This window comes from Saccopteryx bilineata, chromosome 1 (assembly GCF_036850765.1).
Source record: "Saccopteryx bilineata isolate mSacBil1 chromosome 1, mSacBil1_pri_phased_curated, whole genome shotgun sequence".
Classification (NCBI taxonomy): domain Eukaryota; kingdom Metazoa; phylum Chordata; class Mammalia; order Chiroptera; family Emballonuridae; genus Saccopteryx; species Saccopteryx bilineata.
The window spans coordinates 153,851,571-153,922,095 of record NC_089490.1 but is presented as its reverse complement, the minus strand read 5'-3'; the positions used below and the strand labels follow the sequence as shown (position 1 = coordinate 153,922,095).

The following is a 70,525-nucleotide window of genomic DNA, read 5'->3' as shown; positions in this document are numbered from 1 at the left end:
AAGGAGAGAGACCAGAACACAGATCTGCTCCTGAATGTGCCCTGACCAGGGGCTGAACCAGCAACCTCTGCGCTTCAGGATGATGTTCCAACCAACCAAGCTATCTGGTCAGGGCAGCCAGGCAAGACTTTTTTTTTTTTTTTTTTTTTCTTTTCATTTTTCTGAAGCTGGAAACAGGGAGAGACAGTCAGACAGACTCCCGCATGCGCCCGACCGGGATCCACCCGGCACGCCCACCAGGGGCGGTGCTCTGCCCCCCAGGGGGCGATGCTCTGCCCATCCTGGGCGTCGCCATATTGCGACCAGAGCCACTCTAGCGCCTGGGGCAGAGGCCAAGGAGCCATCCCCAGCGCCCGGGCCATCTTTGCTCCAATGGAGCCTCGGCTGCGGGAGGGGAAGAGAGAGACAGAGAGGAAAGCGCGGCGGAGGGGTGGAGAAGCAAATGGGCGCTTCTCCTATGTGCCCTGGCCGGGAATCGAACCCGGGTCCTCCGCACGCTAGGCCGACGCTCTACCGCTGAGCCAACCGGCCAGGGCCAGGCAAGACTTTTTAACTGACAGTGACCAGTCAGGTTACAGAATATGGTCCTCAGGGCAGAGAAGGGAGACTTGACAGACAGCAGGGGAGGCAATAATTGGAAAAGAATTCATCTTTGTTTTAGCCCACCTGGCTCAGACTTGGTGATAAACCAATGGTCAAGAGAAGGGAAGCATGAAAGACTTGCAGAATCTCTGACCTCTACAGAAAGTAGCTTCTCTTTCCATTATTGGAACACTGGAAAGCACTGAATTCTGGATGATAGATTAGATGATAGGGTTTATCAGTGTTACATTTCCCAATTTTGATCATTGAACTGTGGGTCTGTGAGAGAATGTCCTTGTTTTAGGAAATGCCCACTGAAGTATTTAATAGTAAAGGTTGTCAGACTCCAAATTACTTCCTCAAATTATTTAGAAAACACTATACATATATTTTGGTTTTTGTCATATGAATTTATTATATATTTTATATTATACATATATGACATCATAATTATTATATTCTTATAAATTATATTATAGATATAGATTATTATATGATGTAAACATTATGTATCATTATATACTTATGTATCATACTTATATACATATATAATATATAATAAGTATATATTATATAGACTAGGGGTAACTGCTCATGGGGATGGGGTTTCCTTTTGAGATGATAAAAAAATACAGGGGTTGGAAAAAGTAAGTTTACAGTTGTTTGTATGGAAAATAATATAATAACTAATAAATAATAATCCAAGGATACATTTTTCATGTATCACAACTGTATTTTGAAATCAGATGGAGATGAGGGTTATAAAACAGTGTGAATATACTAAATGAGCTGAGTAGTACATGTTAACATAGATGATTTTATTTCAATTTTTTAAATTACAGACTCAAAGAAACATTTCTTGCTTATTGTAATAGGGAACCATGCACTCATGCTACTCAATAACATTTATGCTAGAGGTGACCACAGATCACCTCGTAAGGTCCTCAACGAGAAAGAAAATACTTATCAGTGAACACCACCAGTGTCAGTCATCTCTGCTTGAGAAGCAGTGACTATAATGCCTCCACATAGATCTCCCATGGCAGACTCCTCTCTCTTTCCCCAAACTTCAAGTGTGCCTGGGTATCTTCACAAGTCCGACTTCTGCTATAAATAAAGGACATTTCATTACAGACCACTAAGAAGTAGTGTGGACAATGTCTGTTTATTACTCAGCTATGTCTTATCTTGAAGGAAAAGTCAAAAGGATTTTGTTAAAATGTCCTTTTGATAAATGTGTTTAGCTCTGAATGTCTCATTCAGTATGTTATAAAAAGAACCAAATGCATAATTGATTTAGGGACTTTTTAAGAGAAGGAAAAATCCCCCCATCACTGGCTAAGAATTCCCCTAAAATGCTGTATTGTAGGCATGGAGTGAGTGATTTAATGAGGTCCTGAATGTGCGGTGCCTATGCCTACACTATGTTCTATCCCCTGGGTCTTTGCTCCTGTTTGTGATTTTAAAACATATCTCCAAACTTATTACATCTCCCCCACATCTAATTCCCTTCCCTTGATAGAGCGGCATCTGATTCTCACCCCTTGAAGAAGCTCCCTAGGGAATTTCTTCCAGAAAATGGCCTGGGGTGGAAGTGACCCTGAGTGACTTTCAAGGTGGTATGACAACTCCTAAAAACTGTCTGCAAGTACAGTTGCATTATGGGTTAGGGCTTCAACATATGAACTTTGGAAAGACAATTCAGTCCCTGGCAGTCACTAAGCCTGGAGTACTTTGTTAAGCCCAAATAGATAACCAGAATAATATGGAACACTGCTTCTTTTAACAACTCTACCAGAAAATTCCTTGTCTATCAATGAAACACCTCCCGACTTCTTCCTTCCCTCCCCAGCTCGGTACACTCTATTTGTCCTCTGGGATTCTACATCCTTGACCACACACCCTGACTTAAGCTACTTCCCTTGATCAGACTCTGGGTTCTTGAGAACAGTGTCTGCCTGCTCACTTATACATACCCAGCTTGTAGCACATGACCCAAAACATAGTAGGTGCTTAGAATATCAATAAATATGGCTGAATGAATTAAACAAAGACATATACCAATACCTCAGGCTGAGCTAAACAGCATAGATCTATCTAGTCCTTTGAGAACATATTGAACCCTGGCCAGTACTTAGTTGGTTAGAATGTCCACCAGATATGCTAAGGTTGTGGTTTGATCCCCAGTCAGGGCACATACAAGAATCAACCAATGAATGCATATATAAGTGGAAAACAAATCTCAATCTCTCTCTCTCCATTCAATAATAATAATAATAATAATAACAATCAGTTTAAAAATACATACACATACATATTGAGACTGTTTCTTAGAAACTAGACCATGGCATATTTTCCCAATGAACAGGCAGTTCTGCAGATAGGAAACAGACATAGTAAACAAGAAACTCTTGGGGAACTGTGAGATTTGGTTAGTAATTATAGAAAAGCAAATTTAAGCCACAAGCTACATTTAACGTTTCCAGTTACCACTGCTATATCATGAACTACTCCAAAACATACATGTTTAAAACAATCATTTTCTTTTTCTTTTGTGTGTGTGTGAGAGAGAGAGAGACAGACAGACAGACAGAGAGAGAGAGACAGAGAGAGGGACAGGTAGGGACAGACAGACAGGAAGGGAAAGAGATGAGAAGCATCAAGTCTTCGTTGTGGCTCCTTAGTTGTTTACTGACTGCTTTCTCATATATGCTTTGACCAGGGGGCTCCAGCAGAGTGAGTGTCCTCTTGCTTAAGTCAGCAACCTTGGGCTCCAGCCAACAACCTTGGGCTCAAGCCAGCGACTTTGGGCTCAAGCCAGCGATCCTTGGACTCAAGCCAGAGATGATGGGTCATGTCTATGATCCCACACTCCAGCCAGTGACCCTGCACTCAAGCTGGTGAGCCCACTCTCAAGCTGGATGAGCCCATGCTCAAGCCAAATGAGCCTGCGCTCAAGCTGGTGACCTCAGGGTTTTGAACCTGGGTTTTCTGTATTCCAGTCTGATGCTCTATCCACTGCACCATGGCCTGGTCAGGCAGCATGGTCAGTCTTGATTTAATTTTTATTTATTGATTTTAGAGAAAAAGAGGACAGGAGACAGAAACATCAATTTGCTTCTCTCCTTATTTATGCACTTATTGGTCGATTTTTTTTCTTGTTGTATTTTTCTGAAGTTAGAAGCAGGGAGGCAGTCAGACAGACTCCCGCATGCACCTAGCTGGGATCCACCCCGCATGCCCACCAGGGGGGCGATGCTCTGCCCATCTGGGGCATTGCTCCATTGCAACCGGAGCCATTCTAGTGACTGAGGCGGAGGCCATAGAGCCATCCTCAGCACCCGGGCCAACTTTGCTCCAATGGAGCCTTGGCTGCGAGAGGGGAAGAGAGAGACAGAGAGGAAGGAGAGGGGGAGGGGTGGAGAAGCAGATGGGCGCCTCTCCTGTGTGCCCTGGTCAGGAATCGAACCCGAGATTTCCACATGCCAGGCTGACAATCTACCACTGAGCCAACCAGTCAGGGCCTGGTTGATTATATATGCCCAAGCCAGGGTGGAAGTCAAAATTTTGGTGTATAAGGAGGACACTCTAACCAACTGAGCTAGGGTTGGTCTTGACTTCTTTCACAGTGGCTGGCTTCCCCAGACTGGGCATCTCAAGAGAGCAGTAGATTACATATAGAATTGATAATGAGTACTTCTGATTAGTACCAAAATTGTGAAAAAGACTTTCTTATTATCTAATTGAATAAAAAAATTATTTCATGCCCTGTCCTGATAGCTGTTAGTTACAGAGTCTTCCTTAAACAGAGGTTGCCAGTTCCATCCATCCCAGTAAGGGTCCATGCAGGAACATCCTATCTTTCTTGCTCTTTTTCCCTTCCTCTCTCTCTAAAATCAATAAAATAAACATTAAAAAGCCCCCCTGGCCCTGGCCAGTTGGCTCAGTGGTAGAGGAGTCCCTGGTTCGATTCCCAGCCAGGGCACACAGGAGAAGCGCCCATCTGCTTCTCCACCCCTCCCCCTCTCCTTCCTCTCTGTCTCTCTCTTCCCCTCCCGCAGCCAAGGCTCCACTGGAGCAAAGTTTGCCTGGGCGCTGAGGATGGCTCTATGGCCTCTGCCTCAGGCACTAGAATGGCTCTGGTTGCAACAGAGCAACTCCCCAAGATGGGCAGAGCATCGCCCCCTGGTGGGCATGCCGGGTGGATCCCGGTCGGGCGCATGCGGGAGTCTGTCTGACTGCCTCCCCGTTTCCAGCTTCGGAAAAATACAAAAAAAAAAAATCCCCCAAAAGTCCTTCAGAATCTTCAAGAGAGAGAGATAAAGAGAGAGAGAGAAGTGTAAGCTGGTGACATTTTATGCTCTAAACGCAGAAATCCCAGCCCCACTTCTGCCTTTACTCATAGGTTAAAGCAGCCCCCACGTTCACCGTACTCAAGGAGCGAGGAACATTGTCCTTACCTCACATGAGAGGAGTGTCAAGGACCAATCAAACTGAGGATTTGGAGCCCTCATTTGCACAGAAATGGACCAGTCAGAGACATGGGCGGGCACTCGTCTCTACGAGCCAGCTTAACCTCTGGCTCATCGAAATGCCCTCTCAGTTTCCCTGCAAGACTGAGTTTCCTCAGCAGAGCTGTAATACCAAAACTGAAGCAGCAAGAGATCCTCACAATAGTTGTTTGAACTGAGCCATCTCACACCTAAGCTGTCCCAGACGTTCCAAACCCAAACTACTAATAGATCACAATTGAGCTCTTTTCATTGATTAGTCTACTTCCTCCTTTACCGCACCCAAGGATTTCTGACGGCATTGACTTTGTAGCAACCACCTTTAGTTGACAGTATTAATGGGTGGGTGAGTAAATGAAAGAATAAATGAATGAGGAGTGCAGGAGATTGACCCCTAGGGCCACCTGTACTTTCTGTACCCCTAACATCCATGCCCTGACGGTTTTCCTGCCTCTCTCGCGCGCCCCCTGTCGGTCAGCAGCCCGAATCAGATCGCTTGGTCGACTTAGCCAGCCTTCACGCTCGATAACTGGTGCTAAGTCGCTCCCTATGCCTTTTGGGGAATGCAGTCTTTGGCCCTTGCTTGTGTTTCCTATTGGCATCTACATTGAGAAGGCCACAAAACTTCCCATAAGTTATCGCGATGGCATTGCATCTCGCGAATCGTAGTCTTGCGTTGACATTTTCTGCTGCAATCGGCGGCAAGTGGGACAACAACTCCCACCATGCACCGTACTACAAGTTCACAGGGGCTAGCCCGCGGACTTCTGGGAGATATAGTCCTCAATCTCCGCACTTCCTTCTCGATCCTACAGAGAAGGCTGGCTCAGAAGACTACACTTTTCTACGCGCTCTCATTAGCCAACCGCAATATGCAGCGGCAACCATCTTGTTCCGCCCAAGGAGCCCCTAAGATGGCGGCGGGGGAGACAGTGAAGGTTGTAGCCAGCCGCCACGGACTCTAGCCCGTCGTCTACCCGTCCCGCAACGGTCGGCCCATGGCCTGCCGGAGGCGTGGACCATGGACCTTCGCACCGTCGTGTACAACGCTGCCCGCGATGGCAAACTTCAGCTGCTTCAAAAGCTGCTCAGCGGCCGGAGCCGGGAGGAGTTGGATGAGCTGACAGGCGAGGTGGCTGGCGAGGGGACGCCGCTGCTCATTGCTGCCCGCTACGGCCACCTGGACGTGGTCGAATACCTGGTGGACCGGTGCGGCGCAAGCGTGGAGGCGGGCGGCTCGGTGCATTTCGATGGCGAAACCATCGAGGGCGCGCCGCCGCTGTGGGCCGCCTCGGCCGCCGGCCACCTGGACGTGGTGCAGAGCCTGCTACGCCGCGGGGCCTCAGTGAACCGAACCACGCATACCAACTCCACGCCCCTGCGCGCCGCCTGCTTCGATGGGCACCTAGAGGTGGTGCGCTACCTGGTGGGCGAGCACCAGGCGGATCTGGAGGTGGCCAACCGGCACGGGCACACATGCCTCATGATTTCCTGTTACAAGGGCCACCGTGAGATCGCTCGCTACCTGCTGGAGCAGGGCGCCCAAGTGAACCGGCGCAGCGCTAAGGGTAACACAGCCCTGCACGACTGCGCCGAGTCCGGCAGCCTGGAGATCCTGCAGCTGCTGCTCGGGTGCAACGCCCGCATGGAACGCGATGGCTACGGTATGACCCCCTTGTTGGCGGCCAGCGTGACCGGCCACACCAACATCGTGGAGTACCTTATCCAGGAACAGCCTGCTGGGAAGGAGGTGCAGCCAGAGCTGACCCAAGAAAGCCCCTCCACCAGTCTGGAATGTGGAAAGCCCCAGGATGCCAGCTGCTGCAGTTCCTCCTCAGAAGAACCTCTTAGCAGTGAATCTTACGAGAGCTGCTGCCCCACCAGCCGGGAAGCTGCGGTGGAAGCCTTGGAATTGCTGGGAGCCACGTATGTGGATAAGAAGCGCGATCTCCTTGGGGCCCTGAAACACTGGAGACGTGCGATGGAGCTGCGTCACGAGGGGGGCGCATATCTGCCCAAACCAGAACCCCCACAGTTGGTCCTGGCCTATGACTATTCCAGAGAGGTGAACACTGCTGAGGAATTGGAAGCACTTATAACTGACCCGGATGAGATGCGAATGCAGGCCCTGTTGATCCGAGAGCGCATCTTGGGTCCCTCTCACCCAGACACTTCCTATTATATCCGTTACAGGGGCGCAGTGTACGCTGACTCAGGCAATTTTGAGCGCTGTATACGCTTGTGGAAATATGCCTTAGACATGCAACAGAACAACCTGGAGCCACTGAGCCCCATGACCGCAAGTAGCTTCCTGTCCTTTGCTGAACTTTTCTCTTACGTGCTTCAGGACCGAGCGGCTAAGGGCAGTTTGGGCACACAAATCAGCTTTACAGACCTCATGGGGGTGCTCTGCAAAGGGGTCCGTGAAGTGGAACGGGCCCTGCAACTGCCCAAGGAGCCTGGGGACTCAGTCCAATTTACCAAGGCCCTGGCCATCATCCTCCACCTGCTCTATCTGTTGGAGAAAGTGGAGTGCACGCCTGACCAGGAGCATCTGAAGCACCAGACCGTCTACCGGCTGCTGAAATGTGCTCCCCGGGGCAAGAACGGCTTCACCCCTTTACACATGGCCGTGGACAAGGACACTACTAATGTGGGCCGATACCCAGTGGGCAGATTCCCCTCCCTCCAGGTGGTCAAGGTACTACTTGACTGTGGGGCAGACCCAGACAGTCGGGACTTTGACAACAACACCCCATTGCACATAGCAGCCCACAACAATTGTCCAGCGATCATGAATGCCCTGATTGAAGCAGGGGCCCACATGGATGCCACCAATGCCTTCAAGAAAACGGCCTACGAGCTGCTGGACGAGAAGCTGCTGGCTAAGAGCACCATTCAGCCTTTCAACTATGTAACTCTGCAGTGCCTTGCAGCCCGTTCTCTGGACAAGAATAAGATTCCCTACAAAGGCTTCATCCCTGAGGAGCTAGAGGCTTTCATTGAGCTGCACTGATAGGGTCCTGCCCCCCCCAGGGGGGGTTCAGAGAGGTGTAGCCCACACCAGTCCTCACCCTCTCTTGGTCAGCACTTCAGGTGGCGTGAAACAGAAGGGCTCTCCCACCTCCACGGCCCCTCACCTCTGAGGTGGGAAAAGGAGTTAGCTGTTGGTGCTAGAACCCTTCAGGATTATGTGCTCAGGGAACTCTCTTTCTCCAGACACACACACCCCCATCCTTCATTGGGAGAGGACACATTGACCTTCCACATATCCCATCTGCCTGGGTTTCAGAAGACTTTGCTTTCTTACTGAGAGGCAGAGGGATTGAAGCCATTGCCTTCCTTCCCTGCGAGAAACAGGAAGAAACTGAGGGTCTGTTCTTTGCTCCTTACATAGCTGGATAAACCCAGCTAGAAAATGCAGTGTTAGGATTGAGGGCTCCTAAGGTGGAAAATCGGAAACTCAGAAAGCAGGACCATCTCTCACTTCTTCCCGCACAGTCAGACCCCGCTCCCTCCTGTATTGCCATAGTTGGCCCGCACAGGCAGAGCTCTCTGTCCAGGGCAGCTGGCCACTTGCATAGCTTTGGGCTGATTTGGTGTTCTGTTTATTTAGTAGGTGAGCAGGCTACAGGCATTGCACAGGAGTTCTGAGGTTTTGTTGCTGAATTTTTTTTTTCTTAAAAATTTTAAATTTTCTTTTAAAACTTGATAAGTTAATTTCACGCATAAAGGGTTTTGTCATGCCTGAGGTGGCCGAGGCCCTCAGGCATGAGCTTGATTTTGTGAAGAATTTGGTTTTGGGGGTAGAAGACCACAGTATCAGCTCCTAAAACTCGGGTAGCTGTATATTTCTTAAAACTTAACTCATTTGTCTTTTACTTGGGCCTTCTGAATTCCCATCCTCATTAGGGAAGTCTTTTTTTCTAAACTGGTTCAGTCCAGATGCCCTTGGAGCTGAGCTTGATGTGTTTCCCACTGAATGAAAACTAGGCTGGTTTGGGACTTGGTTTTCAGATTCTGAGTTAGAACTGCAGGCTGCTTCAGCCCCAGAGATCACTTCTTACAAGTTCATGGTTTTGTTGTGGGCAAAGCCTCCCCAAATGGCTCCAGACATTCTTACCACTGCTCAAGGAACTGGAAATCCTGAGTGCAGCATTAGCTAAGTAAATCAGCTGAATGAGACAGTTAATGCTGAGAGCTGAGGTGTGATACAAAATCTTTGCTTCCTGTCACTCTGGGTATAAAGTGCCCGTGTTAGAGAACGTGCTACAGGGAGATTTTTCTTGAGAGATACTGTATGTGCCCTGACAGGCAGAAGGGGGACTGTTCTTGGCCTGTTTGGACATCAGTGAATAGCAGAAGGGTACAAGCTCAAGATAAAGGTCACATTCTGGAGAGCAGCATCCTCACCCCACACCTCACGCAGCCTTCCTTGTCAAGTGGCAGCTACTCAGAGGCCTCCGGACACCACAACAGGTCCCTGGATATTCCGCTCTCTGAGAAAGCCAGGTCTTGTGTGGATTTGCAGTGTTACGTAGAATGTTATTTATCTACAAGACCATGTTTTACCTTCTGTTGAGGCCGGAAACAGCACAGAATAAAGAAATGAGGCTGTTTAAATTGTAAGTCCTGGCGCTGGTGTTTAAGTCATTGAAAAGACAACATTCGAAGAGAAACACCCTACAGTTTCTTGCTGGGGTAGACAGGGGAGATGGTGGGGAGAGCGTGCCCCTGGAGAGCAAAAGGTCATGGTGCCAGTCCACTTAAAGGAGCAGCCCTGGGGCCGCCAACTCTGACTGGAGGAGTTCTCTATGTGCTGGGCTCTGTATAAGATTTCATTTGGAAATGAGAGTATTACTGCATAAAAAGAAAAAGTGAAAACCACTGACTGAGTACAAATCCTCTCTTTGCAATAGTGTTGCCATGGAAAAGAAGGTGGTTTGACCCTTCTGAAAAGTGAGGAAGGGCTAAGGAAACAGAAAGGCCTCCTAACTCAATGAGACCTATTGATGGAACAGGTAGAGCCCTGTGGGCCGAGAGGTCTGTCCATGAACTTCATGGGTTTCCTGGAGCTGGTTCCAACTTAGGAAAAATTCAGACCTCTCTCTCTCTCTCTCTTTAAGATTTTATTTATTGATTTTAGAGAAAGGAGAGAGAAAGACAGAGGGGCGTAGAGGAGAGCGGGAATCATCAACTTGTAGTTTCTTCTTGTGTGCCTTCACTGGGCAAGCCTAGGGCTTTGAACCGGTGACCTCAGCATTCCAGGTTGATGCCCTATCCTCTGTGCCACCACAAGTTAGTCTTTTTTCCTACTGCTATCTCACTTATGAAGTTCTAGTTTTCTCTGGCACAAACTTACCCAAAGCACTGTCCTGTTAGGTGGTCATTGAGTTTTTCCCGAGCACCCACTGTAAGGCATGTTCCAAGTCCCCTTAAGGGTGGGGTTGAACCATTATTCCTAAGGTTGATCTCTCCCATGTTTTCCCCACCTATGGCAAGCAGGGAGGACCGGGCCCTGGTGACATTTCACTTCCAGTCCTTCATTTGCTCATTGGGCTGAAGGGTTCTCCCTCTTCTGGTTTCACTGGATGCCCAACAACTCAACAGCTAACACCCGTTCAGGTACAGCATGAGTATATCCTTGCCTTAATGGAATGGGTTTCAAAGCAGGTGCTCTTGGAGCCATGTCTTAGGAAACAAAATAGTAGCAAAAGCATTTATTGAGCCCTGACTATGCTGCCACCATTCTACATGCTTATGTGGGCCACTCATTAACTATTCACAACAACCCTGTCAAATAGGTATTATTATTCCTATTTTGAGAGTATTCAGAGCTGTTACAAGGCTCACCAAAGAGGAAAACTGGTCTGTGCCAAATGCTTTCTTTCCAAGCTCAGACTCCCCAGTGAATGCCATCTTAAAACAAGGCTCGGGCAGGTTTGGGTGAGAGTTGTTTCAGCAGCTCAAAACTGTTAGGAATGACCTGGTTCTTCCAGGTGTCCAGATGAGGCAGCTAGCAGGATGGAAGGCAACCTTCTGCCAGCCAAAATCCTAAGGTTCACTGGGATTGTACCAATCAGGAGCGCAGAAATGGGGGGTGTAGGAGGAGCCCACCGCTCCAAAATATGTCCCAAGTGAAATGGTGATGCTGTGAAATGGAACATTCCAATGGGGGGGGGCCGCCATGATGATAAATTTTACCTGTAATTTATCAGTGAAAAAAACAAGCTCAGAGAGGCCAAGAAGCCTGCCCAAGGCCACACAGCCAGGACAATGACCCACTTCACTAATAGTTGAGCAAAAAGGCTCAGAGGGGTAGGGGTTTGCTCAAGCTCACTTAGCCAGGAAGCATGCAGCCCACCTCATTAGTGGGAGCCATTACCCCCACTCAGTGTCTCTTCCCACCTTAACTCCCTGCCTCCACAGAACTGAAGTCAGGGCCTGAAATTCTGCTCCTTTGATCTACCTGCTTGATGTGATTTTCAGACCTTCCAGAGCCCTGTGAGGGTCTGTCATAGTCACTGCCATGTCCTTAGCACCCATGTGTTGAGTAAATGGATGACTGCCTCCCGACTCCTGGAATTTCAGTCCTTGGACTACTTGGGGCAGCACCAGGGAACACGGAGCACAGTTTGGCCGTGATCAGTATCCATCACCCCCGTGGGATTCCAACACTGTCATCTGAGCAGTGTTTACAGGAGGGGAGCAGAGTGTCCTGGCCCAAAGTTAAAGATAGCACAGCTCTGAATCACATCACTGGCTAGAAAGGTGAGATGACCGGCCCCCAGGAATGCAGGCAACGCAGGGCACTACGCTAACTCCATGTGCCTGGAGAAAGGATGGGTGGGGGCGTGGATTTCTGTGGGAGATTCTGTTAGGACTGGACAGAAAGGATGGTTCCACCCAGTAGTTGTCACATGTGTTAGGTAATTCCCAGCCCAATTCGGGCAGCACTACCCCTCTTGCAGGCCTGGGGAAGAAACATTCCCTCTTCTGACCGCAGTACCTGTGGTTCTTGTAGCTCACAGAAGACACATTGAACCTAGGCATTGAATAAGACACTTGAGATCCCTGGGGCAACCCTCTCCCCCCTAGTCCTATACCCTAATGTCTTCTACTAAAAGCCCAGCAAGCAATGATCTTGATAAAAATGTTACCTCCTTCATGAAACCATCCCAGATCATCAAAGACAGCCCCAACCATCCTCCACCCCATCCCCCCATCGTGTACTTCTTTCTCAACTCTCACAACCTTAATTCCTATAATTACCTTTTTCTTGACATGTTTCCTTTGTTTGTGTCCCTCCTCTAGAATGTCAACTACACAAGCTCATTTCCTGCTGTGTTCCTAGTGCCTAAAAGAAGGCCTGACACACAGTAACTCTTTAAATGTTAGTTGAATTAATAAATGAACTCACGTGGGTTGTTCTAAGAAGAGTGAGGAGGCCTGCATGGCCAAATCAGAGTGACTGAGGGAGAGCAGGAGGAGCGGAGGCAGGCGGGTGGTGAGCTGTTTGGTTTTTATCCTTAGGGAGACAGGCAGCTGTGGCAGTTTCAAGCCAAGGAGAGAAGTGACCTGATGGAAGTTTTGAGATCACTGTGGCTGAGGCTGGAAGAACCATTTAGGGTGGATCTAGAGAGCATGGGTGGGGGCAGGGGGAAGCTATGCAGGTGACCCAGTGAGGCCTGGAGAGAAGGGGGCTGGACCAAGCCAGGACCAAGCCAGGTCATGGGAGGAGAGAAGTGGACGGATGTCAGATTTACTTTGGAGTTGGGCTGTCAAGAGCTGTTGATGAACTGGATTGGAGAATGGGGATTGAGAGGAGTCAAAAATGTACTCCTAAATTTGAGCTAGGGCCAGTAGGTGGATGGGCAGAGAGAAATGGAGCAGAGTTGTGGACTTAAGGTGGCTCTCGGGCCTCATATGAGCCCCACATAGCCGCCTGTTCACCACTGCCCGGCACCCAGGAAAATATTTGGTACATAGTGGGCACTCAATAAGTATTTCTTAACTAATAAAAAGCGGTCAGTCCCAGGGAAGGTAGGCCTTTAAGTTCCTGAAGCGGCTTAATGTTGACATCTAAAAGACCTCAAACTCAGATGTCATTTGGGGCTAGCAGGTAACACAGATGGCTGGGCAGCTGTGACCCAAATTCAGTCAAAGAAGAAATCACAGAGAAAACTAGAAAATATTTTGAATTGATCATAAATCACAACACATGGAATGTGTGCAATGCAGCAGCTAAAGCAGTGCTAGAGGGCAGAGTGTTAAGTGTTTAGAAGAGCTGAAAAATGGAGAATGTCAGCCTGACTGGGTGGTGGTGCAGTGGATAAAGTGTCAGACTGGGATGCAGAGGACCCAGGTTCGAGACCCCGAGGTCGCCAGCTTGAGCACAGGCTCATCTGGCTTGAGCAAGGCTCACCAGCTTGGACCCCAGGTTGTTGGCTTGAGCAAGGGGTTACTCGGTCTGCTGAAGGCCCGCAGTCAAGGCACATATGAGAAAGCAATCAATGAACAACTAAGGTGTCGCAATGAAAAACTGATGACTAATGCTTCTCATCTCTCTCCCTTCCTGTCTGTCTGTCCCTATCTGTCCCACTCTCTGCCTCTCTTTGTCTCTGTAAAAAAAAAAAAAAAAAAAAAAAAGGAGAATGATGATTTGCAAACTTTGGCTTGGGGCCAAGTCCCAACCACCTTTTTGTAAATAAGGTTTTATTGAAACCAAAAGCTGTGTTTGTTTGTTTTAGGTTTAAATGGAATGAAATGCATGGAGAGGGCATGGGTCTGGATTCAGCCTTCAGGCTACCAGCTTTCCATTGCTTCTCTGGATTTAGTCCAGTTTTCTCTTTCAGAGAATGGGTGTGCTCACTGGGCAGTGTAGAGTAGTGGTTAGGACACAGGCCACATGACCTTGGGACCATCATTTCACCTCTCTACACCTCAGTCTCCTCATCTGTAAAATGGGGTAATGGTAGCAGCTGCCTCCTGGCATATGCAGGATTAAATAAATTTACCCATGAAAACATCCTGGTGCACAATAAGTGCCCAGTAGAGCTCTCTTAATTATAGGGCACCTACTGTCTTTACACCCATTTGTACATTAATACACAGATGAAGTTTTAACATTTTAAAAAATTTATTGATTGATTTTAGAGAGAGAGGAAGGGAGGGAGACAGACAGAAACATTGATTTGTTCTCATATGTGCCCTGACCAGGGATCGAACGAACAACTTTGCCTATCTGTATGACAATCTAACCAACAGAGCTATCCCACTAGGATTTAACATTTTAAAATATGTATTTATTTGAATGTGTCTTAGAGAACAAAGCATAGCTAGCTCCACCCATCATGTGAGTTCACAGATATTAACAGCACAAATGACCCAAGTTTAAAAATAAAGATGTGTTCATATTTTTTTTTTCCGTATTTTTCTGAAGCTGGAAACAGGGAGAGACAGTCAGATAGACTCCCGCATGCGCCCGACCGGGATCCACCCGGCACGCCCACCAGGGGCGACGCTCTGCCCCTCCAGGGCGTCGCTCTGCCGCGACCAGAGCCACTCTAGCGCCTGGGGCAGAGGCCAAGGAGCCATCCCCAGCGCCCGGGCCATCTTTTGCTCCAATGGAGCCTTGGCTGCGGGAGGGGAAGAGAGAGACAGAGAGGAAGGAGGGGAAGGAGGAGGGTGGAGAAGCAAATGGGCGCTTCTCCTATGTGCCCTGGCTGGGAATCGAACCTGGGTCCCCCCGCACACCAGGCCGACGCTCTACACTGAGCCAACCGGCCAGGGCCGATGTGTTCATATTTTATAAAAAAAATTTTACGCCTGACCAGGCGGTGGCGCAATGAATAGAGCATCAGACTGGAATGTGGAGGACTCAGGTTCGAGACCCCAAGGTTGCCAGCTTGAGCGCATGGGCTCATCTGGTTTGAGCAAAGCTCACCAGCTTGGATCCAAGGTCGCTGGCTCGAGCAAGGGGTTACTCGGTCTGCTGAAGGCCGGTGGTCAAGGCACGTATGAGAAAGCAATCAATGAACAACTAAGGTGTCACAATGAAAAACTGATGCTTGATGCTTCTCATCTCTCCGTTCCTGTCTGTCTGTCCCTATCTATCCCTCTCTCTGACTCTCTATCTCTGTAAAAAAACCAAAAAAAAAAAAATTTACTGGCCTGACCTGTGGTGGCGCAGTGGGATAAGGCGTCGACCTGGAACACTGAGGTTGCCGGTTCGAAACCCTGGGCTTGCCTGGTCAAGGCACATATGGGAGTTGATGCTTCCTGCTCCTCCCCTTTCTCTCCCTCTCTCTCTCTCTTTCTCTCTCCCCTCTCTCTAAAAATCAATAAATAAAATATTTAAAAAAAAATTTACTGAGATAAAATTTACCATTGTAAAATGTACAACTCAATGGCTTTAAAATTATTTTTGTTTGTTTATTGATTTTTAAGAGAGAGAGGAAAGAAGAGAGAGAACATCAATTTGGTTGAGTCTTATAAGTGCCCTAGCTGGGGATCAAACCTACAACCTTGGTGTATCAGGACAGTACACAGCAAGGGCTCAGTGGCTTTTAGTATAGTCACAAGACTGTGTTACATCACCACTGTGTAATTTCAGGGGGGACATTTTAAAGCCTGCTTAAAGAAAATTATCAAAGGACTGAAGGAACAGAAAAAAAAATTAGTAAGAGGGCAGATGGCCAGCAAAGATCATAAAGAGACAGTAGACAGATAAGCAAGTTTGGGAATTAGCAGGAGGATGCCAAAGAGCACCACAGCGACATATGACAAAAGGAGACCCTGAGACCAGCAAGGGGTAGGGGCGGGCATACCACACCACCTGCAGCTTGCCAGCCTCCAGCGCCCAGATGCCGGTGGTGAAGGAGACGGGGTGTACAGGGTGGGGATAGGCACAGAGTCCAGTGAGGGGTCTGAGGGACCCCTGGGAGCCTTGGGGAGGAGAGGAGATTGGGCCACACCTCCCTAAGAAGTCTCAGGCAGCTCCTTTTCTTGGGCAGAAAATGTTTTTAACTTCCCTTGGAAATTGGAAACCCTGGATGCTTCCCAGGGCTATAATAAGGCCCTGTCCACTGAGCAGGTTAAAAATAAAAGGTCCCCACCCCAGGGCACTAGGGGCTGGGAGGAGGTACTGTGTAGGCTGGGTAGGGGGTAGGATCTGCTCTGTGACTTAAGGCATGTATCTGTCCTCTCTGGCCTCTGGTCCCCAACAGCACTAAATTGAACAATTTCCAAAGATCAGTTAATGGGGAGATTTATATGGCTGCTGTAGTAAGGAGGCTGAAAGCTGCAAGAGGGGGCTGTTGGCCTGGCTTGGAACTTGGCATTCTCTGGGGGTCCCTTCCCCTTAGGGTTCTCAAGAGGATTCCCCCACCCCAGCTCTGGGCAGAGGGAGAGGCTGGAAACACTGACCGTCATCGCCACCTGGTGGCACTGGGTGCTCATCACAGCATCTGAGTCCCCACAAAGGCAGCATCCTGTCTCCAAGCCAGAGAGACACAGGTCCTATATGTACTCAGGTCAACCACACTGGCTCCTCTCAGTCCTCCCACCACAGGGCCTTTGCCTGGGCTTTACCTTCTGCCTGGATTAACCTTTCCTCCCTGAACTTCCCCCTCTAGGAACCCTCCCCTGACAACCCCCCCAGCAACCTCTGTGTGTCCCATCACACCCAGAACTACTGAAGTTGTAACCACCTAGTTTTAGGTCTGACCGCCCCCCCACCACACACACAGAGCTGTGAGCCCCAAGAGGGCAGGAACAGAGTCTGCTTTTGTCAACACTGTGTCCCCTGAGTCTGAAACCTTCCCTGGCATACAGTAGGTACCTAGAACATACAGTTTAATGAATGAATGGATGGATTGATGACCGAATGAATGAACTGCCTGCCAGCAGGCAGAAAGGAAACAAAGTCAAGAGGCTGTTTTAAAAATAAAAAACAGGCTTAAGCAGAAATTCAAATTCATTGATTGAGCATCTGCTGTGTGCCAGGCACTGGGATCCAGCAGTGAAGTCAACAGACAAAATTCACATCCTCATGGAGAAGATGGGTGACAATGAGGGCAATGAATAAGTGACTTATTTTATCCAAAAGTGCTAAGTGTTATGGAAAATAGAGCAGAACCAGGGGGATTGTAAATGAATTTTAAGTGGGGTGCTCAGAGAAGCCCCCATTGAGAAAGTGACATTTGAGCAAAGATCTGGAGGAGGTGAGGAGGGAGCTATGGAGATTTCTGGCAGAAGAACATTCCAAGCAGAGGGAACAGTCTGTGCAAAAGCCCTGGGGCAGGACCAGGCTGTGCGTGAGGAGGCATGTGTGGCTGGAGTAAAGTGAGAGAGGGGGAGAGCAGGAGAAGGTAAAGGCAGGGAGGGGATGGGGGCAGGTAGTGCAGGGCCTTGTGGATCGCTGTGAAGGCTTGGGCTTTTAGTCCAAGGGATGGAGGTGGGAGCCCTGAAGGGCTGTGGGCAGATGGGAGACAGGACTTGACCAGTATTCAGGGCTGTTGCAAGGAGGTCATACTGTGGAGGTGCAGGGATTGAATACAAATCAGGGAAGAGATTAGGAAAGAGAGGGCAACTTTACCCAGACTCCTCTTTTGTGCCTTTTGAATTTTGAATTGTGGGAATGTATTCCTTGTTCAACAGAAACAATTTTAAGTACACATCTGTTGATTAGTTGTGTGCAGTGCTATGTTGACTGTGGGGAGGCTGGGGAGTTGGGCGGAGAGGTCTCTCACTTCTCCCATGTCTCCCCAGGCAGTGGGACAATGAGACTGGGCTGGAGACATAAATTTGTGAGATTCAAATGCAGCCCAACTCCCTTCCCTCAATTCAGTCCAAGCCCTGTAGCTGTGCATGTCTTGTGACACTGGGCAAAGCACTGCCCTCCCTGGGCCCAGAGAGTGGGAGAACATTTGTAAACTATCCAACCACCTCAGAAAGACATCATTCCAAGCTAGGACACAGCTATTGACGTCCAAAAACAAATTATCTGTTATTTATTTACATTTCTAAGTTTTTAAAAAGGAAACATTTCAAAAAATTTCCCTATTTTTCTTTATGGCTGTTTGGCCTAGAGGGAACATAGGACTTCCCTAGGAAACACCAAGGCCATGTGGGCATGTGGGGCTGGCTGGCTTTGGAGCTGCTGATGGCCACCCAGGGCGCTGGGGCAGCAGGCATTATACCTGAGTCCCCAATTCTGGGAAACTGTGGCCCCACTGACTGGAGTTGCCCTATCCTATGTAGCCTCCTCTGCTTTTGCCAGGCTCTGCCTACCTCTAGGAGCACTTTTCCCAACCTATGGCTCATTCCTCAGGTCTCAGCTTACTTCCTCCTTCCAGAAGCTTCTCAACTCCCGAGGCTAGCCAGGGGTCCCCTTTGGGTTCCAGCAGCCCCCTACAGTTCCCCATCACAGCCTTAATTACCCCATAACAGTCTCTGTCTCTGGCATTGGGCCATGCACACTGAAAGGAGAGAGAGGGGTTGTCATGGGTCACCTCCAGGGGTGATCACTCCACTGTGCCCACAGGGCCTGCACACAGTAGGACCTCAATAAATGTTGGTTGGATAATTGAATAGATGAATCCACCTTCTCACTCACTGCAAGTAACAGGTCTGTGTCCCCAGAACTCCCCACAGGCTCACACACAGCAGGTGTTCAATAATTGTCAAAGTGACTCAATTACCAAGCACTTACCCCATGCCACACCCTGTCCTAGCTTCCGAAACACCATAGTGACCATGACAGATCTGGCCCCAGCTCTCTTAGACCGGACAAGTTGTGGTAGAGAAACCACGAATTAACAAATACTAAAATTAACAAGAATATTTCAAATAATTTAAAAATGGAGGCAATGAATTAACAGGCTGCTCAGTCTGTCTGGGCTACAATCCAGTTGAAAGATCCCTGGCTGTTTATTCTGACCTTGAAGGCTACTTATAAGCTGTATGACCTTGGATAAGTCACTTCATCTCTCTTGGCCTCAGTTCCCTCATCTGTAAACTGGGGACAATGATAACACTGGGGAACAAAATTTTTGTTGCATCCACAAAAACACTTGTTCTTACCTAATTTGAGTGTGCTGATCTCAAATCTGACATTAGTTTTTCTCTGTAAGCTACAGTTTTTTTTGCAATTCAAGATATTAGGTTTTCATCTTATTATAAAATTTTCAACATTTAGTTTAACATAATGAAGTAGAATGTCTTCTTGGACATCATCTTTGTGAAAATATAATTTATATAATGCAATAAATATACTAATACACTAAAAGATATGATTGCATCAGAATTTGTCTACAATTTTGAGATAGAACATATTAAAACACTTTAATCATAAAATTTGCACAAAACTTATTTAAATTCTATTCAGGCAAAAATTTGCGTTTGTAGCTCTTGCTTTTGTGTACTTGTTGAGGACAATCTTGTTTGATGCTACAGCAGTAGTCTGCCATCATATTTCTGTCCCATCGCCCCTGGTAATGCTCTTCCATCGTCATCAGATCTTGATGAAAGCGCTCTCCCTGCTCATCACTAACAGCTCCAAGATTTTTGGGAAACTTATCAAGGTGACTGTTCAGGAAGTGAATCTTTTGTTTGTTTGTTTGTTTGTTTGTTTGTTTACAGAGACAGAGAGTCAGAGAGAGGGATAGACAGGGACAGACAGACAGGAACGGAGAGATGAGAAGCATCAATCATTAGTTTTTCGTTACACATTGCGACATCTTAGTTGTTCATTGGTTGCTTTCTCATATGTGCCTTGACAGACCAAGTAATCCCTTGCTTGAGCCAGCGACCTTGTGTCCAAGCTGGTGAGCTTTTGCTCAAACCAGGTGAGCCCATGCTCAAGCTGGCGACCTCGGGGTCTTGAACCTGGTCTTTGGCATCCCAGTCCGACAATCTATCCACTGCGCCACCGCCTGGTCAGGCCAGGAAGTAAATCTTAACGCTCATGTTACATCCAATATCACGGAAAGCCAACAGCATCCTTTGAACGAGAAGTTCATAGTTTTCTTTTTTGTTGCCAAGGAAGTTCTTTGTAACTGCCACAAAAGACTGCCATGCTGCTTTCTCCTCCTTATTCATCTTCCTGGCAAATTCTTTGTCACGTATGAGGGTTCAAATTTGAGGTCCATCAAATATACCTGCTCTTATCTTCTTGAAAGACAAGGCAGGAAAAGCAGAAATATGTTGAAAGCATTCACTTTCTCTATTCAAAGCCTGAACAAATTGCTTCATTAAGCCAAGTTTGATGTGAAGTGGGGGAAAAATGATCCTGTCTTGATTAACTACAGGTACATTCACAATATTTTGCATCCCTACTTCCAGAGTTTCACGTTTTGGCCACTCCTTCTGTGTCCAGTGTTTCTCCCAAACTCTGCTGTCCCACAAACACAGAAAGCAAGGATACTTCGTGAAACCTCTCTGTTGTCCTAGCAGGAAATTTGCCATTTTAAGATCCACACAAATGATCCAGTTATGCTCCTCATACTTCAGAAAGTCGAGGACAATTTTTATGTCATTCTTACTAAGTCATTCAATTCGGGTTGGCTGAACTGCTGAGGGGTTAATGACTGCTTGGCATCAGAAGAAGACCCTTCAGATTCTACAACCATTTCCTCATGCATCTTATCAAAATACACTTGATCACCATGTTCACTTTCTTTGTCCTTAGAAGAAATAAAACCACTGAAAACTGGAACTGGGGGTGTGGGATAGGTCGTATTGCTGAAGGAATATTAGGATATGTGATCATATGCCATTTTTTCTTGCCGATGCCCTTTGTATGGATCAGACAGAATTAACAGTCACTACTGTGGTCCTTAGGTTCACGCCAAACAATGGGAATACCAAAAGGCATTCCTTTGCGTTTTCCTTTTGTCCAGTCATGAAGCATTTCCTCACAATTATGACACACAATGTGAGGAGCCCAATTCTTGTCTTGATCGCCAAGGGGAACTTGAAAATAGGCAATATATGCACGTGTCACAAATGATGAAATATTGCTCCTTTGACGTTGAAGTGTGTAACAGCCACATATATCACAGAAGGTGTCAGGACTATTCTTACATTTATGCCTACTCGAAGAAGCCATGATTCGATCTTAAAACAAAATAAGAGGGTGTTTTTATCAGATAATAATTTTTTACATTTAAAAACAACTACAGGCCCTGGCCGGTTGGCTCAGCGGTAGAGCGTCGGCCTAGCGTGCGGAGGACCCGGGTTCGATTCCCGGCCAGGGCACATAGGAGAAGCGCCCATTTGCTTCTCCACCCCTCCGCTGCGCCTTCCTCTCTGTCTCTCTTCCCCTCCCGCAGCCAGGGCTCCATTGGAGCAAAGATGGCCCGGGCGCTGGGGATGGCTCTGTGGCCTCTGCCCCAGGCGCTAGAGTGGCTCTGGTCGCAACATGGCGACACCCAGGAGGGTCGCAACATGGCGACGCCCAGGATGGGCAGAGCATCGCCCCCTGGTGGACAGAGCGTCGCCCCTGGTGGGCGTGCCGGGTGGATCCCGGTCGGGCGCATGCGGGAGTCTGTCTGACTGTCTCTCCCTGTTTCTAGCTTCAGAAAAATGCAAAAACAACAAAAAAACAAAACAAAAAAAAAAAAACAACTACAATTATGTAAAAGTGATGTTTGTAAAACATTAATTGCCTGGTGGTTATGTTCAATCCAAAAGTCGTTGCCCTTTAACTCCAATTTAAAAACCAATGCATGCCATTAACTGCAACAAAAAGAAATTAAAATTGCTAAAAACTAGAGCATGCACCAAAAAACGGATTTCAGATTTGGAATCAGCGATGCAGAAATATAAATATATAGAAAAAGTTCTAAAACCTCATGCAACAGAAAATGAAAAAAAAAATTGTTCCCCAGTGTAATCTCCAGCTTCTGGAGCTGCTGGGAGAATGAAATGCACCCATCTGCCCTAGTCCCATAGCTCCCACCCTGGCCCCCAGTCTGTCCTCCCCACAGCAGCCACTAGCTCTGTGAGCACCTAAATCAGGTCCTGCCCTTCTCAGTTCACAGCTCTCGAGGGCCCCTCCCTCCCTTGGTGGGTGGGGAGGGGGAAACCCAAGTCATTTAAGTGGCCCACAAGGCCCTACATAAACTGCTTCTCCCAGCCATCACCTCTCTCCAGCCACTTAGCTCTTCTTCCAACAGGCCAAACATGGCCTTACCCCAGGACCTGTTTCTTCTTCCAGATCATCCCCACCCCAACCCACCCAGTTCTTTCCATGGCCAGCTCTTTCTCCTTCTCCAGGTCTTGGTTCCAGTTTCAATACCACCTCCTCAGAGAGGCCTTCTCTGGCACTCGGATCAAAGTTCTCCTGGGATACTCCCATCACCTAGCCCTGTTATCTTTCTTCCTTATTTGATGACTCATTCATGGCTCTCCTCCCCTCCAACTGAAAAGAGAGCAAGGGGCAATCACATTGCCCTTACTGCACCCCACTGCCTGGGAAGATCCTGGCAGCCACTCAATAACTGTGGGTCAGATAAGCAAATATTCACTGCCCCTCTCCAGTTATGTGCAGCTCTCTCTTGCCTCTTACACTTTTTATCTCCAAAACCCTGCCTACTCTACCCCACCCCAAAATCTAATCTCAGACTTTCCTCCTACAGGTTTCACTTCATTGCTGCTGGGAGGCCAGGAGCAAACCTTGACAAAGTCTGAGTCAGTCACAAAAGCAAATGGCGAATGACAGCCTGGGTGACTCACACCAGGCCCGCTCTTAAGGGTGGCAGGCACTGGAGGAAAGTAGGTGCAAAGTAAATGTTCAAATCAGACAGCTGGGTGTTGGGAGCTTTTAGCTATTAGGCTCAGCCCACCCAAATTTCTTCCTAAGCCCTTTCATCATTTCCTCCCTTGGAAGTTTGGCTTCCTCGATTGTAATCTCTCCAGTTCCAACCATGACTTTCGAGACCAGAATTCACCTCTCTGGGCCTCAGTTTTCTCCATTTGTACAATGGGCCCAACCATAGCCCTACCTTGGGGGTCATTTTGGGAGATTAGAAGATGTTTAGATATTTAAAGCCTCCAGAATCATTAAGTGGTCAGTGCTCAACAAAACATGAATCCCCTTCCTACTGGGCATGTGCAGTTAATAAGCCCTTACACTGTCCCTGGTGTTTCAGTGTTACAGAATGCTTTACTGATGAACTTAAAACAGTGGAATTGTAAACCCACTTCTGAGAAAGTAGAGGCTCAGAGTGGCGAGGATACTTGCCCAAAATCACAGTCAAATCTGAGGCCAGCCTTGGTGAGCCCAGCGTCAGGCCAGACCACCCCCTCCCCCCCCCACACACACACACAACTCCCAAAAGAGCTGCAGCAGAAACTGCTAAATATCCCCTAGTGTTGCCTGACCAGGCGGTGGTGCAGTGGATAGAGCGTCAGACTGGGATGCGGAAGACCCAGGTTCAAGACCCCGAAGTCTCTAGCTTGAGCAAGGGCTCATCTGGTTCGAGCAAGGGGTTACTCGGTCTGCTCAAGGCACATATGAGAAAGCAATCAATTAACAATTAAGGTGTTGCAATGTGCAACAAAAAACTAATGATTGATGCTTCTCATCTCTCCGTTCCTGTCTATCCCTCTCTCTGATTCTCTCTCTGTTAAAATAAATAAATAAATAAATTCCCATTCCCCAGTGTCTTTTCTCTCCACCTCCTCTAGTATTAGAATAGCTTTTAGCAAAGCACACAACCAATCAGAAGACTGCATTCCCCAGTCTTGTAGCTGGAGAGGAGCCTGTGACTATATGTCTGGCCAACGAAATAAGCAAATACAGGAAATTTCTGGTTCATGCCATTCATGGGGAGAAGCGAGTTTTTCTCTTCAGTTTCCCTTTTTTAGGTATAGTAGGCACATTTTTCTCTTAACAAATTGCCCAGGAGAGGTCTCCCAGAGGACAGCAGTGCTAGAGAAGTATTCAATAAATATTTATTATAATTAAAACACCATAGTAATATCCCCTAGCCCATCCCCCCACCACCATCCAGAGAGTTTGTAAACACCATGTCCAATTCTGGCCTCCCCAAGAGCCAGTCATCAGGGCCCATTTTGCATGATTTCCTGAGAAATAAAGATGTACCCCGCAATGTCCTGAAAATAGCAGATGACCCTATCTTCCACTGCACTGGAAGGGGGTCTGAAGTCAAGGTCATCAGGCTTTGTCACTTGGTCATTCTGCTTCCTGTGTGTTGTCCTCAGGGGTCTGGGTCCCTCTTTGGTTCCACATGTGGTTGTTGAGCCCCAGCTGCACCATCTGTGCATGGTGGATAATGAGAGGCTGAAGCCCCGGGGTGTGAGGGGGCACAGATGAAGCTTGCGGAACAACCGGAGGCTGTGGGAAGGATGGGCTGAAGGTGTCAGCCAGCCGTGGACGCAGGGTTGGTGGCTGATGGCCGGGCCAGGTAGGAAAGGTTGGCTGGGCTCCCAGGGGCCCCTGGCCCCCATAGGGCACTTGAGCTCCAGAGGGCAACTGAGCCCCAAATGTCATGTGGTTCCCAAAAGCTACCTGGAGCCTCTCCATTTGTGCCTGCCAAGACAAGCAGGTCTGGAGGTAGGCTGAGTATGCGGCATCCAACGCCGCTGCCTGCTGCCGCTCACCATCCAGGTGTTGGCGCTGCTCCCGCAGGGCCCGAACATCCTGTTCCTTTTTCCAGTTGGCCTTGAGAGCCTGCAGCCTGTGGGGCTTGAAGGTGTTGGCTACCTTCCTGGCAAAGATTGGGGAGTGCTCGTCCAGCCACACCAGGCTGGTGAGCAGGTTGGATGTGTCCGGGTTGAGCTGGGCCAGGGAGCTCTCCAGGGGCAGGAAAGGGATCACACAGTCTTGCCGCCCTGGCTGTGTGAGGCTGTTCATCAGTGACTGGTTCACCTGGTGCAGGCTCAGGCAGCAGTCAAAGCTGGCAGTGAGCAGCAGGATGGTGAAGGCCGAGTGGTCTATGGCATCCTGCAGGCAGCGCAGCTTGCCGCGCCCGGGCACCTGGAAGTCCTCACAGAAGGTGGCCCCATCGCACACACCCAGGGCCTCAAGTTTCTCCCGGACACGCAGGGCAATGTGCTCATCTGCCTTGGCGTGTAAGACCACAAAATTATAGAATTTCTGCTCTGACGACTCTAACTCAGCAGAAGGAGGACACGGGTTCAAAGAGGGTGGGTGAGTGGAACAAGGAGTTGATGGAGAAGGATAGGGAGGCGATGTCTTTGGGGCCGAGGGAGTTGGTGGGCATGGCTGGGCTGTCGGGGAAGTGGTATCTTCCATGGGAATTTGTGGCATCTGGTCCTTGACAGGGCAGGTGTTTCTGGGGGGCGAGATTTGGTTCTGGGGGAGAGATTTGGGGGCTGGTGACATTTCTGTACACTCCACCGGGTAGTGGGTGCTGGTGTCTGGAGCTTCTGAGGGGTTGGACAGGTCAGTAGGGCTTGCATCTAAGGCCACCTCAGGAAGACTAGGGGCTGGGTTATTTGGTGGCACCAGGGTGTCAGTAGTCTCTCCCGATGCAGGCCAGCTCATCTCCTCAGGCTCCTGGCAGCCTGTGGGGACAGGCTCAGGAACTGGAGGCTCATCGCACAGCTTGCTGTGCCCATGGGGGCTGCGGTGCTGGTTGAGGAGGGGCATGGTGGGTGACTGGCTAATTTCCAAGTTGCTAGCCAGGGAGGCTGGGCTGCCCGTGGATCTCAAGGAGCATCCTCTGCTCCAGCCTGAGGGCTCCTTGATGGGCTGAGGAAAGCTGCGTGTCCCAGAGGGCGATGCTGAGGATGGCAGGAGACAGCCCAGAGCAGAATGGAGGGACTGGAAGCCTCCAGGGTCCCTTACGATGTCCCACCCGCACCGGTCCAGGGCCTCTTCCTGGAGCTCTCTGAGCTGGGGGTCATTCCTGGAGCTGAAAGCCTGGACGGCTGCCCGGTAGGCCACATCCCGCATTGGGGCTGAGCATAGCTTCTCCTTGGCAAGCAGGTAGTACACCTGGGCAACAGCCCAGGATGTGTCTGGGAGCTCCTCCGTAGCCTCGGCAGTGCTGTTCATGCCGGCCCACTGGCGGGCCACAAGCTGGGCCACTGCATCTGCTTTCAGGGCCGCCAGGGAGATCCTGGCCTCAGTCTCCTGGCCCAGTGTCAGGAGCACCATGGCGTGCAGGAGGTCCGCCCCCCGCAAGCCCACATACAGGGTCTTCAGCTTGTGCTTAAGATAGAGGAGCTTGTCCTGGCCTGCCATACCTAGTATTTCAAAGGCATTGGAGAGCGAGGGGCTCTTGCAGGCCATGGGCAAGATGGGTGCAGGCTTTGATGACAGGAGAAGCGCTGACTGATGGAGGCATGTTCCACATACCTGCCTTTCTGTACGCCCGGCCTTCCTTACCCGCTCACCATACCGGACTCAAGGGAATACTGGAGCAGACCTGTGGGAAGCAAGAAACATAGGGTTACCACCAGAAAGGGGGAATCCCTGGGAAGCAGCCTAGACACCCTGCCTGCCTTCAAAGGCCATCATGACCTATCATGTCAGGGAGACCTTGGGCAAGACATGTCACCTCCCTCAACCTGTTTCCTCCTCTGCAAAGAGGAAATTTGCCTAGTGTCACCCAAGAGGAAGATACTACTATTTTCCCTCATCTGCAAATAAAGAAAGTGAATGATAGAGGTGAAGTCACTTGCCTGAAAGTCATACAGCCAAACTGGGATTTAAACACAAGCAGTTGGGTTGGCCCTGGCCGGTTGGCTCAGTGGTAGAGCGTCGGCCTGGTGTGCAGGAGTCCCGGGTTCGATTCCTGACCAGGGCACACAGGAGAAGCGTCCATCTGCTTCTCCACTCCTCCCCCTCTCCTTCCTCTCTGTCTCTCTCTTCCCCTCCCGCAGCCAAGGCTCCATTGGAGCAAAGTTGGCCCGGGAACTGAGGATGGCTCTGTGGCCTCTGCCTCAGGCGCTAGGATGGCTCTGGATGCAACAGAGCGACGCCCCAGAGGGGCAGAGCATCTCCCCCTGGTGGGCGTGCCGGGTGGATCCCGGTAGGGCGCATGCGGGAGTCTGTCTGACTGCCTCCTCGTTTTCAGCTTCGGAAAAATGCAAAAAACAAACAAAAAAAAACAAAACAAAACAACAACAAAAAAAAACACAAGCAGTTGGGCTCCAGAAGTTGTGTGTCTAATCACAAGACTACATACACTGCTTATTATGATAATAATAAGCCCACTTGTGAGATTGCTTCAGAAACTGAGTTGTGTTAATGTATGGAAAGTTCTGGGTCCATTGACTAGAAGTCAACAGGCGCTCAATACACGTTTGAAAAGAAAGTAGTCAGCCTCTTAGGCGGCCCCAGTGAGCCGCCTGCCCAGGTACTCACAGCCTTCGGTCACCCTTCCAGCACTGTGTCAGAACTGATCTTTGTGATTGAGAGAACGTGATAGAGCTGCCAGAGTGTCACTCATAACATTAAGTTATAAAACACACTGGCTTTCTTTTTTTTTTTTTTTAATAAATTTTTATTAATGGTAATGGGATGACATTAATAAATCAGGGTACATATATTCAAAGAAAACATGTCTAGGTTATTTTGTCATTAAATTATGTTGCATACCCCTCGCCCAAAGTCATATTGTCCTCCGCCACCCTCTATCTAGTTCTCTGTGCCCCTCCCCCTCCCCCGGCTTTCTTTCTTTCTTTTTTTAATGGATTTTAGAGAGAGAGGAAGAGGGAGAGAGAGAAACCTCAACCTATTGTTCCACTTATTTATGCATTCACTGGTTGATCTCGGTATGTGCCCTGACTGGAGATTGAACCCACAACCTTGGCTCATAGGGACAACATTCCAACCGAGCTACCTGGTCAGGGTCACTGGCTTTCTTTTTAGTCACGCTCTTCCTCTGTCATGCCATTGGGGGTAAACCATATTGTGAGTTGTCCCGTGGAGAGGCCCACATGGCAAAGAATTGAGGCCCCCTGCCATCAGCCACTTGAGGAGCAAGCTTGTACCATTTTAACAACCGTTAAACCAATTTAACAAGTACCAATTTAACAAGTACCGTTTTAACAACCCATTCGCCAAACTCAACTAAAAATTAGGTATCGGTTCTGCTGAACTGGTATGAACCAGCTGAATCCCACCGAGTGGCATTGTTCGTGTGGTGTGCTAACCATTACAATGTGTTGATTTTATGCTTAACAGCATTGCCACGCCATGTGGTGGCTATGTCCTCTTCTATTTCTCAAAAAATGCCATGTTGATTTCCACTTCAGGCTCTTTACAGGCACTGCTCCCTCTGCCAGGAGCACCTTATCCCCAGACCTTTGCCTGGGTGACCTTACTGTCATCTCTTAGCTCCCAGGTACAATGGAGCCCTCCACAACCACCTTAGCTCCCTGTCCAGTCTGTCTCTCCCACATCACCCAGTTCCTCCCACAACAGAATTTGCCACTGGGTAAACTTTCCTTGTGTATTAAACCTTCTGCATTTACTATCTGCCTTCTGACCAGTGGGCACTAGAGGGTGTGGGCTGAGCCTCTCCTGGGCACTTGTGGGACACTGAACCACAAAACAGGTCCAAACACTTGTTGAATGAACAAATGAGCCTGGTACTCATATCCTTCTAATGATGTGGAGAGGAGACAGGCTCAGAGAGAAGGCTTTTCCAAGGGCATATAGCAAAAACAATATGGAAGGTATCACAAAACCCCATAATTTAAGTCACCAGGTACATAAAGCATGTAATGTTCAGACTTGGGAAAAGTACAGCCTTAGGTCCATTCCAGGTGGCCAAGAACACTGTATCTGCTCCTTAGTTAGGCGGGGCCAAGGTCTACTGCCTGCTCCTCCTTGTACCCACAGTGAGTATCTACAGCCTAGAACAGTGCTTCTATGCTGCTCATCACACCATAGTGCTCAGGAGAGGCCACCACAGAGAGTGAATGGGCCCAAATGTTGCTAAGTGCTGATGTTGAGGGACCTAGGCTAAGAGCTGATCAACTCCCCTTTGCTGACAAATCACAGATCTCATTGTATATATGATTCAGGCTTTTTTAAAAATTCATTTTAAGCAGATGTCATATGGTCCACTGGGACCCCACGGCCAAGGCCGGTGATTCCAGGAAGGTCAGCTGCAGGAAAGAGACAGCATGGGGATGCCAGCATCGGGGAGCAGAGGTGAGAGGGGGCATGACCAAACAGATGACAGGACTGGAGCAGAGAAGGGCAGCACTGGGAGGAAGGATGTACGGGCATCAGTGGTTGCCTGGCCATTTAAGAAATGGAGGTGACATGCTGGCTGGGAGAAGACAATAGCAGAAACCCAAACAATGGAGCTGACTTCCTAGTGTGGGGAACAATCAACAAATACATGAGTGGAATTCTCAGTATATCAGCTGGTGATAAATGCCATGAAGAAACATAATGGGAGAAGAAAGGTCATGAACACCCAGAATCGGGGGTGGGTGTTTGCAGTTTTAAACACCGTGGTTCCGGAAAGCCTCAATGAAAAGAGAGATTTCAATGAGACATAAAAACGGGGAGAGATTTGAACCTGGGGTCTACTGAGGGAAGAGAAACAGGCAGGCAGAGGAAACAGCCCGTGCAAAGGTCCTGGGGCAACATTGAGGAAGTCCATGTGGCTGAACGAGTGAGCAAGGGTGGGAAGAAAGGAGGTTAGGGGAGAGTGGGAATGGGGCAGGTCATAAAGAGCTCTGTGGGTCTCAGGGAGGACTTGGGTAGTTACCCCCAGTGAGAGGGAATCAGAACACCAAAACCACCTTGGACCTGTCTGGATGCAGTAGCCTTGATTTGTGTATATTGCTGTGACAGAAAATGGGCTTAGCAGGACCACATCTGCTAATATTTCAAGAGAAGCTAGATATTCAGATTTTCATGAAGCTGCTAAGTTTTACTAAATTGGCATCCAATTCAAGTACTTTTAAGAGACCTTGTTAGCTTAAAAAAACACACGCTAAAAAAAAATGGGTCAGTGTGCCATCCGTGGAGGAAAAACTTTTTATTTATTTATTTATTCATTCATTCATTATAGAGAGGAGAGAGAGAGAGAGAGAGAGATGGGAGGAGGAGCAGGAAGCATCAATTCCCATATGTGCCTTGACCAGGCAAGCCCAGGGTTTTGAACCAGCAACCGCAGCATTTCCAGGTTGATGTTTTATCCACTGCGCCACCACAGGTCAGGCCTGTGGAGGAAAAACTTTAAACCTATTTGTTGCATGATAAATAAATGTATTGTGTAAGAAGGAAAGGATTCATACATGGTATTCATTCATTTAAGAATTTTTCAGCTTCTGCCATGTAATGGATACCATTGAACATACCAGGACAGAAAGAAGAAAAAAACAGAAATAGATTCTTCCTTCTTGGAGCTGATAGTCCAGTGAGTATATTAATTATATACAATCTATGTCATATATATTATATATTATACAAAATCCAGGCAGAGGAAACAGCATGTGCAAAGGCCCTGGGGGAGGACTGCCTGGTATGTTGGAGGAACAGAAAAGAGGCCTGCGTAGTTAAAGCAAAGTGGGGGTGGGGGAGGAAATGAGGGCAGGAGGTGATGGCAGACCTTGTGGATGGTGGGGAGGACCTGGGCTTTTACCTCATTGAGATGGCAGCCCTGGAGGTCTGTGACAGAGTAGGGGCAGGAGCTGATTCAGGAGCTTACAGTCCAAAGGGGCTACCACAGGGAGGACAGACTGTTGGGGGCAAGGACTGGAGCAAAGGTTCCAGGGACCTAGGTGACAGTAACCACTGGTTCAGGTAAGCAATGATGGGTGCTGGAGGAAAGATGGGAATGGTTAGGTCTGTAAATAATTTGGAGATGGGGAGGGGAACAGAAGGAGGCAAGGAGGCCTTGGCTTCTGGCATGAATGCTTGAGACTCAGGCTATGTGGGAGGAGCTAACCTGGGGTAAGGAGGAAGTAATCGATGTTTTATGCATGATTCACTTGATCAAGTCCTTCCTGTAGGCCCCTGTCACCTCCCTGCCTTCACCTCCTTCCATTCTCCCCCTTGCTCCCTCTGACCCAACCACACTGTTCATTGAATGGACCCTGCCTCAGAGCCTTTGCTCTGGCTTGCTCCTTCAGCCTGGAACACCCCCAGACACACAAACAGCTGGCATCCATGCCTCCTTCAGCTCTCAGCTCACATTTCACCTCCTCATAAAGGTCAGATTTTGGCTACCCTGCTTAACACAGAACCCCATTCTCTCACACTCCTGCTTTTTTTTTTCCCTTTCAACTTCTCACCAGCTGACACTCGCTTTATTTGCTTACTTTGTTGCATATGCATCACTTTCTACCAGAGTAAGCACCACTAAGGCAGGAATGTTTGTCCTGTTCACAGTTGTATCTCTGGTGAATGGCACACAGTACATGCTTAAATAATACTGACTGAATAAACTTACAGAACAGCGCTTGGGACACAACACATGTGCAAAAATGTTTCCTACTTGAATCCTCCCTCCCCAACAAGACAATGAGCCTAATATCTTCCCACCAGAACTGGTGCATAGTAGGGGCACAATTCACTCCTTTTGGCTAATTAAGAAATGCTATAAGAGCTGGAAAGCACAACATAGCCAGACTGCCTCTGAAAGATGTATAGGAAACCAAAAGGGCAGTTTATTCAATGTATGTTTACTGAGCATTTACTATGTGCAGGCTCCTTTACGCACCTGGTTCTGAGGAACCCTCAGGCCAGACCAGAGGGGAAGCTACCTGATATTCATCCCTTTGGCACACATTGCTATTAAAGCAGGACAGTAAGAAGCTAGGAGGATTCCTTGACAAGTGGCATAAGGGAAACTGAGACAAAATAATTAAACAAGGCCAAACAATTTGAGCAATTTATAGCCAGCTAATGAATCACAAGGTTTTATGTTCCCTAACCAAGGACACTTAGGAGCAAATAGATTATACTTTGCAGACCATCCCAGAACAGACCAGCCTAGGTCCTAGTCCCTCTTCAATGAGTTTCTTTAAAAATAAAACTAACCAGCCTGACCAACAGTGGTGCAGTGGATAGTGTGTCAACCTGGGATGCTGAGGTCCCAAGTTCAAAACCCCAAGGTCACCAGCTTGAGCATGAGATCATACACATGATCACATGGTCATAGGCCTGAGCCCAAAGGTCAGTGACTTGAAGCCCAAGGTCACTGGCTTGAGCCCAAGGCTGCTGGCTTGAGCAAGGGGTCACTGGCTCAGCTGGAGCCCCCTGGTTAAGACACATATGAGAAGCAATCAATGAACAACTAAAGTGCCACAACTAGGAGTTGATACTTCTCATCTCTCTCCCCCACCTCAATAAATAAATAAAAAATAAAATAAAAGTAACCAGAAAGTAACCCTGATTCCTCTTTATGCACGTTTTGATGAATCAACATATTAAAGATGCACTTGAAAATCTAATGAATATTCTGCTAAGACTCTCCCCTAGGATTCCAGCCAATTAAAAAAAATAATAAAAAGCCTCAAGACAAATGGCCCCATGGCATGCTCGCTACAGCACACCCATATTCTTTCTTATTCTATTCTCAGGGTCTCCACAGGACTTGCAACCAGCAGAGCAGTGGGCAGCAGCAGTTCATCCTGGGCTTACCCGCTGAACCTGTCTCCAAGGCCTCCATTTTCTCTAACTTTCCAGAGAGCCAAAGCAGCTGCGCCTAAACTCTCCTGTTGCTTCTTCTGTTCTAGGCTTTCCCTTCATTGCACGTCCCCAGCTGTAATATACATACTCTCAAAATCACCTGCACTTCTGTTGTGAAATATTTCCTGCACGAAGAACCCACACACTACCTGCCAGCCAGAGGCAGACTCACTCTAGGCCCCAGTTTTTGCTTATTGTCTTGACTGTGGGCTCCATGAGGGCACTACTTGATACCCACTGTGTGCCCAGCATACTGAACAGTGTCTCCCGGCATACAGCAGGTATGTTTCCAACGATTGTTGGAAATACAGTGAATGACCCTTAATGACAGAAGGAAACAAGAGGCCCAAGCAGTTCTGGAAGCCTGCCCCACTCACCTACCCACTCCCAAACTCTGGAATCCACACCCCAGAAGTCCAGGGCCACACTGTGGTACCCACTCCCCCAAACGCCCGCCTTAGCCACACTGAGGGGAAAAACAGACATGTGCGCATGCGCGCGCCCAGCCGATCGCCTGAGGCCACCTGGGCTCTGACTGGTGCCAGCGCCAGTACTGGGCAGATTACAGAGCACCAATCCTGGACCCCATGGAAAAAGATGGGAGGTGGGGGGCTGGAGATTCCCGATCTCAGCTGATCCAGGATGTACCACGGGACCTACCGTGGAGGGGCACTGGCTCAGCTGGAGCCCCCTGGTTAAGACACATATGAGAAGCAATCAATGAACAACTAAAGTGCCACAACTAGGAGTTGATACTTTGCAGACCATCCCAGAACAGACCAGCCTAGGTCCTAGTCCCTCTTCAATGAGTTTCTTTGAAAATAAAACTAACCCCTGGGAAAGGTGGTGCTTCAAGGCCTCCTAAGAGGCCGAGAGGAGGAACGACGAGGGCATTGGGGGCGGCGCTCCTGGGGCAGAAGAAACAGGGGCTGGGCAAAGAAAGCTCAGATTTAGGAAGAAATCAGGAACATGGGGGAGAAACGGGGGTTTGAGAGAGATCTGAGGCAAAGAGATCTGGGGGATTGGGAAGAAATTCGGGGTGTTGTAAAGGAATCTAGGGTGTGGGAGGAATTGGGATGTTGGGGAGGACCTAAGTCAACAGGGAAGTGAGCTAGGACCTTGAGGGGGGCACCGAACACGCGGCGCGTGGACGCCAGCAGTTCTGTGGTGGGGGGGCAGCCGGCGCCCCGGACACACGCCACGCCCCTCCCCGGTCGGCCCTCGTCCCTTCTCCACTTACCGGGCACCCTGGGACAGTCGGTCGCGCCGCTCGCGTCCTCGGGGCCGGGTTTGTGGCCGGACCGCCTGGCGGAGGACCGAACGCGGAGCGCGCGCAGGCCGGCCAGCTCTCCAGGCCTCTGCCCGCCCCTTCCGCGCCCCGGGTGGGAGGGAGGAAAGGAGGTGAGGTCACGCTTTCCTTGCAGGATCGGGAAAGTCCCCCAGACGCCCCACACCGCCTCCCTCCTGCCGCGCACTGGGAACCACAACAGGGGGCAAGAGGGACAAAGCCCTTCTCTGGAGGGGATGTAGGCAAGGGGAGAGAGGACAGACTAGTGAGAAAATAACCACAATTTAAAATTAGATCATCTCAATAAGTCATATTGTAGTCCATAAGATAGAACAGAGGCTGAAAAAATGGGGGTGGGGAGCCCCCAAATTGGGAGGAACGAATCGTGGCCATCCAGGAGGAGTTCGGGGAAATTCATGTGGTGGAAAGAGGGAAGCGAGATGGCACGTCTTCAGACTGCAAATGTGACGTTTTAGAATTTGCAGGAGTCCTAACCTTTCGCGTTCTCTGGACCCAGAGGCGACATACTCAAGGGGAATAGCTAAAACACAGTACCCAGGACTACCATATTTTGGGGGGCCCACAAAAATATTTACATTTATTTTAAAATCAGAACAAAAAAAATGAATAAAATCCAGTCTGGATTATATCCATCTTTCATAACAGTGCAGTCTTAAAATGTAGGTAGGTGTGTGTTTCTTTGTTTTAATGGAGGAAGGGCCCCACAAAATTATAAATGCCTTGGTCTGGGCCCCTTTGCCTGGAGAATCAAGGAGACTCTTTTCAAAAAATACCACTTGTAGATTCATAAAACAAAATACAGGACATTACAAGAACATTATGTTGAAATACATTTATTAAAATTTTTTTTAAAAAAACAGCCAGGCCGGAAAGCTCCGTTGGGTGGAGCATCATGGGGAAGTGCAGATATTGCCAGTTCGATTCCTGGTCAGGGCACATAGAAGAGCAACTCAGTGCCCCCCCCTTCTCTCCTTAACCTCTCTCTCTAAAATCAATAAAATAAACATTTAAAAATATATTTAAAAACCATGTTACTAATCCATCATCAGATGAATGGATCAACAAAATGTGGTATATCAATTCAATGGGCTATGTATTGTTCTGCCTTAAAAAGGAAGTTCTAGCATGAAGGGTGGTGCCTCAGTGGATAGAGCAGGGGTCAGGAACTTATGGTTCGCGAGCCAGATGTGGCTCTTTTGATGGCTGCATCTGGCTCGCAGACAAATCTTTAATAAAATAATAACGTTAAAAATATAAAACATTCTCATGTATTACAATCCATTCATTTCCTACCACTAATGTTCATGGTTGCGGGGTTGCTGAAGCCAATCACAGCTGTCCTCTGGGACAATACCAGATTTTTACTGGATAATGTGTAATGTACACAGGTGGTTGTATGGCTCTCACAGAATTACATTTTAAAATATGTGGCGTTCATGGCTCTCTCAGACACTAAGGTGTCACAACACGCAACGAAAAACTAAATGATTGATGCTTCTCATCTCTCCGTTCCTGTCTGTCCCTGTCTATCCCTCTCTCTCTCTGTCTCTGTAAAAAAATAAAACTTGTTTAAAAAAAACAAAAAAACTTACTATAGTTAAATCTATCTTTTTATTTATACTTGGGTTGCTCCGCGACCACCCACCATGAAAGCTGGAAGGCCCCCTAGTGGGCGGTAGGGACCAGGTTGACTACCACTGGCTTAGATGGTTTGGAGCAGTGGTCCCCAACCTTTTTTGGGCCATAGACAGTTTAATGTCAGAAAATATTTTCATGGACCAGTCTTTAGGGTAGAATGGATAAATGTATCACGTGACCGAGACAAGCATCAAGAGTGAGTCTTAGACGGATGTAACAGGGAATCTGGTCATTTTTTAAAAATAAAACATCGTTCAGACCTAAATATAAATAAAATGGAAATAATGTAAGTTATTTATTCTTTCTCTGCAGACCGGTACCAAATGGCCCACGGACCATTACCAGTCCGTGGCCCGGGGGTTGGGGATCACTGGTTTAGAGCATCGTCCCAAAGCAGAGGCTGCAGTTTGATCTGTGGTCAGAGCACATACAGAGACAAATCAATATTCCTGTCTCTCTTCCCATTCCTCTCTTGCTAAAATCAATAAATAAAATTTAAAATTTTTTTGAAATAGAGCTATACTGAAACAAACAACACTTAGGGAAATCCCTTTACCACCGTATTAATTAACAAGATCTAATAACTGCAGTGATTTTGTAGTGGTAATGAGTACGTATCAGATTTTTGAGCCATCTGCAGCAATGCAATCTGATATGAAAAATACATGTGGTTTTCAATTGGGAACAAAGTCACAAGTCCTGCTGTTGCCTCCGCTCATAATTAAGGAAATTATATATATATAATTATATATATATATATAATTATATATATATATAGTCAGTTTAAACAAAGATGTGCATTTATTTCCCCAGCAGTTCATGGACTCTGTCCCTGAACTCCATCATCAGGTCCTCCAAGAGGCTCATGGATTGATCTCAGATAAAGTTCACCCAGAGGTGAACGTCTCTTTCTCTCCTTACTTCTCTCGCTAAAATCAATAAAACAAACATTTAAAAATATATTTAAAAACCATATTAGTAATCCATCATCGAAAGAACAGATAAACATTCAATGTGCTATGTATTGTCACTACCAGAGGTGAACTTTGGGGGGTTGTATAAATTGAAGTTATATAGATGCAACCCTCACAGGGGGTCCTTACTTATTACCTGACTCTGGTGCAGTAGAAATCTTATTGAAAACCTACTGTGTGCTAGGCATGAGCAAACTTTGGGGAGACATCTTATTGAACACCTTCTGTGTGCTAGGTATGAGCAGGCTTTGGGGAGACATCAGCTAGAAAGAAGTGGCCCCTGCTTTTGGGGCCACCAAAGCTGGAGGGGGGAAATGCATTAAACCCATCTCTATCCCCTTTCCCATCATCACCAATTTTTGGTACATGTCCCAAGCCAAACACATCTTATCCATGTCTTAATCTTTCCAGGTAGGTCTGAATGTGCCTATTTTATAGGTGAGAAAACAGGCACAGAGCAAATAACAGGGCTGGAGAATGCAACTTCCAGGGGAAACCCTGAACTTCAGATGGGTAAATCTGACCACCTGCAGACAGGTTGCCCACTTCTCTGCTTCAGTGAAAGAAAGACCACATTCCAGTTGAGGTCTATATTCCTATCCAATTTATCTTCCGCCTGCACCAGGGAGGTGGCCCTCTACTTGGGTGCCCATTCCCTCAATTTGCATGCGTATAAATGTATCCATGAAGGTGATATTAAGTAGTCTTCTATCTGGTTTGGCTATTTAATTCAGATCTGCCGGAAGTCAGCAAACTTTTTTTCTTTTTCTTTTTTATTGAGAGATGGAGAGCCATGGAGGCAGGGTGGCAGACAGACTCCTGCATGCACCTTGACCGGGATCCACCTAGCAAGCCCCCTACAGGGCAATGCTCAGCCCATCTAGGGCAGCTTCTCCATTGCTAGGCAACAGAGCTATTTCAGCACCAGAGGCGAGGCCATAGAGCCATCCTCAGCGTCCACCCGGCTAGAACTATGAACTATTAGAGCTATGGCTGTGGGAGGAGAGAGAGAGAGAAAGAAAGAAGGTAGAGGGGGAGGGACGGAGAAGCAGATGGTCGCTTATCCTGTGTTCCCTGACTGAAAATCAAAACCTGGACTTCCACACACTGGGCTGACGCTCTACCACTGAACTGACTGGCCAGGGCTAAACTTTTTTCTATAAAGGACCAGATAGTAGGCCCTGGCCGGTTGGCTCAGTGGTAGAGCGTTGGCCTGGTGTGCAGGAGTCCCGAGTTCGATTCCTGGCCAGGGCACACAGGAGAAGCACCCATGTGCTTCTCCGCCCCTCCCCCTCTCCTTCCTCTCTGTCTCTCTCTTCCCCTCCCGCAGCCAAGGCTCCATTGGAGCAAAGTTTCCTCGGGCACTGAAGATGGCTCCATGGCCTCTGCCTCAGGCGCTAGAATGGCTCTGGTTGCACCAGAGCGGCGCCCCGGGTGGGCAGAGCATCACCCCCTGGTGGGCATGCCGGGTGGATCCCGGTCGGGCATATGCGGGAGTCTGACTGCCTCCCCGTTTCCAACTACAGAAAATACAAAAAATAAATAAATAAATGACCAGATAGTAATTATTGCTGGCATTACTATCCAGATCATCTATGTTACAACTACCTGAAGCTGCAGTTATAATGTGTGAATTAGTGTGGCTGTGTACCAATAAAACTTTATTTAGAAAATCAGGTGGTAGACTAGACAGTGGCTGTAGTTTGCTGACTCTGGGAGTAGATGGCATCAATATTTAGCTTTATTCTGTTGATCTCTCTAACATTTTTCTAATCCAATATATGTAGCCCAACTGTATTCTTTTGTTTGTTTTGGGTTTTCTTGTATTTTTCCAAAGTTAGAAGCGGGGAGGCAGTCAGACTCCCGCATGCGCCTGTGATCCACCCAGCATGCCCACCAGGGGGCGATGCTCTGCCCATCTGGGGCATTGCTCTGTTGCAACTGGAGCCATTCCAGCACCTGAAGTGGAGGCCATGGAGCCATCCTCAGCACCTGGGCCAACTTCGCTCAAGTAGAGCCTTGGCTGCCCATGGGGAAGAGACAGAAAGAAAGGGGGAAGGGTGGAGAAGCAGATGGGCGCTTCTCCTGTGCACCCTGACCGGAAATCGAACCCGGGACTTCCACACACCTGGCCAATGCCCTACTGCTGAGCCAACTGGTCAGGACCCTGTGTTCTTTTTAAGTGCGTTATGGTCTCACACACAATTTAGAGTCTTTTGTCATTGGACTTGCTGGTTGCTTCCACTATTCCCCCACAAGCATAGCTACCTTAAAAGGTGGTGCTGGCCCTGGCCGGTTGGCTCAGCAGTAGAGCGTCAGCCTGGCGTGCGGGGGACCCGGGTTCGATTTCCAGCCAGGGCACATAGGAGAAGCGCCGATTTGCTTCTCCACCCCCCCCCTCCTTCCTCTCTGTCTCTCTCTTCCCCTCTCTGTCTCTCTCTTCCCCTGTCTTTTCTCTTCAATGCAGCCAAGGCACCATTGGAGCAAAGATGGCCCGGGCGCTGGGGATGGCTCCTTGGCCTCTGCCCCAGGCACTAGAGTGGCTCTGGTCACGGCAGAGCGACGCCCCAGAGGGGCAGAGCATCGCCCCCTGGTGGGCAGAGCATCGCCCCTGGTGGACGTGCCGGGTGGATCCCGGTCGGGCGCATGCGGGAGTCTGACTCTCTCCCTGTTTCCAGCTTCAGAAAAATACAAAAAAAATACAAAAAAAAAAAAAAAAAAAAAAAAAAGGTAGTGCTGGAGTGGGGAAAATCTGAGTGCTGGGTGCAAATCCTTACTCTGACACTTATTAGCTGTGAGGTGGGGCAAAGGGCCAGCCCTCGAAATTGTACCTCAGTCTCCCTCCCTTATAACATGGAGTAATAATAGCTCCTGTCAACAGGGTTTCTGTGGGGTAGCTGCCGAGAAGGAGAACTTCTGAGACTTCTCTGATGTGGAGAAGATACATTCTCGCTCTTACTAAATACTGATTGTTCTCCAAATCTGCACTCCGTTTGCACTCCCACTGGAAGTGACGAGAGGGCTCATTTCCTCTACCCACCACCACATGTTGCTTTCACTTTCTTGTTGGAAGTATAATTCACAGGCATTAAAGTATATAAATCTTAAATAGCTCAGTGGACTTTTACATATGTATACACTCCCTGTAGCTAATATCCAGGTCAAGATGTAGGACATTTCAGCTTCAAGAATTCACCATTGGCCTGACCTGTGGTGGTGCAGTGGGTAAAGCATTCAACCTGGAATGCTGAGGTTGCTGGTTTGAAACCCTGGGCTTACCTGGTAGAGACACATATGGAAAGCAACTACTGCAAGTCGATTCTTCCCATTCCTCCCACTTCCCTTTCTCTCTCTCTTCCCTCTATCGAAAAATCAATAAATAAAATCTTTTTTAAAATTCCCCATCAGCCCCTCCTTCCTCATTACCCACCAGACAACCACTGTGTGGATTTTTCTTGAAACTTCATTGAAATGGAACCAGCATATGGATTCTTTATTTTCCAGAGTATGGATTCTTTTGTGTCTGACTTCTTTCAATATCATGCCTGAGAGTTTCACCTACCTGGTTATGAATATTGAATATTGGCAATTTCTTTGTTCCTTGCTCCATAATATTCCATAGAGTGAATCTACCCCAATTTGCTTATCTGTTCTCTTCTAGATGTACACTTGAGTTGTGCTCCAGTTGGGGGCCATTCTACTGTGAACATTTCGGGGCAAGTCTTTGGGTGGACATCTGCACAAAGCTAGGGTACAAACACAGGGATGGGGCTGCTAGAACATAGGGCATTGTCCCAGCCAGGTTGCTACATACATACATACATACATACATACATACATAATTGGTCCTGGCCGGTTGGCTCAGCAGTAGAGCATCGGCCTGGCATGTAGAAGTCCCAGGTTAGATTCCCAGCCAGGGCACACAGGAGAAGACTACCATCTGCTTTTCTACCCCCTCCTCTCTCTCTCTCTCTTCTCCTCCCATAGCCATGGCTCGAATGGTTCAAGCAAGTTGGCCCCGGGTGCTGAGGATGGCTCCATGGCCTGACCTCTGGCACTAAAAATAGCTTGGTTGCTGAGCAACAGAGCAGCGGTCCCAGATGGGCAGAATATCGCCTTATAGGGGCTTGCTGGGTGGATCCCAGTCAGGGCACATGTGGGAGTCTCTCTGCTTTCCACTCTCTCACTTAATAGAAAAAGGAATCTTAAAAAAAATTAATAAGACATTTACAGCCCACCTGGGTAATTGCCAGGATCATTTCTCATCCCAAATCCTTAATTGAATCCCATCTGCAAAGTTCCCTTTGCCATGGCAGGTCCTGGGAATTAGGATGTAGATGTTTTGGGGGTCTACTCTGTTCCCCCACACACCTAGGAAGTTCCACTACAAGAAAACAGGCTTCTTGCTTCTGCCACATACCTATGACAAGACATGACACAGGACCAGATTCTACTTGCCAGGGTGGGAGTGTAAGGGTCCTGCACCCTGCTCCACTCTGCAGCATCCAGGACCAAGTTCATCAACTCAAAGCCAAGCAAGTACATCGAGCACATCACTGACAACCAGCATGGGCCCTGTCTGAGGCACTGGGTGACACACTTCAGGTTCAGTAGCAGGTCCACCCTGTCCCAACCTTGTGAGCCAAGTAAGGATGTGGCCAAGTGGTCACCCAGAGACCTCCGGAATTGCTCAGCTGCTGGGGGAAAAATACACACACCTTATTTAACTGGAGATAAAATTTATTAAGGCAACACTGAAGCTCCGTGCACCGATGGCTAGGCAGGCAGCCCCCAGCCCCCTCTGCTCTAGAATACAAATAGGTACACCACCTCCACCCTGTCACAGGAGGCCCACTTCCCAGACCAGAAGTCCAGGTCTGATAGCTAAAGACTGATGTCTAGGGCCCTTCATGTAGAAAAGGAAATGGGATAAAAGAATTGTATCCTTGGTTTAAAACAATGAAAAAGAAATTTTTTGGAAACTTTTTCTAAAACAATCTCTTCAAAACCTTCTAGAAAATAAATTTCTGGAAACCTCCTATTGATGACTGATGAGGAAAGGCTCAGAACATGTTTCCTCTAGGCTCAGAGAGGGGGAAGGACTGAGACCTCTGAGTCCCCTTCCTGTCTATCCTACTTCTCTTCCTGGGCTTTCTCAGCAACTCCGGGGCTGAATGGTCCTACCACCCACATGATGGGTGTGTTCTGGGACACATACTCAACCATGTGGTCAAGGGCCTCCCGGGCCTTGGCAACTTGCTCACGGCTCTGTGTCAGGACGCTGCTGGACAGGTCCTGGAAGGAATGAATGCCAGAAAAGGTGGCTTGGAGATCCTCCACCTGGCGGCGAGCCTGCTGTACCTGGTCCTTCACGTGGGTAGGCAGCCCCTGGATGCTGGAGCCCAGCGATACGCAGGTGGCCTGCAGCTGCTGGGCAATGTCACGGAACATGGTGAGTGTCTGGGACTCGACCTGCTGAGAAGGGAGGGTGTGGGGGGAGAGAGGGGGTTGGTGATCAGGACCATTGCTTCTGAGAAAACGGTCCAAAGCCAGGGAAAAAGAAAACGGGTTCTACCACTGGCCTTCAGGAAAATTCTTCTACAGGAGAGGCTGCCTAGCACTGTGGTTTGGAATACCAGCTCTCAAAGTTTTGAACTGTGAGATCTACACTGATCAAATTGAAACACAGGCATAGACATTTCTCCAAAGAAGGCACACATGGCAAATAAGCACATGAACTAACTTCATTAGCCACTGGGGAAATGCAGCTCAAACCCACACTGAAACACCAGTTCACACTCACTGGGATGGCTAGAATCAAAAAGACAGATAATAACAGGAGTGGGCAAGAAGGGGCAGCTGGAGCCCTTGGACTAGCCAGTGGTGCATTACTATGAAAAAGAGACTGGCGGTTCCTCAAAATGACAAACCATAGAGCTACTATGTAACTTAGTATACCTCTCCTAGAATCCATTGATATGAAAACATGTCCACAAAAAACCTGTACACAAGTCTTCATAGGGGCACTATTCACAACAGCCAAAAGTGGAAACAACCTAGATGTCAATCAACTAGTGAATGGATCAACACAATGTGGTCCTTCACTGGAATATTACTCAGCCACGAAAAGGAGTGTGGCACTGACACTCACTACAGTGTGGAGAAACCCTGAACACATGATGCTCGATGAGAGAAGCCAGACACAGGCCACACAGTGTGTGACTCCATTTATGTGAAAGGTCCAGAACAGGCACATCTAGAGAGACCTGAAGCAGGTGTCAGGGCTGCGGGAGGGAGATAGGGAATGACTGCTCATGGGTATGGAGTTTCTTTTTGGGGTGATGAGAATGTTCTAAATGGATTATAGTGAGAGTTACACACCTTGTGAATACAGGTGTGTGACTTATGATGGTTTAACTAACAATTTTTCAACTTTGTAATGGTACAAAAACAATACACATACTTCAAATTTTGAATTTGGGTCATGTATTGGGCTAGCAATATGTGGGCTGACACTCTCTCGTGCTACTGGGCAGCGGCAGCAAGAGGCTTCTGCTCAATCAAAAGCTAATGTGGCCTGGCCTGTGGTGGCGCAGTGGATAAACCTTCAGCCTGGAATGCCAAGGTTGCCAGTTTGAAACCCTGGGCTTCCCTGGTCAAGGCACATACAAGCAAGCAATGAACAACTAACATGAAGCAACTATGAGTTGATACTTCCCATTCCATGCTCCCCTTTCTCTCCTGTCTCTGTAAAAACCAATAAATAAAGTATTTTAAAAAAAAAAAAAAGCTAATGTGCGTGTTTTCAGCACGCTCACAGTGGGCTGGGCTAAGCTGTGATGTTTGGTGGGTTAGGTGTGTCAAATGCATTTTGACTTATGATATCTTCAACTTACGATGGGTTTATCAGGATGTAACCCATGGTAAGTTGAGGAGCATCTGTATACTAAAAAAAACCACTGAATAGTACACTTTAAGTGGGTAAATTGTAGAGTATACAAATTATATCTCAATAATTAAAACTTGTTTTAGAAAGTACAAGACATTTTTAGATCTCAAAAAAAAATTTTTTGTGTTCGTGTGACAGAGAGAGAGAGAGACAGAGAGACGGACAGATAGGGACAGACAGACAGGAAGAAAAATGAGAAGCATTGGCCCTGGCCAGTTGGCTCAGCGGTAGAGTGGTCGGCCTGGCGTGCAGGGGACCGGGGTTTGATTCCTGGCCAGGGCACACAGGAGAAGCGCCCATTGGCTTCTCCACCCCCACTCCTTCCTCTCTGTCTCTCTCTTCCCCTCCTGCAGCCGAGGCTCCATTGGAGCGAAGATGGCCCGGGCGCTGGGGATGGCTCCTTGGCTTCTGCCCCAGGCGCTGGAGTGGCTCTGGTTGCAGCAGAGCAACGCCCCGGAGGGGCAGAGCATCGCCCCCTGGTGGGCGTGCCGGGTGGATCCCGGTCGGGGGGCATGCGGGAGTCTGTCTGACTGTCTCTCCCCGTTTCCAGCTTCAGAAAAATACAAAAAAAAAAAAAAAAAAAAGAGAAGCATTAATTCTTCGTTGTGGCACCTTAGTTGTTCATCATTGATTGCTTTCTCGTATGTGCCTTGATGGGGGGGGGGGGCTACAGCAGACTGAGTGACCCCTTGCTTAAGCCAGCGATCTTGGGCTCAAGCTGGTGAGCCTTGGGGTCTCGAACCTGGGTCCTTGCATCCCAGTCTGATGCTCTATCCATTGTGCCACTGCCTGGTCAGGTTCAAAAAAGATTTTTTAAGTTTAAAAAGAAGAGACAGTCTGGAAGAACTTTGTAGGCAGATGTAAGCAGTCTAGATCCTTGACAATTTCCCCAGCCAGGAAGAGATCAGAGCAAGACTGCACTGAGAGCTGTCAGCTGAGGGCCTTGGACTTGAACCTGGCTGACAAGAGTCAAAATCTGTACCTCCTGGCCTGACCAGGCGGTGGCGCAGTGGATAGAGCGTCGGACTGGGATGCGGAAGGACCCAGGTTTGAGACCTCGAGGTCGCACGTGGGCTCATCTGGCTTGAGCAAAGAGCTCGCCAGCTTGGACCCAAGGTCGCTGGCTCCAGCAGGGGGTTACTCAGTCTGCTGAAGGCCCGTGGTCAAGGCACGTGTGAGAAAGCAATCAATGAACAACTAAGAAGTCGCAACACGCAACGAGAAAACTGATGATTGATGCTTCTCATCTCTCTCTGTTCTTGTCTGTCTGTCCCTGTCTATCTCTGCCTCTGTAAAAAAAAAAAAATCTGTACTTCCTGGCTGCTGCATTCAGCAGTGTGGGGAAGGGGAGACATTTTCAGCAGGTTGGGTCTGAGTCCTGAACAGTGGTGCACTTATAGAGATATTCATGGTATCCTTATAGATATCACTTTTGTAGTGGTATGTGCTTTACTTATGAACTCATTTAATCAAATCTAAAAGGAACTCCCTTCCTCAACCCCTGGCAACTATAAATTCTCTGTCACCAAGGATCAGCCTGTTCTGGACATTTCACATAAATGAAATCACACAATATGTGGTCTTTTTTTCTGGTTTCTTTAAGCATCATGTCCTCATGGGTTACTCACGTCATAAAAAGTGTCAGCACCTCACTCCTTTTTATGTCTGAGTAACATTCATTGTATGGATGGGCCACATTTTGTTTATCTATCCATCCATCAACGGACTCTCGGCTGTTTCCACTTTTTGGCCATTGTGAATAATACTGCTGAGAACATTCACATACAAGTTTAGCTAATTTTATCTTAACTCTGCAGAAGACCCTATATCCTGTTTACAGATGGGGAAACTGAGGCCCAGAGAGGTTAAGCTGAGAAGCTCTAGTATTAGTATAGACCTAAGACTGCAGGGTTATCATTCAGAATGAGGTGTGAGAGTTGTATAAGGTGTTGATTCAATGAAAGCCGAGATGAGTGACAGTACAGGTGGCAAAAGTCAGAGCAGGGTACAAGAGGCTAATGCTTGGGAAAGACTGGAGGAATGACAGAAAGCTAGTAGTTACTATGAACCAGGTGGGTAAATGTGAAGAATTTGATGAATCATGCAATAGAGAGGGAAAGTTACAGGAGTGCCAAGACATAGCTTAGAATTCAGTAGGTTGAGACACATCACTATCAAGTGTCCCAGGTGCAGAAGCAACACCCACACTCAAGAGTAAAAAACTAGACAGACTTCCCAGAGGAAGTGCTGGTGAGTCCTGAAGGCAGTTCATGGGAGGTGAGGCCAAGAGAAGCAATCCAGGCAGGCTGGTCCATTGAGCAGATGTACAGAGAGGGGCAGTCAGGGATCCAAGTACCCCATACTCCATCCCACAATGGGTACCTCTGGCTTCACTGGGTCCCCATCTGTGCCCTGGAGCTGCTTCTGGTTCCAGTTGAGCCACATCTGGTGTAGTTTCTCCTGACCCTCCACCAACTTCTGATCAACTCCCTGCTTGACAGTTTCCATCTGGAACAGGAGAGAGAGCAACGAGAGAAAAGAGGCTGCCTTCAGTGACTGACCAAGGTCAGCAGAGTCCCTGCACATCCTGGGAGAGGGGGCCTTCTGAGGGAGTCTGCGGAGTCTTCCTTTTCTGAGTAAGGGGAGGGACAAGCAGAGGGGTGCTTTTTTCACATATGGTTTCCATAGCTACGAAGTGGCCACAAATTTTCTGCAGCTCCTCCTATTTTGTCAGTTTCTCCCTCCCCTTGCAACTGGGCCTGGCCATCTGACTGGCTGTGACCAACAAAACATAAGCAGATGAGCCCCGGCCGATTGGCTCAGTGGTAGAGCGTCGGCTGGCATGCAGGAGTCCTGGGTTCGATTCCCGGCCAGGGCACACAGGAGAAGCGCCCATCTGCTTCTCCACCCCTCCTCCTCTCCTTCCTCTCTGTCTCTTTCTTCCCGTCCCATAGCCAAGGCTCCACTGGAGCAAAGTTCACCCGGGCGCTGAGGATGGCTCCATGGCCTCTGCCTCAGGCACTAGAATGGCTCTGGTTGCAACAGAGCGACGCCCCAGATGGGCAGAGCATCGTGCCCTGGTGAGCATGCCGGGTGGATCCCGGTCGGGCGCATGCGGGAGTCTGTCTGACTGCCTCTCCGTTTCCATCTTCAGAAAAAAATACAAAGGAAACCCCCAAAACAAACAAACAAAAAAAACATGAGCAGATGAAACAGAAGTAGGGTCTTAAAAAGTGCTTGTGATGGAACATTATTCAGCTTTGAAAGGAAATGTAGACAACTGCTACAACAGGGATGGACTTGTAGGACATTATGCTCAGTGACATAAGCCAGACACAAGAGGACAAATATTATCTGATTCCACTTCATAGGAGGTCCCTAGAGGAGTCAGATTCAGAGACAGAAAACAGATGGTGGACACAGGGGCTGAAGGAGGGGGATGGGGAGTATTTAATGGGAACAGAATGGATAGTGGTAATGGCTGCACAACATGAATATCCTTAAGGCCACTGAGCTGTAGTTACAAAAGGTTATGATGGTAAATTTTATGTTATGTGTAGTTTACCACAATTAAAAATATTTTAAAAGAGTCCCTGGGCCTGACCTGTGGTGGCGCAGTGGATAAAGCGTCGACCTGGAAATGCTGAGGTCGCCGGTTCAAAACCCTGGGCTTGCCTGGTCAAGGCACCTATGGGAGTTGATGCTTCCAGCTCCTCCCCCCTTCTCTCTCTCTGTCTCTCTCTCCTCTCTCTCCCTCTCTGTCTCTCTCCTCTCTAAAAATAAATAAATAAAGTAAAAAAAAATATATTTAAAATTAAAAAAAAAAAAAAAAAAGAAAAGAGTCCCTGGCCAGTTGGCTCAGTGGTAGAGCATTGGCCCGGCATGTGGAAGTCACAGGTTCAAGTCCTGGTCAGGGAACACAGGAGAAGCGACCATCTGCTTCTCCAACCCTCCTCTCTTCTCTTTTCCCCTCCTGCAGCCATGACTTGAATGGTTCAAGCAAGTTGGCCCTGAGTGCTGAGGATGGCTCTATGGCCACCTCAGGTGCTAAAATAGCCCAGTTGCCGAGCAATGGAGCAGCAGCCCCAGATAGGCAAAGCATTGTCCCCTAGTGGGCCTGCCAGGTGGGTCCTGGTCAGGGTGCATGTGAGAGCCTGCCTGTCTGCTTTCCTGCCTCTCAGTTAATAAAAAAAACACTTTAAAAGAGTAGATATACTTCAAGTTAACAGAAACTACAATAATAGCAATTTAGCTCTTTAGGAAATAGAAAAATAAAAGCTTGGTGGCAGGATTTGACTGTAAAGAGGCAGGGGGACTTTAAGGGGTGATAAAAATATTCCAAATCTTGATTTTGGTGGCAGTGATATGTCCATTTGTATTTCTAAACCTCCTCAAATAGTACACTTAAAAACGGGAGACTTTTATAGTATGTAAATTATACCTCTATGAAACTAACTTTAAACAAAAAAAAAGAAAACATACTCTGCGCTCTCCCTACACCTGGATCTCTCAGACACTTCCTGGGAAGGAGCTGGCTAGCTGGAGGAAGAGTCCACCATGAGAAGCCCAGCCTCCAGCCAACCTGTCAGGGGCTGCACTACGTCCCATCCAAATTCATATGTTGAAGCCCTAACCCCCAGAACCTCAGAATGTGACTATATTGGCAGATCAGGTTGTTAAAGAGGTGATCAAGATAAAATGAGGTGATAAGGGTAGGTCTTAATCCAGTCTGACTGGAGTCCTTAGAGGAGATTAAGACACGCTCACAGAGGGATGACCATCTACAGCCAAAAAGAAAGACCTCAGGAAAAACAAACCCTGCCAACACCTTGATCTTGGGCATCCATCCATTCAACTGAGACAATAAATGTCTGTTGTTTAAGCCACCCAGACTATGGGACCTTGTTATGGTGACACCTGCAAACTCATCCAGGGCCACAGCCCCATGAACCAGTCCAGGTGGATGTGTAGAATGGTGAGGTTTGGGTTGGGTTCATGAAAGTGAATGCTGCTGTGCGGTACCCCCGTGCTGCGGGCAGGGCCTCACCAGGCTGAGTGCCTGCGTCAGCTGCAGCAGTGCCTCCTGGGCTCTCTGTCTGGTATGCTGCAGTTTGCCCAGTGAGTGTTCATAGGCCCGCTGGCGCAGCCGCTCTGAAAGGGAACCCAGACGCACGAAGTAGCTCTGCTCCTGCCGCTGCTGCTGCACCGAGGCAATATCGAAGCCCTCCAGGGATGTGGCGAGGTGGGCTGCAGGGGGGAAGCAGGAGAAGCATTGTGAAGGCTGGGATTCAGACAGCTCAGACTCCCCCGGTGCACATTACGGAGTATGGCCCTTGGTTTCCCTTGGACTACCCAAGTTTATGCGGGTCTGATGCTTGCAAGCTTTGAGGTTTCAGACTGAAGAATTTCCCTGCCATAGTTTTCCTCATCTACAAAATGTGTATGATGAGAACCAAACTCCCCAGGACTAAGAGGCTTTAGATTAGCTTGAGGATTTGCAAACCACCCTGCGGGACACATGCAAATTGACTCCAGTTCTGTACAACCAGTGAATACAACTATGCATGTTCATTATATATTGTCACTGGCTACTTTCAAACTACAACAGTGGAGTATGTGGCCTCTTGCCCAACAGAGACTAAAATACTTATCATCTGGTCCTTGAGAGAAACAAGTCAGCTGATCCTGTATTAGTGCCTGGAACATAGTAATAGTGGCCAATCTTTCACAATGTTCTACGTGCTTCATGGGCCTTCTTGTTAAATCTTAACTCTGCGAGGAAGACATTGTTTCCTATTTTTACAGTTGAGAAAACTGAGGCTCAGAGGGTTTAACTGACTTGCCCAATGTCATACAGCTTAAAAGTAGCGAATCAGAACTTGAATCCCGATCATCTGATCCCATGTTCTTAACCATGATACTTGACAGGAGAAGTCTGAGCCACATGAGAACAATCTTAATAAGTCAGTGCTATCTAGCCCCAAAAAAGTGCTCATGAAGTTACAAGACATAGGATAAAAAACTGCCTATCCTGATCATTTTAATCCTGCTCCTTTCAAACTTTAACAAAGTAGTTATAAGTTTGTGCTTTGTAAGTAATCTGATCAGGGTTTGAATCCAGACTTAATAACTCACTTGCTTTGTAATGCCCTATGGCAGGGGGCTGCACACTACGGCCTGGGCCAAATGCTACCCACCCTTATAAATAAGGTTTTATTGGTATATAGTCACACCCATTCATTTACCTGTTGTCTATGTTTTCATGCTACGATGTCAGAGTTGAATACTTGCAACAGAGACTGTGTGGCCCAAAAAGCCAAAAGAAATTTAGGACCTGGCCTGTTAAGAAAAAATTTGCCACCCTGTGGTCTATACAGAAGTGATTTTGCCAGTAAGCCTCAAGTTTCTCCTTCTGTACAACCACCCAAGTCAGAGCTGCCTGAAGTGTGAAATCTGGACTACCTTGTATTCAAAAAGGCATACAAATTAATGTTTAGCTATTTTTATTATTTATAGCAGATGATACGGCTTTTTATTTATAGTAAATAATAAATTTCCCTTCTAAAACAATCTGAAAAAGTTGCTTTAAAGAAGAGTTTCAAGGCCCTGGCTGGTTGGCCCAGTGGTAGAGCATTGGCCCAGCGTGTGGAAAGTCCTGGTTTGATTCCCAGTCAGGGCACACGGAAGCGAACATCTGCTTCTCCACTCTTCCCCCTCCTTTCTTCTCCCCCCCCCCTCTTCCCCTCCTACAGTCAAAGCTCCATTGGAGCAAAATTGGCCTGGGTGCTGAGGATGGCTCCATGGCCTCTGCCTCAGGTGCTAGAATGGCTCTGGTTGCAATGAAGCAAGCCCCAAATGGGCAGAGCATCATCCCCTAGTGGGCTTGCCGGGTGGATCCCAGTTAGGCACATGTGGGAGTCTGTCTTTCTGCCTCCCTGCTTCTCACTTCAGAAAAATAGAAAAAAATAAAAAATAATAGCCACATTTGAGAAAAATGGACTTCTCCATATTAACTCACCAAACGCAGGTCTGCAAAGATTAACCAAAACTAGCAACACTTTGAACCCACCCTGCTCATGTCCAGAACTTCTCCATGGCTCTCTGGGAACCCCTAAGCTCTGCACTTCGAAGTGAAAGAAGCTTGGTAATTTAGGCCAAGGATATCTGGCAGAGTCCTGGCATGTCGGAGTAAGCCAGCAAGGCCCCTTGGAGGGAGTAGGTGCCCTTGGCCAAGGGGAGAACCCCACAGAAGGGGGAGGAGGGCTATTTTCCTAGCCCAAGTCCCCAACTAACACAATAGTTCTAACAGGGCACTGCAATAGCTTCTTGTACCATCACCTACAGATCACCCAGTATCTTAAGCACTGCTGTGCAATGACTTCATCCTTCGTGGATGGACAGAAAATCAAAGCTGCTCAGACAAATCTGTTCTGGGCTGTAGCTTTCAGAGCTGGCTCAAGACCTTCCTCCAGCAGACCCTGTTTTAGCCTCCTGCCTTCGAGGGCCAAGACCCATGGCTGATCATCAGGGAAGACCTCAACCAGGCCCATCCTTAAGAAGTTCACAGGTGGGTTTTGGAAACTCAAAGGACAAGTTATATGTTACACTCAAGCCACATGCTGCATGACTGAAGATCGCCAGCCCTGCTTAGAACACTGTGCTTCTCCAGAAAGCAAGGGACTTCCCCTTTCCATTGAGGATTCTCAGGGAATTCATGAGGACTCACAGCCAACTCAAGCAGGGCTCCAAGTAGCCGAAAATAATAGGACAAATGAAGTGTCAATAAAGTAAACACATCAGATTGGAATACTTTGTGTTAATCCACATGTTCAAACCTGTAACATAAAAACCACTATGTACCCGCCCTGGCCGGTTGGCTCAGCGGTAGAGCGTCGGCCTGGCGTGCGGGGGACCCGGGTTCAATTCCCGGCCAGGGCACATAGGAGAAGCACCCATTTGCTTCTCCACCCTCCCCCTTCCCCTCCTTCCTCTCTGTCTCTCTCTTCCCCTCCTGCAGCCAAGGCTCCACTGGAGCAAAGATGGCCCGGGCGCTGGGGATGGCTCCTTGGCCTCTACCCCAGGCGCTAGAGTGGCTCTGGTCGCAGCAGAGCGACGCCCCGGAGGGGCAGAGCATCGCCCCTGGTGGTCGTGCAGGGTGGATCCCGGTCGGGCACATGCGGGAGTCTGTCTGACTGTCTCTTCCCGTTTCCAGCTTCAGAAAAATACAAAAAACAAAACAAAACAAACAAACAAAAAAAACACTATGGACCCATGGAGGGTGCTGGTGAGCCAGTCCATGACACCAAAATAAATACATTTCCCTGCTTTTCCTCAATAAACTACCTCGGGGTAAGCAAAATTGCAGAGAACTTTCTCCATGGAAGTGTTCCAGCTACAGAGAAAGAAGTGATACTTTTAAGAGGAATCTGTGGCAATCCCAAATGGAAAAAGAGGTAGAGATAAAGATTAGCTGTCTACTCCTCAGGGAACCACACGATTCCACTTATAAAAAGTTCCAGAACAAGCCCTGGCCGGTTGGCTCAGTGGTAGAGCATTGGCCTGGCATGCGGAAGTCCCCGGTTCGATTCCCAGCCAGGGCACACAGGAGAAGCGCCCATCTGCTTCTCCACCCCTCCCCCTCTCCTTCCTCTCTGTCTCTCTCTTCCCCTCCCGCAGCCAAGGCTCCATTGGAGCAAAGTTGGCCCAGGCGCTGAGGATGGCTCTGTGGCCTCTGCCTCAGGCGCTGGAATGGCTCTGGTTGCAACAAAGCAACGCCCCAGATGGGCAGAGCATCGCCCCCTGGTGGATCCCAGTCGGGTGCATGCAGGAGTCTATCTGACTGCCTCCCTGTTTCCAACTTCAGAAGAAAACAAACAAACAAAAAAAACAAACCTCAGGGGAAAAAAAAAAGTTCCAGAACAGCCTGACCAGGCAGTGATACTGTGGACAGTATCAGATTGGGATGCAGAGGACTCAGGTTCGAGACCCCGAGGTCACCAGCTTGAACGTGGGCTCACCAGCATGAGTCCAAGGTCACTGGCTCGAGCAAGGGGTCATTCAGTCTGCTGTAGCCCCCCTGGTCAAGGCACATATCAGAAAGCAATTAATGAACAACTAAGGAGCCGCAATGAAGAGTTGATACTTCTCATCTCTCCCCCTTCCTGTCTGTCTGACCCTATCTTTCCCTCTCTTTGACTCTGTCTCTGTCACACACACACACACACACACACGTTCCAGAACAGGCAAAGCAGCACTTCTTGCTGGGGACAATTCTGACCCCCAGGGAACACTAAACAATGAGCAATGTCTGGGGACATGTGTGGCTGTCACGACCAGGGGTACAACTGCCATCAAGTAGGTGGCAACCAGAAATGCTGCTCAGCCTGCGGCAGTGCCCAGGATGACCCCACAGAGCGACCCGACCCTGATGTCAGCAGTGCTGCAGTTGGGAAACCCTGATCTAGTCTGTCTTCACCTTTTTTCTGTTCTCCCAAATGTCTGGCCCCTCAATAAGCCCCAGACACTGGGCCAGGGCCAAGCTGCCCTCTGGATAGAGCATGGTGTCTAATTACTTGCAGCCCTTGTGGGCTCTTGCTGCCATGGGCATTGGAGGCTGGCATGTCAGCACACTGAAAGTCCCTGGCCTGTGTAGAAAGGAGGCTGTCATTCAAATGTGGCATCAAGACCCACTCCAAGAGCCAGAGGTATGAAAGGACAAGTACAGGGCTTGAACAGGGCTGGTTGGTGTGTCTCCTTGGTTTCATTCTCAGTTTGTCTATTTGTCTTCATTTCTGCCCCCACTTGGTTCAGGCCCCGTTTTCACTGGTCTAGACCAGGGTAGCTGCCTCTGCCTGGTCCCTTAGCTGTCACTCTTGCCTCCCAGTCTATCCTCCCTGAAGCAGTCACCAGAGGTCACCCATAAGTACCTGAGTACGGTCCAGTTCCTCCTCCGCCTTCAGCCTCAGTGTGTCCTCTGTCCCCAGTGTACCCCAAACCCCAGGGCTCCCACTTTCCTCAGACTAAGACCCTCTGTTCTCCCCTTGGCTCACACTCCCTGTATGACCTGCCCCTTTCCCCTTCCCATGCCCATACTTCCTCTCTCTCCTCACTCATTCTGTTCTAGCCACTGGGGCCTTCTTGCTGTTCCTCCAACACACCAGCGAAGGTCTGCCTCAGGGCCTTCACATGGGCAGTTCCCTCTCCCAGGACCATTCTTTCCCCACACAGCCAGATGGCTAGCTCCTTTTTACCTTCAGCTCTGCTCAAATGCCATCTTCCCATGGGGCCTCTAAAAATGCAAACTTCCTTGTCCATATTGTGTCCTGAACCACCACCCCCTGCCTGGCATGCTGTTTTTTCTTCCCAAGCCCTGGTCATTGGTTCAGTCATCAATTCTATAAAGCAGAGACTTCCATCTTGGTCATTTATAATGCCCATGTCTAAACAGGACCTAGTGCTCAGCAGGCACTTAAATTCCTGAATAAAATCTCTGTTGTTCCCAAACCCCCAACCCCAGAATTTGTTCATTTAAATGTTCATTCAAATGGACGGACACCAGGTGTCCCAAGTGGAGCCCAGTTTGAGAGATCCAAGGAGGGGTCCTAGGCCATGGGCCATACTCACCCAGCTCAGAGTCGGTCATAGGCAGGTGGTTGTCTACCCATTCCTCCGACTTGCCCAACACTGTGTCCACCCCACTCAGCACCATCTGGCCAACACGGGACCCCATGACGGAGTGTACACTGCTGGTCACCATGGATTTGGTCATATCCACGCCACTCTGCACAGCTCCCCGGGTCACGTCTACTGCTTCTGTCACTCGGGTGGCCACTGTGTCCTTGGCGCTGGACACTGTGTTGGAGACAGCTTCTCGAGCCCCTGACACTTTGGACGACACGAGTTCCTTGGTATCCGCCAGGACCTACAAGTCAGGTTAGCATCAGTACCTCTGCATTCCCTCCAAACCTGGGAGCCTCATCCCTGTACCCCAACCTCCAGAGAGGCCCAAGAGAAGAATTCCAGCTCCCAAGTGATCTCAAAGGGTCAATATTGAATCCAGTATCACAGTCAAGAACACTTGCTCAGGACCACTGGCCTTTGTAGAAAGGAAGCCTCGTTAAAATCCCTGGCTTGATACTTCTTAGCTATGTGGACTCAAGTAAGTCACTCTCCCTCTCTGTGCCTCAACCACCCCAGAGCCATGCTGGAAATACAATAGCCAATTAGCTATGTGATTTAAAATAACTACAACTAAAAAATAATAAAATAAAATAATAATTAAAACTAAATAAAATTTGATTGAAAGCAGAGTCTCAAAGAGATTTGCATATACCCACATTCATAACAGCATTATCCACAACAGTTAAAAGGTAAAAACAGGCCCTGGCCGGTTGGCTCAGTGGTGGAGCGTCGGCCTGGCGTGCAGAAGTCCTGGGTTCGATTCCCGACCAGGGCACACAGGAGAAGCACCCATCTGCTTCTCCACCCCTCCCCTTCTCCTTCCTCTCTGTCTCTCTCTTCCCTTCCCGCAGCAAGGCTCCATTGGAGCAAAGATGGCCCGGGCACTGGGGGTGGCTCCTTGGCCTCTGCCCCAGGCGCTAGAGTGGCTCTGGTCACAACAGAGCGATGCCCCGGAGGGGCAGAGCATCGCCCCCTGGTGGGCGTGCCGGGTGGATCCCGGTCAGGGGCATGCGGGAGTCTGTCTGACTGTCTCTCCCCGTTTCCAGCTTCGGAAAAATACAAAAAAAAAAAAAAAAAGGTAAAAACAGCCCAAAGCAATTCATTGACAGACAAATAAATAAACACAATATGGTCCATTCAGACAATGGAATATTATTCAGCTTTAAAAAGGAAGAACAGGCCCTGGCCGGTTGGCTCAGCGGTAGAGCGTCGGCCTAGCGTGCGGAGGACCCGGGTTCGATTCCCGGCCAGGGCACATAGGAGAAGCGCCCATTTGCTTCTCCACCCCTCCGCCGCGCTTTCCTCTCTGTCTCTCTCTTCCCCTCCCGCAGCCAAGGCTCCATTGGAGCAAAGATGGCCCGGGCGCTGGGGATGGCTCTGTGGCCTCTGCCTCAGGCGCTAGAGTGGCTCTGGTCGCAACATGGCGACGCCCAGGATGGGCAGAGCATCGCCCCCTGGTGGGCAGAGCGTGTCCCTGGTGGGCGTGCCGGGTGGATCCCGGTCGGGCGCATGCGGGAGTCTGTCTGACTGTCTCTCCCTGTTTCCAGCTTCAGGAAAAAAAAAAAAAAAAAAAAAAAGGAAGAACATTTGCTGGATAGCTCTGTTGGTTAAAGCATCACCCTGAAGTTCAGAGGTTGCTGGTTCGATCCCCAGTCAGAGCACATATAAGAGTCAACCATAGGCCCTGGCCGGTTGTCTCAGAGGTAGAGCGTCGGCCTGGCGTGCAGGAGTCCCGGGTTTGATTCCCAGCCAGGGCACACAGGAGAAGCACCCATCTGCTTCTCCACCCCTCCCCCTCTCCTTCCTCTCTGTCTCTCTCTTCCCCTCCCGCAGCTGAGGCTCCATTGGAGCAAAGATGGCCCGGGTGCTGAGGATGGCTCTGTGGCCTCTGCCTCAGGCGCTAGAATGGCTCTAGATGCAACAGAGCGATGCCCCAGAGGGGCAGAGCATCGCCCCCTGGTGGGCATGCCAGGTGGATCCTGGTCAGACACATGCAGGAGTCTGTCTGACTGCCTCCCCATTTCCAGCTTCGGAAAAATGCAAAAAAAAAAAAAAAAAAAAATCAACCATAAAGCACACATAAATAAGTGGAACAACAAATCAATAAATAAAAAATTTAAGAAGTTTTTCCTTTTTTTTTTAAATTTAAGTGAGAAAAAGAGATAGATTCCTGCATGCATCCCAACTGGGACCTACCCGGTGACCCCCATCTGGGGTCAATGCTTGGCCCATTTGGGGCCATGCTTGGCAACCAAGCTATTTTTAGCTCCTGTGGCGGAGGCTCCACAGAGCCATCCTCAGCGCCTAAAGCCAATGTGCTCGAATCAATCAAGCCATGACTGTGGGAGATGGAGAGAAGTGGGGAAGAAGGGGAGAGAGGCAGATGGTTGCTTCTCCTGTGTGCCCTGACCAGGAATCGAACCCGGGACTTCCACACGGCCAACTGAGCCAACCAGCCAGAGCCAAAGCTACATTCTAAAAATTCAGTAGCTTCATATGGCTGGTGATTTCCATACTGGACAGTGCAGAGAAAGGACATGTACCTCAGAGAAAGTTCTCCTGGCCAGTGCTAAGCTAGAATCTTTAAGAGGAAAGGAGAGGCCTCTGAAGAGGTGTGATTAGAATAGAACAGAGACCTGAAAACCTAGTTCATGAAGAAGGAACTGCATGTGCAAAGGTCCTGGGGTAGGATTGTGCCAGGTGTGTTCATTGTCTTTGCTTCACCCACCTCCTCATAATAAGTTCCATCAAAGAAAGTTTTGTTTCCACTACTCTGGCTGGTATATATAGGCACTAATGTTACTGAACACTGAGTAAGAAGACCAATGTGGCTGGTGTGTAGCAAGAGAGGTGGGTGATAAGGGCAGGGAAGCCGTGGGACTAGATCAGGTGGGGCCATATGGGTTGTAGGGAGGGCTTTGGCTTTTCCTCTGGGCAAGGTGGGAGACATGAGGGGGTTCTGAGCAGATCTGGCTAGAGATGGGGACATTTGTCTAGTTGCCCAATGGGGGACAGATTTGGGGTGTGGGGGGCATAAAGAAAAAGGGTCAAGGAACAAGCTGTCAAACTTGTCTATTCTAGTTAAGGAAGATCACAGACTCAATACTCAGGTAGGTCCCTGTCCCCACCAGGCTCCTGATATGGAGATCTGTTACCTTCTCTGTTGGCTGCTGTAGAATGGGCAGGTTCTCCTCCAGCTTATCCAACCCTCTGTGGGCATATTCGCTGGCTGATGTGACTACAGGAGGTGGAACAAGACAGAAATATGATGGTTACTGCACAAGAGCATCCCTCAGGGTCCTGAGGTCAGCTGCTGGTTTGGGAAACAGAGTAGGGCAGACCCCCCCAGAACAGCCAGGAAGGGCGGTTCCATATTTTCCAGGGTTTCACTCACTCTGGGGCTCCAGCTTTGAAAGGATGGGCTGGGCCCCACTGACAGCAGCTGCTGTGAGGGTCTTCACTCCTTTCTCTGCCACATCGCAGACAGTCTTGACATGGGGGTGGCTCTCCTTGGTGGAGGTATAGGCCGCTGATACCATGTTGTAGGTGGAGCTGATGAGGGGCATGTTGGCCACTCGGTCCACGACACTAGGCTACAGAGAGAAGCAGCTACGGTGAGGTGGGCCAGACCGAGGGGGGGGTAGGCTGGGGGCCTAAAACTTCTGGCATTTCGCTCTCTCAGCCAGGGAAATGGCTCAGCTCACCCTTGCTTTGTACAAGCCAGGAACTTCAGGGTTCCACCATGTGCTTCCTTTGTCTTAGCTCTGCAGCTCATTGGTTTGTGTCTTTTATGCCCACTGTATGCCAGGTACTGACAAGAGACAAGAACCCTCTTCTCATAGAGGGTATGGTCTAAAACTGGGCTCTGCAAACTATGACTCACAGGCCAAGCCCAACCTACCACCTCATGTTTTTATTCTTGTCTGTTTTTTTCCTAATAGCTTTATTGAAATCAAGTTCACGCATCATAATTTCACTTTTTTTTATTGATTTTTAAAGAGAGGGAGAGACAGAGAGGGAGAGACGGAGGGTGTAGAGGGGGAGAAAGGAGAGGGTGAGTGAGAGGGAGGGAGGGAGAGTGAGAAAGAGGGGGGAAAAGTGGGAAGCATCTACTCATGGTAGTTGCTTCCTGTATGTGCCTTGACCAGGCAAGCCCAGGAATTTGAACCAGCGACCTCAGCATTCCAGCTCTACACTTTATCCACTGCACCACCACAGGTCAGGCAAATTTCACCATTTTTTAAAGTTCACAATTCAGTGGTTTTTAGTATATTCACAAGGTTGTGCAATTATCACCACTAATTCTAGAACTTTCCTATCACTCCAAAAAGGAACCCTGTACCCATTCTCCCCTCCCTCCAGCCCCTGACAACTACTAATCTACTTTCGAGCTATGAATTTGCCCATTCTGGACATTTCATATAAATAAAATCTATATTCTGTGGCCTTTTGTGTCTCACATCTTTCACTGAGTAGTTTGCAAGGTTCATCCATGTAATCCATGTAGTAGCATATGTGGATGTTTCATTTTTTTAGATTGCAGTAAAATATAGATAACATAAAATTCAGCATTTTAATCATTTTTAAGTGTATAGTTCAGTAGCATTAAGTACATTCACATTGTTGTACAACCACCACCCCCATCCATCTCCAGAACTTTTCATCTTCCTTCACTGAAACTCTGTCCCCATTAAATACTAATCCCTTTCTCCTCCCCCCAGCCCCTGGTACCCACCATCTACTCTCTGTCTCTAGGAATCTGACACCTCTGGGAACCTCATGAGTGGAATCACATAGAAATTGTCCATGTCTGGCTTATTTCACTTCAAGGTTCATCCATATTGTGGTATGTGTATTTTATCCATTTACAGTGGTCCCTCATCTATCGTGGGGGTTAGGTTCCATAACCCCCCGCGATAGGCGAAAATCCACGAAGTAGCGATCTTATATTTATTTTATTATATATTTTTTAAGGTTTTATAAACCCTCCCTACACTCTTATAAACCTTTCCCACACTGTTATTAACCTTTCTCACACTCTTATAAATACTTCCTATGCTCTTAAACACTTTCTACACTCTTAAACCTACATAATTTTAACAACATATAAAATTCTATATGGGGTCCTGGCTGGTTGACTCAGTGGTAGAGCGTCAGCCTGGCATGCAGAAGTCCCAGGTTCGATTCCCGGCCAGGGCACACAGGAGAAGCGCCCATCTGCTTCTCCACCCCTCCGCCTCTCCTTCCTCTCTGTCTCTCTCTTCCTCCAAGGAAGAATTCTGTCTTCCTCCCGCAGCCAAGGCTCCATTGGAGCAAAGTTGGCCCAGGCACTGAGGATGGCTCTATGGCCTCTGCCTCAGGCGCCAGAATGGCTCTGGATGCAACAAAGCAGCACCCCAGATGGGCAGAGCATCGCCCCCTGGTGGGCATGCTGGGTGGATCCCGGTCGGGCGCATGCGGGAGTCTGTCTGACTGCCTCCCCGTTTCCAACTTCAGAAAAATACAAACCAAAAAAAATCTATATGGGTACTCACCAGTGAATATACTACAACTTGCCTGACCAGGCGGTGGCGCAGTGGATAGAGCATCGGACTGGGATGCAGAGGACCCAGGTTTGAGACCCCGAGGTCGCCAGCTTGAGCGCGGGCTCATCTGGCTTGAGCAAAAAAGCTCACCAGCTTGGACCCAAGGTCTCTGGCTTGAGCAAAGGGCTACTTGGTCTGCTGAAGGCCCGCGGTCAAGGCACATATGAGAAAGCAATCAATGAACAACTAAGTTGTCGAACAAAAAACTAATAATTGATGCTTCTCATCTCTCTCCGTTCCTGTCTGCCTGTCCCTATCTATCCTTCTCTCTGACTCTCTCTCTGTCCCTGTAAAAAGAAAACAGAAACGAATATACAACTTGAACGATGTTCTAATTAATATTTTTATATTGTTTTCAATTTTTAGGCTAGAAAATGCTTATTTTACTGTAAAAATAATTAAAATAATAAATAAAATACCTATATATTGAAAAATCCTGCTATACAGTGAAAAACCTGTGATACAAAATTAGATATATAGAATTTAAAAATCCGCGATACAGTGAAACTGCGAAAAGTGAACCACGCCAGGGACAACTATATATGACTAAATAACATTCCACTGCTACTTGGTTTTGTAAATAAAGTTTTATTGGCATACAGAAGCACCCAGTGGTGGTATTCAAATAACTTAACAACTCCTTCTCTGCCCTAATGACTATTTTCCTTTTTTTTTTTTTTTTTTTTGTACTTTTCTGAAGCTGGAAACGGGGAGAGACAGTCAGACAGACTCCCGCATGCCCCCCGACCGGGATCCACCCGGCACGCCCACCAGGAGCGACACTCTGCCCACCAGGGGGCGATGCTCTGCCCCTCCGGGGCGCCGCTTTGCTGCGACCAGAGCCACTCTAGCGCCTGGGGCAGAGGCCAAGGAGCCATCCCCAGCGCCCGGGCCATCTTTGCTCCAATGGAGCCTTGGCTGCGGGAGAGGAAGAGAGAGACAGAGAGGAAGGAGGGGGTGGGAGGTGAAGAAGCAAATGGGCACCTCTCCTATGTGCCCTGGCCAGGAATCGAACCCGGGTCCTCTGCACGCCAGGCCGACGCTCTACTGCTGAGCCAACCAGCCAGGGCCCTAATGACTATTTTAAGTATAAAAAAATACATACCAAAAGGTATAGTTGATTATTTCAGGCATTTAATACTTAAATAAAAATAATAAAAGAGGTACACAAAACTAGATTATGTTATTAGAAAGAGTTTCAAAATATTAAATAATACTCATATCTCAGGGGAATTTTGGGCATAACACAAAGCTGAAACAAATGACAGCTTGTCACCCCTGGTTGTTTGGCACTTTTTCTCTTTTTGTTATATGTTTGTTCCCTGAAGTAACAAATGCGAGGGAATTAAAATGTAGTATTTCTTTCTCTGTTGTTGTTTTTTGGGGTTTTTTTGTATTTTTCTGAAGTGAGAGGCGGGGGGGGCGGCAGACAGACAGACTCCCACATGCATCCAACTGGGATCCACCCAGCATGCCTACCAGGGCAACACCCCAATGCTCTGCCCATCTGGGGTGTTGCTCCACTGCAATCAGAGCTATTCTAGCACCTGAGGTGGAGGCCATGGAGCCAACCTCAGTGCCTGGGCCACTTTGCTCCAATGAAGCCTTGGCTGCGGGAGAGGAAGAGAGAGAGAGAGAGAGAAAGAGGGATGGGCGCTTCTCCTGGCCAGGAATGGAACTCAAGACCTCCACACGTCGGGCCGACACTCTACCGCTGAACCAACCAGCCAGAGCAGTATTTCTTCAAAAGTATAATGAATTTTATGAAAATAAATATTACAAGTATGGTTCCATCAAATTTTTTTACCTATGGGTGGAATGAACATTACTACAGGCGCTTAGAATTTGCTGTTGCACAGATTAATATTAAAAAAAGAGGAAGGTGGCCCTGGCCAGTTAACTCAGTGGTAGAGCGTCAGCCTGGTGTGCAGGAGTCCCGGGATCGATTCCCGGCCAGGGCACACAGGAGAACCGCCCATCTGCTTCTCCATCCCTTCCCCTCTCCTTCCTCTCTGTCTCTCTCTTCCCTGCAGCCAAGGCTCCATTGGAGCAAGGTTAGCCCAGGCGCTGAGGATGGCTCTGTGGCCTCTGCCTCAAGCACTGGAATGGCTCTGATTGTGGCAAAACAACGCCCCAGATGGGCAGAGCATCACACCCTAGTGGGCATGCCAGGTGAATCCCAGTCGGGCACATGAGGGAGTCTGTCTGCCTCCCCGTTTCCAACTTCAGAAAAAAAATAATAAATAAATAAAATTAAGAAAGAGGAAGGAATTTAAATTTGTGATTTCCACATTGGGTGGCTGCCCAGGCACCCACCTTAGAGAACCCTGATTACAAGGGCCATTTTAACAACCAGTTCCCAAATTCAACAAAAAATTAGGTATCAGTTCTGCCAAACCAGTGCCAACTGGTGAAATCCCACTACTGGCCATACCAAAATAGGTCAATCCAGAGTCAGAAAGCAGAGTGGTAGCTATTAAGGGCTGGGGAAAGAAGGAAATGGGAGTGACTATTAATGAAGATGGGATTTCCATTTGGGGTAATGAAAATGTCCTGGAATTGTATAGTGGGGATATTTGCACATTATTAACGTACTTAATGCCACTTCATTGTATAACCTTTAAAATAGTTAAAATAGCATACATATAAATATTTTAATGTTTATTTTATTGGTTTTAGAGAGCAACAGAGAGACATGGAACATTGACCAGGGATCAAACCAGCAACTTCTGTGTTTTGGAATGATGCTCTAACCACCTGAGCTGTCTGGCAGAGCGTATATTTTTATATTAGGTGTATTTTACCACAATTTAAAAAAAAGAATGAAGTGGCCATGGCCAGTTTGCTCAGTGGATAGAGCATCAGCCTGGCATGTGGACTTCGCAGGTTCGATATCCGGTCAGGGCACACATAAGCGACCATCTGCTTCTTTTCCCTCCCTTTCCCCTTTCTCTCCCTCTTCCCCACTCACAGCCAGTGGCTCAGTTGGTCTGACTGTTGGCTCCAGGTGCTAAGGATAGCTCAGTTGATTTGAGCTTTGGCCCTAGATGGGGGTTGCCAGGTGGATCCTGGTTGGGGCGCATGGGGGAGTCTGTCTCTCTAGCTCCCCTACTCTCACTTAAAAAAAATAAAAAGGCAAAGATGGCCCGGGCGCTGGGGATGGCTCCTTGGCCTCTGCCCCAGGCACTAGAGTGGCTCTGGTCGCGGCAGAGCGACGCCCCGGAGGGGCAGAGCATCGCCCCTGGTGGGCGTGCCGGGTGGATCTCGGTCGGGCGCATGCGGGAGTCTGTCTGACTGTCTCTCCCGGTTTCCAGCTTCGGAAAAATACAAAAAAAAAAAAAAAAAAGGAATGAAGCACTGACACACACTATATGGGTGAGCCTCTAAAACAGGGGTCTCAAACTCAACTCAACATGTGGGCCGCAGAGCAAGATCACAGCCATTCGGTGGGCCGCACTAGGTCTACAAAAGGCAACCGTTACGCAACACTTTTCTCACTGCAGTTGAAAACAAAAAAAAATCAGTACAACAAGCACAATCGTACATGCAGTTTACTCAGTGTCACAAAACGACCAGAAACTGTAGTTCGCATCACAACTGCTGTTAACTAAGCTAAGCCCTTAAGAAGGTTTCTGTCCACTCAGCTGAGTGCGTTTGGCAGACACCAGACCCTCGAAGTTAGGCCTGAAGTTGTGTGTAGTCGCAAGTCGCAAAGTTGCTTTCAGATGTTCGTCAGTCAGTCTCGATCACAATGCTGTTTTGTTGATCTTCATTGTAGAGAAGAATTGTTCACAAATGTATGTACTGCCAAACATCGCCAGAATTCTAGCAGCTCTGCAGACTAATATTGGAAACTTTTCTCTCGGAACGGACTTGTAGAAATCTGGAACGCCAACATCAGCGTACTTCTGTTTCAGAATAGTGTCACACTGCAAGTCCAGTAGTTCCATCTGGACTTCTTCTGGAACGCTCTGCACATCAACTGCGAATGGAGTGGCAAAAAGTGCAAAATGCGGTTCCAGAGCCGTGAATTCCTGAAAGGGATGTTCAAAATCATCTCGTAATCTGGTCAACATATCTGCATAGTCTTTCAGGCGTTGTACATCAACAGCACCTAACGACTTTAGAGCAAAGAAATGAGCTATGTTGCCACCTGTCAGCTGGCTTGCCCACAAGGTGAGCTTGCATCTGAACGACTTGATGCGGTGAAACATCACAGTAATCAACTGCTTTGAGCCCTGCAGTTCTGAATTCAGTGCATTGAGGTGTTGTGTGACATCTGTCAGAAAAGCTAGATCCTATAGAAATGTTGGCTCACACAGCCCAGGAACGTCTCGGTCTTTCATTGCCATGAACAATGCTATTCCCTGCCTCAGAGCAAAAAATCTCTGCAGCACTTTGCCACGACTCAACCATCTGACTTCAGTATGATACAGCAACTCTCCGTACTCCGCCTCTAAATCGGCTAGAAATGACACAAACTGCCTGTGGTTGAGACCCCTTGCACGTATGAAGTTTACTGTCTTCACAACAACATCCATGACTTCCTTCAGTTGTATATTTTTGGCACAGAGTGCTTCCTGGTGCAAAATGCAGTGTATGGCTGCAAAAGGTCCACTCAAACTGAGCCGATTCTGTTTGTCCTTCAACAATCCGACAACACCAGCCTTCTGTGAACACATTGCTGGAGCACCATCTGTGGCCACTGAAACGAGTCCACATCTGTCAATACAAGCTTCCAGTTCTTGAAAAATATCCTGAACATTCGTCGTTCCTGTCATCGGTAGCATGTCCAATAACTCTTCAAAGATGTTGAAGTTTGCGTCGACCCCTCGGATGAATACGGCACAATACGGATGAATACGGCACAATACGCGGTATCTGTTACACCAGTGGAATCGTCCAGTGCAATGGAATACGCTTCAAAATTCTTCACAGCTGCAATCAGTTGCTGTTGTACATCATCGGCTGACTCCGTGATCTTGCTGGCAACTGTTTGCAGACAAACTTATACCTTCGAAGAGCATCTTTTTCTCGGGACAAATAATTTCACACGCCTTTATCATACATTTCTTTTACAAACTGGCCTTCAGTGAATGGTCGTGATGCCTTTGCTATCATCTCGCTAACAACAAAGCTTGCCTTCACGGAATCTTCGCTTGCTGTGTTAACACGTTTAAAAAAGTTTCTTTGGTTGGCGAACGATGCCTTCAAGTGACGGACTTTTTCCTCGCAAATTGTGCCAGTCAGTGCAGCAAACTGTTGTCCATGCAGCGTGTCATAATGTCTACGCACGTTGTACTCCTTGGGCAGAGAGATGCACTGCAGACAAATCAGATAGCTGATTTTGTCGACATTATTAAACACGGGGTGGACAGGACCAAAGAAAAATAGACCAGGCCATTTACAGCAACAAACCACACTCAGCTGCAGCAGCTGCTTTCAGGCATAGCTAGCTTTGCTTTGTCTCATTCCAGAGCAAAGCTATAAATAGGCTATCCGCTATCGCCAGGCTTTGGGCGGGGCATCCACGGGAAAGCACCATAGAAGTAAGTAAGACAAATAATACAGTTTATTATCTAGCTAGGATGCTAGAGAAATGAAAAATACAAGTAGGCCCCTAGGCTTACTTAATTTTATCCAATATATTTTGAACTTCGTGGATTAGTCTGCAGGCCGCGAGTTTGAGACGCCTGCTCTAAAACATCCCATTCAGAGAAAGAAGCCAGACACAAAAGGATCTCATAAAGAAACTAGATGGGCCCTGGCCGGTTGGCTCAGCGGTAGAGCGTCGGCCTAGCGTGCGGAGGACCCGGGTTCGATTCCCGGCCAGGGCACATAGGAGAAGCGCCCATTTGCTTCTCCACCCCTCCGCCGCGCTTTCCTCTCTGTCTCTCTCTTCCCCTCCCGCAGCCAAGGCTCCATTGGAGCAAAGATGGCCCGGGCGCTGGGGATGGCTCTGTGGCCTCTGTCCCAGGCGCTAGAGTGGCTCTGGTCACAACATGGCGACGCCCAAGATGGGCAGATTATCGCCCCCTGGTGGGCGTGCCGGGTGGATCCCGGTCGGGCGCATGCGGGAGTCTGTCTGACTGTCTCTCCCCATTTCCAGCTTCAGAAAAAATGAAAAAAAAAAATAATAAATAAATAAATAAATAAATAAAAAAGAAACTAGATGAATGGTTGCCGAGGAGGATGGGGAAATGGGGGGAATGACTGATACTGGGAATGGGGAGGGATGGCTGATACTGGGTATGGGGTCTCTTTTGGGCAAGATGAAAAATGTAGCTTGGTTGGTTAGAGCATGATCCTGATACTGCCAAGGTTGCAGGTTCAATACCCAGTTAGGACACATATAAGAATCAACCAATGAGTGCATAAATAAGTGGAACAAACTGATGTTTCTCTCTCTCTCTCAAATCAATTTTTAAAAAAGATTAAATAAAAAGAAAAAAGAAGAAAAATGTTTTAAAACTGTATGGTGGTGGCGGCTGCATAATTTGATAGTTCATAAAAAATCATTGAATAGCACCTTTCATAAGGGTGAATTTTATGGTATGTAGTTGATACTATAATAGTCTGTTAAAAGGGCCCTTTATATAAATTAGGGGATGGGAAATAGAAACTGACTTCTTAGAAGGACCCTAAGAGAACCCGCAGAGGCAGAGAACATATGTCTGAGGGTGGGGGTGGGGGGAAGAGCCAGGCAGTTTCAAACAGTACCCTTGTTCTCCCAAGAGCCTCTGAGATTCCCAGTCCTCCTGCCTGCATCTGTTAGTAGAACAGTTGTTAGAGGTCTGTCAGCTGGCTCTCCCCCACCCAATCAGAAAGGTATCTCTTAACCCTCATGAACTTCCAGAAGCTTCCTGGCTTCCTTCCATGGTACCATAATGTAGGAAGCCTCACCTCATAGATCCTAGACCTTTCTCACCTGCTGTACAGGTTCTTCCGCTGTCATCTGGGTGTTGGCAGGGGCTTCCATCTCATTGGTAGACATTTCTCAGAAGCACGTTCTGTGGACAGATGGACTAGTCAGATATGGCCTGACCTGCCTGTCCCTCCAGGAGGAAGTCCAGGTTCACACCTGTCTTCCAACAACTCTTCCTCCCAATTCTGAGAGGCCTGCCTCTCAATCATTAACATGCACCTGGAGGCCTGTTCATGAGCAGGTGCTGACTCAGCAGGGCTGAGAGTCTGTATTTCTAACTAGTTCCCTGGTGCTGCTGATGTAGGTGATCCAGGGTTATACCTTGAAGAGCAAGGTCAGGTGACAGCCCTCTGAAGGCTCACCTGCATCAATACTCCAGAGACACCTATGGAGCAAAACCTCTGTGGATGGTAAGTTGCCAGTAGCTAACAAGTTTCAAGAGGCAGCTTCCCTTTGACCCAGAAACCTCAGTATGCAACTGTCCACACTTGTACTCCAAGCGGGCAGCGCTGGGTATTCCTGTATTGGTCACACAAGACACTGCTAACAACTTTTTGCCTGGCAGAAGGGAACTAAAGAAGATACCAGGAGCCCTGGCCAGATAGTGCAATTGGTTATAGAGCATTGACCTAATGTGCCAAGATTGCGGGTTCGATCCCCAATCAGGGCACATACAAGAAAGAACCAATGAATATGTAAGTAGAACAACAGATTGATGTTTTTCTCTCTCTAAAATCAGTTTTAAAACATTTTTAAGTAAATAAAAAATAAAGAAAATACCAGGTTAGCCTAGTGCCTGGCAAAAGAATGGGAATTCACAAATAATTAACATGGACCAAGATACTGTAAAGAGACAAAGGTGTGAACGAGACAACAGTGTTTACTCGCATTTATGCAGAATCTTTAAAGAGACACAGAAAACTGTTAAAGGTGGCCACCTTTCAGGGAGGAAGATTGGGTAGCTGGGATTTCTAACTTTTGAGCCTGGTAGGTAACATTACCTGTTCAAAAAAAAAATTAAGCTTGAAAAAGAAAAGAAACTGTTAGATCACACCTGATCCCGCTGCAAACCAATCACGTCAGACTCAGGTGTAGGAAGGGGTCAGACTCAGGTGTAGGAAGAGTGAGGGAGGCTCCCCAAGTGAATCTAATGCACACATTGGTAGGTGAGATGGTAGCCATACATGTGCTTCATCTTCCCAGCCAGGTGAGATGAGATGGCTAGATCTTCACACTAGATTCCAGGAGTCTCAGCTCTGCCCACGCTGCGCTATGTGTTGCCCAAGGAGCTCCCTCTTCCCTAGCCTCATCCTTTTACTTACAAAATGAGGCTAACTGTAGTGCCTTTAAGGCAGATCCCTCAGGCAATTCTGGAGTGAGCCTGTTGAGAGTTTCCTTTTAGATGAAGGGAGCCCAGATGTGTCTCCACCATCCTGGAATTGTAACTTGATGTTTTGAGAGCACCAGTTCTGGAGTCTAAATGGGGTTCTAATCCCAGCTTTGCATCTCACTAGCAGTAGGAGCTTGGAAAGCCTCCCTCCTTGGAGCCTTACTTGCCATATCTATACCTATTAGGTTAGATAACCATTCCTAGCTCCAAGTCCCTGCAGATTGGAGATGCTGCACATGTGGTACTGAGCCTGGCACATAGTAGTTGCTCAATAAACAGAATCATGTCAGTCACAACACTGGCTGCCATATACAAAGGATGAAGCCCAGTCAGAAATAAGATTCTTGCTTGTTCCAGAGGTTCCTAGTTGTTATAGAAGCTCCTTGCCCAACTGGGAAGTGGGGTGAGGAGAAATACCTGTCCCTGTTGATCGTCACTTTAGTCCTCCTCACCTTCCTCAGAGCCTGAGCTCCAACTGGGCAGCTTCAAAGTCCTCCCTCACATCCCCCTTGAACAGGTTTAGCCAAGGGCGACCACTGCAGATGTCAGCACTCCATTTAAGTCCTTGGGGTCCACAACCTGCCTGCGGCTGGTCCCAGCTACCAAAGCAAGAGCTGGCTGGAACTGAGTGGAGTCCCCCGGCCGTCCAGTGGCAGCCAGGATACGCTAAGGTCCAATTTCCCAAGTTCCCAGAGACCCAGCCAGGTCCAAACCCGGCGCCTCATCTCAGTCCCAAGGACGCAGATTAGAGGAAGGCCTTCCCTCCCCAACCCCCACCTCCGCCCCGCCGTCTTGTGCAATCGGCTAGCTACCTCTACCCCCGGGAAGTGGGCGGGGTTTGCCGCTGTCCTTTGCGAGTCAGAACCTGGGGCAAGGGAGGGCCCCAGACTGCAAAACCATTTGCTGGGGAGGGGGCAGAGCTAGGCAGAAGGCCCATTTCCTGGTGGGAGGGAGGCTCTGAAGTCCCAGGGAAGACGGAATTCCAGTGCAAGACCGGCTGCGGCTCGCCTCCAAACGGCGTTTGCAAAGCAAACACATTTTAAATTTGGTGAGGATGTGGTTTGGGACGGGGGGTTTGTCCCCTCTACACCTGAAAACTGTAACTACAAAGGGGCTCTTTCGCAACTCCCGCCGCCCTAAAGTCCCAGGAATTAAGAGGAGGGCTTTTTCAAGTCTGAGCCTGTTGCAGAAGTTGGATTGGAGGGAGTGGCTGGTGCTCAGCCCGGACTGGAGACCCCTCCTCCAGGCCGCAGAGACTAGCAGAGCCCCCGGGAAGGCCCTCCCCGCCGCTTCCTCCCCTGGCGCGCCCCAGGACTCAGCGGGCCCCGTCCCCCACTTCACCCGAGCACCCTGCCTCTCACCACGGTCAGTGGGACGTCCGGGCGCGGATACCACGACTTTGAGGATAGTTCCAAAACCGTCTAGGGCCGGTCTAGGGCGGGCTTTTCTTATGGTCGGGCGCCCAGGAGTGACGGTACCAAGGACCAATCTGGTTGGGGGCCGCCAGACCACGCCCCCCCGTCCGGCCCAGGACTTGGGAGCCACTAATGAAGTAAGTTCTAGAAGGGCCCGACTACCGGGGGGTGGGCACGCGCGGTCTGCGGGGTTCTGAGTGTTTTGCGGAGACTTCAAACGACGCCAGGTCCAGCCAAGGAGGCACCAGCCACATCTAGCGATCCTGTGAACTTGGTCCTGGAAAATGAGCACTATCTTGCGGTCTTCCGAGCCCTCCTTTCTCCAGGGGCCAAACCGAAGCTGCGAGAACTCATGTGTCAGGGACCACGTCTCCACCGTGAGCCCAAGAGTAACGGAGCCAAATCCGACCCAGCAGTACGAACAGCTTTAACCACAGCGGTGAACAGATATCCAGCGCCTTCTGCCCTCCCTGACTCATATAGCGCCACTAATTCTCCAACATATGTCCCTTTATCCCCATTATACAGATGAGAAAACTGAGTCTCAGAGACCACTCACCTAGGGCAATGCAGAAGGGAACTCCTGGATCTCTGTTAGATCAACCTCTTCCTGCAGTCACCCTCACTTGGATATTCTCCCCTCCCCACCCCCCAAAAAACCCAAACTAACATCTATCCTCTTGGCCTATAAACCAAGGTCTCAAACTCAAATGTCCCCAAGGGCTGGCAGGAAGGAAATAAGGGGTAGCTGCAAGCCCTGCCTAGATAGTGCAGAACATTGCCCCATGGAGGCCCACCCAGGGATTTGTAAATCCATGGAATTCCAGACTGTAGAAGCACTGTCCTGCCTCTTAGAAAACTACTGGACCAAATAAAACCCAGCCAGGGCCCACCAGTTTACCACCTCTG

At 48.5% G+C, this 70,525-nt stretch overlaps 3 protein-coding genes across 6 annotated transcripts; 1 reads left to right on the top strand and 2 right to left on the bottom strand.

Annotated features, from left to right (window-relative positions):
* Positions 1 to 5,941: 5,941 nt before the first annotated feature.
* FEM1A (fem-1 homolog A) lies at positions 5,942 to 9,722 on the top strand. The gene has a single exon (XM_066275206.1). It carries the CDS (start codon positions 6,115 to 6,117, stop codon positions 8,107 to 8,109), a length of 1,995 nt encoding a protein of 664 aa, XP_066131303.1. The 5' UTR covers positions 5,942 to 6,114; the 3' UTR covers positions 8,110 to 9,722.
* A 14,306-nt stretch (positions 9,723 to 24,028) lies between these two features.
* TICAM1 (TIR domain containing adaptor molecule 1) lies at positions 24,029 to 34,108 on the bottom strand. Its single transcript, XM_066275195.1, has 2 exons — positions 33,992 to 34,108; positions 24,029 to 26,515 (listed from the first exon to the last, which is right to left on the bottom strand). Exon 2 carries the CDS (start codon positions 26,377 to 26,379, stop codon positions 24,295 to 24,297), a length of 2,085 nt encoding a protein of 694 aa, XP_066131292.1. The 5' UTR covers positions 26,380 to 26,515; positions 33,992 to 34,108; the 3' UTR covers positions 24,029 to 24,294.
* Positions 34,109 to 41,391: 7,283 nt separating this feature from the next.
* On the bottom strand, positions 41,392 to 69,682 carry PLIN3 (perilipin 3). Of its 4 annotated transcripts, none has more exons than XM_066275156.1 (8): positions 69,563 to 69,682; positions 66,815 to 66,896; positions 57,696 to 57,894; positions 57,457 to 57,539; positions 54,245 to 54,542; positions 48,669 to 48,868; positions 46,004 to 46,129; positions 41,392 to 42,147 (listed from the first exon to the last, which is right to left on the bottom strand). In XM_066275156.1, the coding sequence occupies exons 2-8, from the start codon at positions 66,878 to 66,880 to the stop codon at positions 41,806 to 41,808; spliced, it is 1,314 nt and encodes a 437-aa protein (XP_066131253.1). In that variant the 5' UTR covers positions 66,881 to 66,896; positions 69,563 to 69,682; the 3' UTR covers positions 41,392 to 41,805. The 4 variants fall into 4 exon arrangements, with proteins under 4 accessions (XP_066131253.1, XP_066131274.1, XP_066131282.1 ...); XM_066275177.1 differs by having other exon boundaries at positions 41,392 to 42,144; XM_066275185.1 differs by having other exon boundaries at positions 66,790 to 66,896; positions 69,563 to 69,603.
* Positions 69,683 to 70,525: the final 843 nt, after the last annotated feature.

Coding starts and splice junctions, on each gene's coding strand:
- FEM1A (XM_066275206.1), top strand. CDS start 6,115: ATGGACCTTCGCACCGTCGTGTACAACGCTGCCCGCGATGGCAAACTT.
- TICAM1 (XM_066275195.1), bottom strand. CDS start 26,379: ATGGCCTGCAAGAGCCCCTCGCTCTCCAATGCCTTTGAAATACTAGGT.
- PLIN3 (XM_066275156.1), bottom strand. CDS start 66,880: ATGTCTACCAATGAGATGGAAGCCCCTGCCAACACCCAGATGACAGCG. Junction 57,540..57,695: donor TTCAAAGCTGGAGCCCCAGA/GTGAGTGAAACC, acceptor CACCTCCTGTAG/TCACATCAGCCAGCGAATAT. Junction 48,869..54,244: donor TATGACCGACTCTGAGCTGG/GTGAGTATGGCC, acceptor TCCCCCCTGCAG/CCCACCTCGCCACATCCCTG.